Source organism: Lissotriton helveticus, chromosome 8, assembly GCF_964261635.1.
Source record: "Lissotriton helveticus chromosome 8, aLisHel1.1, whole genome shotgun sequence".
Lineage (NCBI taxonomy): Eukaryota > Metazoa > Chordata > Amphibia > Caudata > Salamandridae > Lissotriton > Lissotriton helveticus.
The window spans coordinates 1,116,627,914-1,116,700,002 of record NC_136069.1 but is presented as its reverse complement, the minus strand read 5'-3'; positions in this window follow the sequence as shown (position 1 = coordinate 1,116,700,002).

The following is a 72,089-nucleotide window of genomic DNA, read 5'->3' as shown; positions in this document are numbered from 1 at the left end:
TGTGGTTAACTTTCAAGATCCGAGGGTGGCAGGATGGATAACAAGATTGGGATGGGGCATAAACAACGGAGGAATCAACATTGTCGATCTTACCTTCTTCTACCCACGTCCTATTAGTGTCCTGACTGGTCTGCTTAACGAGCAAACTTGTCTCTCTAACCCACCATGGTCAAGGATTTACCCACCTGTTCCATCGTTACAGTGCCAAAATCATCTTACTGGCCCGAACTGTAACCTTTCGGTTGGATGGCAAGATCCAGGCTGGGGATGTTGACAAACCTTTTACCATATGGATTCAGGTGGGGGAGGAAATAGCATGAATCAACATGGGGATTCTAATGTCCCTGATCCAAACGCTGGAGCTACATTAGATGACATGAATATTGGCAATGATATCGTGAATATGGAGGAAGGATGTGGGGAAGTAAGTGTTAATGCCGGAAATGGGGAGTTACCTACACCTACCGTATATGTTGATAATGATATGGATGGAGGTAGTATGAGGAGTAGTGAGAGACTTGTCGGGATTGATGCAAGTTTAATGAATCCACAACTTTGTTTTTTAACAAATGCAGTATGTGAGGATGGGTTTAGTCCCGGGAAGTTCCTATCTTGGAATATTGCTGGGCTGTGTAGCAAGTCTGAATTACAAACCTGGGTAGATTTTATTAACGGGTTCAATGTGTGCTGCTTTCAAGAAACATGGGCCTGTGACCCTGTTTTCCTCTGTGTGTATTTAAATTTTGCCATTCCAGCTACCAGAGGGGTTAGGGGTCGGCCAATGGGAGGGCTTACAGTGTGGATAAAGCAGGATTTGGACATTTCTATTAAAGTGTTGGATTTGGGCCATAGTGACATTCAAATGTTAAGATTGTCCTCAGAAAAGTGGGATGTGATTGATCTGTATAACATCTATGCTAGAGGAACACATTCGGGGAGTTCTACTACTCTAGAGGCCTTGCTCTCCTTCTTGGAAACTAAGTCCCTAGGTAATAGAATTGTAGTAGCTGGGGACTTAAACAGGACCTTCGAACCACTTGACAGTACAAATGATCCCCTAGGCCAGGACGAGGATATGCTTTGGGGAATACCATCTTTGAGTATAGATCCTATCAAGGGGTGGACGAAGGACATATTGCTATTAAATGCCATGTGTTTGGAGCATGGGTTAAGAGCCCTAAACGGGAGGACACCAGGGGACAAAGAAGGTGCTTGTACCTTTGATAATGGCCATAGCAGGAGTAGAATAGATTATGTTATATGTAGTCTTTCACTCTGGCAGGGGGTTTTTGATATGGTCATTAAAGCTGGATTGGAAAGTGATCACAATCCCCTGTGTGTGACCCATAAATGGTGGAGTGTTGGACCTCAAAATATGCACACAAGAAACGAACAACTTCCAGTAATGGCCAACGACATGCGAAGGTTGAAATGGCCAAGTGTCTTAGCAAACGAAGAATCCATGATTACTATTAATGCTGAGGTTGATAAGGCTCTTATTTCTATGGAAGCGGCAAAACCTATAATCCCTGGTTCCAGGGAAATTACAGATATTCACAATGAAGTTTTCTGCCTCCTAAGACCACACTTTATGCAACCACAAAGTACTAAAGGCAAAAGACCTCCTAAAGCGGCCAGGTGGTTTAATCAACAGTGTAGGTCAGCTCGATTGGCACTGGGCCATGCTATCAGAGTAAGAGATAGGGCTATGATTAGTGTAGCCAGAAAATCCTACAATATATGTATCCTCCAGGCTAAGAGACAATGGGATGAAGAGCACTGGGCAGAGTTAAAGGAGGCTTCCAGTAGCAAGGATTCCAGGCTTTTTTGGAAGATTATAAAGTGGGGTAGAGGCGGTACCCCTGATAGGCCAGAAAACAATGTAGCTGAAGAAGCCTGGGTTGAGTATTTTAGACCTCAATATGCTGAAGCAAAGAAGGATGGGATAGGGGAGGTGTTATCGCCAGTTTTTTCTACTGATAACCTGTTTTCCCTTAAGGAAGTCGAATCAGCTATTTGCTCTGTTAAAGGGGGGAGGGCACCAGGGTTAGACGGAATACCGTCAGATATCTTCAAACACGACACGAAAAGGTGGGCGAGGTATGTCCTACTATTAGGTAATGCAATTGCCAAGGGTGGGGTGGTCCCTGAGCTGTGGCAAGGTGCCATTATTATACCCATCCACAAAAAAGGAGATCGATCTCTCCCAGCTAATTACAGGCCAATAAGCTTGATTGCAACCATACAAAAAGTTATGGGGAAAATGGTTGTAAATCAGCTTATGGACTGGGTGGATGACAATAACGCCCTTTCCCCCTACCAAGCAGGATTCAGGAGGGCAACCAGCACAATTGACCAAGTCTTTCGTTTTACCATTTTGCGGTGGAGGACGGTATTGCTTGGCAAAGGCTGCCTGTATGTTGCATTTGTCGACTTGCGGGCAGCCTTTGATTTGGTCCCAAGGCAAAAGTTATGGATGGTATTACATAAATTAGCCATACCAGCTGAACTCCTTACCCTTATCATGCGTTTGCATGAATGTAACTTTGCAAGGGTCCAGTGGGGTAGGAATGGCGAGGCATCCTCAGATTTCCCGGTAGAAAGGGGGGTCCGACAAGGTTGTGCAATGGCACCCCTACTATTCTCACTATTTATTAATGGGATTGTGGGGAGGATGTTAGATGTTAGTGTAGATGCACCTTCGTTAGCGAGCGTCAGGGTCTCGATCCTGATGTTCGCTGACGACACACTAATTATGTCAAAGACTCCTGCAGGTTTACAGCATGCCCTAAATATATTTGATGATTTTTGTAAAGAGCATGGCCTTGAAGTAAACGTGGGCAAGACGAAGTTAATGGTCTTTTCCCCGCGCCATAAAGTCCACCCTAGGGTATTTTTGAACAACATCAAGCTAGAGGTGGTTAGCGAATTCACATACCTAGGGGTCCAAATAACAGATGGCTTGGGCTGGTCACATCATCTGGAAAAAACGGCATTAAAACACCAGCAAATCTCGGGGGCACTGAGGGGGGAACATAGGAAATCCAAAACTAAACCCATAAAGCCTGTCCTTATAGTGTATGACGCAAAGGCTCTAGGTGCGGCCCTATATGGGGCAGAGTTGTGGGCCTGGGAAAACCTATCTACTTTACAGACATCAGAGAACAGGTTTTTTAGAGGAATCACGGGTGTACCCCAGAGCACCCCCTTAATTCCACTGCTCTCCGACCTAGGCAGACGATCAATCAGTGATAGAGCACGATTGCGCCCCATTCTCTACTGGAGACGTCTTTGGACAACTCCAGAGATTAAGCATTACGCAGATGGATTCCTGGCAATAATTAAGGAAGACAAATTTCATAAGATCAACTGGCTAAAAAATGTAAGGGCTATGTTAATTAAATTGGGCCTTTTCAATCTGTGGGCTAATCCCCAGGGAGAAGTCTTCCCAAGCAAAGAAACCCTCAAGTCTCAATATTGGGATTGGGTGGATAGTAGCCTTTTGAGGGCCACGAGATCTGATTCTATGGCTGGCCGTTTTTTGGAAGTTAAAATCTGTCCAACATTGGAAAACTATTGGTACAGTATTACTGCCCCAATGGACAGGAAGTTGTTTTTCCAATTAAGGTCTGGATCCCTCCCTTTAAAAATATTGACTGCAGGTTGGCAGAATCTGACCTCTAAGTGTTGCCCAGTGTGCAAAGCTGCTACTGAAAGTCTAGGCCATTTTTTATTTGCCTGTGATGCTTATTCGTTACCAAGGAGGGTTTGGCTAACCTCAGTTTGCAAAAATCTTGGAACACGACGTAGTGTAGTGGCTATGAGAATTCTATGTACATCCACTGACGAGCCGATTGCTCTAGGTGTGGCCAAATATTTGGGGTGGGCTTGGTCCATCAGGAGGAGGTCGATAGGTAGGGTTACTAATGTAGTTCACTAATGTAATTTTAATGTGATTTTAATGTAACCTGGTTTTTATTTGTGTACAAAATTTGTCTTACATAGTATCGTATTTGCTTGCACAACTGTTTTTAGAAATTGTATTTGTATATGTATATTGATGAATGTACTAGTTGTTTTATTTGTATTGTATTTGATTATATGTTGTGCTTTTATGAGAAGTTATCTCGAATAAAGCTTATACTACCTACCGAGATTGGGTCATTGCCTTCTGTACTTTCCAGTAAGCCATACATTTGTAGTTTTTTTTAATGTTTTGGTTTTCCAAATCTTCAATTTGCTTTTGGAGAGATAGTTCTGATTGCAAGTGTTTCACTTTAGATGTAAAATTTTGTAGAGCAGAAACAAATTGTTCATCCTCCAGCACTCTTTCCTCCATTCAAACTGTTTACCTTTGAGGCTTTGTAACTTTGCATTGCCTTCTTCCATTTAGGGACACAATGCTTTATTTCCTCTAGCATTTACTCCATGAATATAGATAGAGTTGTTTTCGCTGGTGTATGTAAATAACTCTATAGGAAACATCTTTAAATGTGGACCAAATATCTTTAAACATATATGTACAAAACCATGGATACTAATTAAATAGAAATTCATTTTTATTATTCAATTTTTTTTTCCAGAAGTATAAAACAATGAAACCATATGTATATATCTGTACATTCATTGATCAACTGATGATAACATGTATCTGAATCAGTCTCTTATTGGCATAACAATTAATTTAATCAATATACAGCCAATTTTACTATGGTATATTCGGATTCTCAAATAAACATCCTATAACAAGAGGAGAAAAAACTCATGCAGCCCGATAACATAAATATTAAATCATAAAGAAATGTCATGGCTAAATATATAATATACAATCTACGCGTGCTTGGCTGAGCCTTCCTCAGGTAGCCATGTATTTTTGCTGTCTTCCAAGAGGATATCAGCTGCTTTAGTGTTCTCACTTATTTAAATGATGAGCAGCTGAAGGACATCTTACCGGGAAAAAAAACCCTACTGTGTGTGGGAGACAACAGAGACGATAATTTGTTCCCCAGCTGGCATAGGTCTTTGCACACCAGCCGTTAACGATTGAGGTATTCCATCCTCAGTTCCGAAGTCCACTGAGGTAATGGATGACCGTCTGTGCCTTAGTTCTAAAGGGGGGGCCCTTGCCAATCCATCCAGACAGGTCCGCGTTGGCTGCATTGTAAACAGTTGCGATGGCAGAGTCCCAATTCCTGTGTCCCACCCCACAATCACACGTTGTTGCGAGGTAGCCCTACAGCAGCAGATTTTGTTTACCCTGATATAGGAAACGTTATTAGGGGTACAATTTTTGCTACAAAAAGTTGTTTATGCTGGTGACAGAGAATCGTTTTTTAGTCTTTTAGTGGTTGGTTAGTGAAGATTTGTAGAAGTTTTAACCATAAGCGAATGATAGGGAAAGAAGTTTATTAAGGTTTTGTTTATTGTCATAGGAGTAAGTCCTTCTTGTATAGACACACCTGGATCATCTATTGTGTCTGCTTGCAACAAGCCTGCTATATCTACCAGTGGAATATTTAGAAATGAAATTTAGTTGTCTTGATTTTCCCATAAATAGGCATTTATGTTCAAATTATCAACAGCCGCATCCTTTTGAAAGCCAAATAATTTTAACAACTTAAGGCTTACTGTTTAAGATAGAGGCAATTCCATATGATCAGCTAAGATAAGCAAGTCAAGCAATTAGCTAACTGAATGTTCCTAAATGTAGCAAATATTAGTTGTAAGAGAAAGAAAATATTTGAGAATAAGATAAGGCAACAAAGATATGCTATCAAGTTGAAATACAATTTCATGTAGGATTGTCAAATTAGAAAGAAAAAGAATTCCCTCAGCATTCGAGACATAGGCATCAGTGTGAGGAAAATAGTGGCCGTGCTGAGGAGGAAAGATACTATTATGGTGGAAAGGTTGAGCAATAACGGATCACGTTCATAGCTCTATAAGTGAAAGAGATAAGCAGTGCTTGATGCCGACCTGTGTCCTCAAACTTTACAATGCAAACTAGATACAGGGAGTTAGCGCGGTCATGCTTCTTCCCTGGTCTCCCGCAGAGCCTCAAGTGGGCACGCCCGTCTTTAACAGGTGTCAAGCCATGCTCTGCTGTAAAGCCAGTTTCTCAGAAGTGAAAAACTTCCACAGCTTTGGAATTAAAGACAAAGAGAGATTATCATGGATGTATTTGGGTATACTTATTGACAACATGTAAAAGAAATGATGCTAAAACAAAAACCCACAAAGAGATATTGAGAAAGGAGAGCATGAATAAAAAAGCATGAATCACTTATTTATATGGACATGATCCTTTTTTCAGTACATAATCTGTTAACATTAATATTTTAGTACATGCTTTTTAGTGGAGGTTTGTCTTGGCTACACTATTCAAATTACATTTTCCAAAGACCAACACTTTTCATAAAACTGCAAAGTGTTCATAAACCAACAAGAAGATAGGTCCTACATCCATGGGATTGTATCCAAATGTTCTGTCTTCAAGACAGTCTGTATTGTCTATAGAGCCATTCAAGACCTGGGGCAATGATTAATTTAAACAAAGTTTCAAAGATATTTACATTACAAAACTGCTTAGTCTGGACAAGCACCTAGGCATTACCTCTACAAGAAGAAGACCATTGGAAGAACCTTTTTCTTTGTGAAAGCTGCTAAATGTTAATATGCCCTCCTCACTAATATTATCAGCATCCAAGATTACCAATCAAATGATGCACAATCACACTGCTAAACAAATTTTATCACCTACAAGAAATTATAATAACACAACCCAAAAAAATACCTTTGCTTGAAGAATGAATGGAGTCACATCCCCATGCCCAGCTGTTTTCACCTCTATTTTATTTAACTCTGAGAATAAGCATAGCTGTACAATGACTGCATTATGAGAATCGAATTTCAGTACTCAAAACTCACAAGAACACAACACAACCTACATTGGACAGACTCATAACACTTACCCTTCCAATTCAACAACATGATAAAATAAATGAATATAAACCTCACACATCTCAACCTGCACTCCCCTTCACCCCACTGCCTGGTTAATCACAGCTAAAATTGTTGGGAATGGAATAAGAGAATTGCAGTTATCACTTCTGACACCAAAACCTCTGACCATACTGCAACACAACATTTGTGAAACCAAGCACTTTCTGCAGTGCAGTGTAACATCACTTGTCAAAATCATAGAAAATTAATTTGAAGTTCATTTTAACATTTTGTCAAAAATGTTATTCACTGGTGAAAGTGGGTTTATATTAGGTATAGTGGAAAAATAACTTTTACAGTGAGTTTTAAACTAGAGAAAACTGGAATTAAAACCAGTTTGGGTAGCTGCCTCAACTCCAATTACTGTAACTAGCGTCCAAGATTAAGAGCCTGATTACGAATTAAGGAGGCTTACCCCAGCCCGTTGCTGCGACGGGCCAAAAAATGCCGCTATGCCAGCGGCATCCGTCTGCCATATTATGAGTGTCCCATGGGGCTGGTGGTGTGTGGGTGGATGAGTAATGGCAGCAGCATGGTTCCGCTTTGGAATTGAGGCAGAAGCCAATGCTGGCCATACAACGGTGCCTCCAGCCAGTCAGGCACACCGTTTCCTTGTATTCTGTTGTGTAAGTGAAACCTGAAGACACTGGAAGGCAGTAAATGAGCACCAGCTACATTACACACAGGCACATTCAACCTCGAGCTGTTAATTTGGCTCATTACCTGCGTTTCTGCTGACTCTGGCATAACTGAGTCTCCAACAGCAACAGGTCAGCAGAAAAGCAGGTTCTGATTGGTCTTGCGGTGAACTGCACAGGACCTCCACCATGGGCCGCTTCTGCAGGAGCAGAAATGTCTGTGGGGGCGGCAGTCTTAAGGCAGTGCTCCCACACTCGTCCTGTTCGGATGGTTATACCACCAGGGAAGCGGGCAGGAGGACCACTGAAAACACAACGGCAGGACTCTTCCCAGCGTCATCATAATCAATCAATCAATCAATCAATCATTTCATTTGTAAAGCGCAATACTCACCCATGAGAGTCTCAAAGGCGCTGGGGTGAGGAATGCTGCTACTGCTCAAAAAGCCAGGTCTTGAGGAGTTTTCTTAAGGTCAGCAGGTCTTGGGTCTGCCGTAGGTGGATAGGGAGGGTGTTCCAGGTCTTGGCGGTGAGGTGGGAGAACGATCTGCCGCCGGAGGCCGCTCTTTGGAAGCGGGGGACTATGGCGAGGGCGAGGTTGGTGGAGCGGAGCTAGCGGGTAGGGGTGTAGAAGCTGAGTCATCTGTTGAGGTACGTTGGTCCGGTGTTGTGGAGTGCCTTGTGTGCATGGGTGAGGAGCTTGAAGGTTATCCTCTTGTTGACCGAGAGCCAGTGCAGGTCTCTCAGGTGGGGTGTGATGTGGCTGCGGCGAGGGATGTCGAGGATCAGGCGTGCAGAGGCATTCTGGATGCGTTGGAGCTGTCGCAGGAGTTTGGCCGAGGCTCCTGTGTAGTGGGTGCTTCTGTAGTCCAACCTGCTGCTGACGAGGGCCTGGGTGACCGTTCTTCTCATTTCAGTGGGGATCCACTTGTAGATTCTGTGGAGCATGCGGAGGGTGTTGAAGCAGGAGGAGGAGATGGTGTTGACTTGTTTAGTCATGGAGAGGGTGGAGTCGAGGATGACCCCGAGGTTGCGTGCATGGTCGGAGGGTGTTGGAGCGGTTCCCAGTGCAGTCGGCCACCAGGAGTCATCCCAGGTCAAAGGAGTGGGTCCGAGGATGAGGACCTCCATCTTGTCTGCGTCTCCATATTGTCCGCGTCCAGCTTCAGTTGGCTGTTCCTCATCCATCCAGTGATGGCCTTCATTCCTTCGTGAAGGTTGGTTTTGGCGGTGTGGGGGTCCTTGGTGAGGGTGAGGATCAGCTGGGTGTCATCGGCATAGGAGATGATGTGGAGGTCATGCCGGCGGGCAACATCGGCGAGCGGTGCCATGTAGATGTTAAACAGAGTTGGGCTGTGGGATGAGCCCTGGGGGTACGCCGCAGATGATCTCAGTGGCTTCGGAGTGGAAGGGGGGAGGAGGATGTTCTGTGGTCTGCTGGAGAGGAAGGAGGTGGTCCAGTCCAGGGCCTTCTCTCGGATCCCGGTGTTGTGGAGGCGTGTTCATAGTGTGTGGTGGCAGACCGTTTCGAAGGCGGCAGACAGGTCCAGGAGAATGAGGGCCGCCTTTTCTCCATTGTCCAGCAGGGACTTGATGTCATCGGTGGCGGCATTGAGGGCAGTCTCGGTGCTGTGGTTGCTGTGGAACCCGGACTGGGAAAGGTCCAGGATGTTGCTCTCCTCAAGGTAGCGGGTCAGTTGTTCGTTGACGGTCTTCTCTAAAACCTTTGCCGGGAACGGGAGCAGGGAGATGGGCCGGAAGTTCTTGAGGTCCTTGGGGTCCGCCTTGGGTTTCTTGAGTAAGGCGTTGATCTCGGCGTGCTTCCAGCTCTCCCGGAAAGTTGCTGTCTCGGAGGTGTTGATGACTTTCCGGAGATGGGGGTGCAATGGATGTGCTGGCTTTGTTGAAGATGTGGTGTGGGCATGGGTCTGACGGCATTCCGAAGTTGGTGGTGTTCATGATCTTGATGGTGTCGTCGTCGTTAATGTTGGTCCAGGAGAGCAGGTGGTTGGTGCGGATGGTGGTCGTGGGGACGGAGGTCTCAGTGGTTGTCGGGGTGGTTGTGACGTTGAAGCTGTCATGGATGTCTGCGATCTTGCGGTTGAAGAAGGTGGCCAGCGAGTCGCACAGGTCTTGAGAGGGTTTGACATTGTTGGTGTTGGAGCTGGGGTTGGAGAGTTCCTTCACGATGTTGAAGAGCTCTTTGCTGTTGTGCGCATTGTTGTCTAGGTGCTCTTTGAAGGAGGCCCTTTTGGCAGACCTGATGAGGTGATGGGTGTCTGCGGGTGGCGTTCTTGTGGGCTGTGTGGCTGTCTGATGTTCGTTCATTGAGCCAGATCTTCTCCAGCTTTCGGGCAGGTTTGCTTGGAGGCCCGGAGGTCTTCATTGAACCAGCTGGCTTTCTTGTTGATGTGACTGTTGGTGGGTTTATTGATCGGGGCGAGGGTGTTGGCGCAGTCGTTGATCCACAGTCTGAGGTTGTGGGTGGCGGTGTCGGGGTCGGTGGGGTCGGCAGGTGGGCTCTGGCCGAGGGTGGTGGTTAGCTGGTCTTCGGTGACTTTGCTCTAGCAGCGGCGAGGCATCTGTTGGGTGCAGTGGTGCGAGGTGGGTTTCTTGAAGGTGAAGTGGATGCAGCGATGGTCGGTCCAGTGGAGTTTGGTGGTGTGGTTGAAGGAGACGTGGGGGCTTGCCAAGAAGATGGGGTCAAGCGTGTGACCGGCAGAGTGGGTGGAAGTTGTGATGAGTTGTCTGAGTCTGAGGTTGGCTCGGTTGTCGATCAGGGTGGTGGAGTTGTTGTCTTTGTTGTTCTCGAGGTGGAAGTTCAGGTCCCTGAGGAGGATGTAGTCCATGGAGGCGAGGGCCTGTATACTGACAAAGTCGGCGATGGAGTCGCTGAACTGTGGTCGGGGTCCGGGGGGTCTGTAGATGAGGCTTCCTCTGAGGGTGGTGTTGGGGTCAGTTTGAATCTGGAAGTGCAGGTGTTCGGTGGTGCTGAGGGTGTCGTCGGTGTTGGTCGAGACTCATGCAGTGTTCCTGTTGATGATGGCGATTCCTCCTCCTGTTCCATTGGTGCGGTTCCTGCGGGTGATCTTGTAGCCTTCCGGTACGGCTATGGCTATGTCGGGTGCCGAGGCGGGGTTCAGCCAGGCCTCCTTCAGGAAGGCGACGTCTGGGGAGGTTGGGTCCAGTAGGTCCCAGAGTTCAACGGCATGTTTGCGGACGGAGCGGGTGTTGAGAAGGATGCATCTGAGGTGGTTGTGTTCTTTCCTGGTCGGCAGCATGAAGGGGCGGATGCTTAAGAAGCTGCAGTTCTGGCAGGTGAAAGCTCCGTGGGTGCGCTTCGGGTGGCCAGGAAGCAGATGTTTGATCGGCCGGTGTTGAGTGCGTGGAGGGTTCTGGCATCGTAGCGGTGTCGGGCATCATGGCATTCTCGGGGTCCAGGGGTCCTGCCGCTGGGCGCCGTCCAGGTGCAGAGGGGCGCAGACAGACTTGCCTTAGGCACGCCTTCGGCGCGACAGCGGCGCGCCCGCTGCGCACGGCCTCCATATGAGCGGATGTGGGAGGTGGGAGTGGGACAACGAATGGGATTGCAGGGGGGAGGGGCCGCAGGGACGCAGCGGCAGGAAAAACAGGGGGTGGCCATGGGAGATTTGGGCACAGGAAGGAAAAACAAGTTTAGGCAAGAAAACAAGTACAGGCACAGAGGAATAAAAACAAGTTTAGGCAAGAAAGCAAGTACAGGCACAGGAATAAAAACAAGTTTGGGCAAGAAAGCAAGTTAGGCACAGGGGAATAAAAACAAGTCTGGCAAGAAAGCAAGTACAGGCACAGGGGAATAAAAACAAGTTTGGGCAAGAAAGCAAGTACAGGCACAGGGGAATAAAAACAAGTCTGAGCAAGAAAGCAAGTACAGGCACGGAAATAAAAACAAGACTGGGTAAGAAAGCAAGTTCAGGGATGGGAATAAAAACAAGTCTGGGCAGGAAAGCAAGTTAGGCACAGGGGAATAAAAACAAGCCCGGGCAAGAAAGAAAGTACAGGCACAAGGGAATAAAAACAAGTCTGGGTAAGAAAGCAAGAACAGGCACAGGGGAATAAAACCAAGTCTGGGCAAGAAAGCAAGTTAGGCACAGGGGAAAAAGACAAGATTAGGCAAAAACAATGCAGGCAGAGCCGTGCAGCAGCATGGGGAGCAACCTGCCTGCGAGCAGGATCAGAGGTCAAGTCCTAAGTATAACTAGCTGGCCTCATTGAGAAAAGTCAATGTCTTCTAGCTTACCTCCTGTTCACTGCTACATAGACAGAAAGGAAAGAAGAGCTCCATCCTGTAAAGAGGATTTAACTAGTAGTTGTAAATGAACTATTGAGAGTCCTGACTCCAGAGATATTTAGGTTAAGAAACCTTCGTTGACCTGGGGACTGTAGGAGAAATCTGAATTGACTTTCTCAGCATCAAAACATTGTGGTTCTTGGATGTAGCAGAATGCTTGGGCAACAAGGCATATCCTACCCTTTAACCTGACACTGGAGGCTCTTACGGAATCTGCCCTACCATCAAGTCTTTGTGAAACAGGACAGCTTCTGATGCAAGAATAACGTTTGATGCATGTTTGTGGGAACTGCACCACGTTTCTGATTACGAGTGTTCCAGTAAATTGTCACTCCTCCAAGAACATCTATTTATACAAAGATCACAATTACAACTGGTGTTATGTTTATCATACCAGGTAATTAAACATTGTAATAAAGTCCCACCACCATGTTAAATATCAACAGGTATAGCCTGACATAATTTAACATGAGAGAAATGCCAGGAAAATACAGGGACGCGCTTATTTTGATGCGGTAAGCACAACACTTGGAATAAGTGATATTCAATGCACCTGATATATTCCATATCATATTCATAATCAGGCAGGTAGATGGACAATTACTTTTACACCTCCATTGTTGGCTTTGCACTTTTTTTAACCATTTTGTCTAAAAAATGAAACCAGATCATGTGTTTTAAACCCTATTTATGTCTTTTCGCTTATCATATTTTTCTTAATGTTTCTAAATTAGTTAAGGAATATTGTTTTGCTGTGTCCAGTCTTCAATGTTGTTTGGTACTGTTTGAAAACACATATTCCCCTGGGGCATAGCCAGGCTTTTGTGCTATAGCTACCCAGGGTTATCTAGAGGTTCATGTTCAACTGTGTCATGAGTGACTTTACCAGATTGTACTTAAGAAGTTGATGAGGATGCTCACAAACAAATTCCCAAACCACTATCTAACATGCAGGATGATGAAAAGATAATTGGGAACAGAACTACAAGAAATCCCATTAGCAATATTTGCCCTTCATATTAACCAGCTTCATCATGCACTCAATAAGCACAGTGCACATAATTATTAAACGATGACTGTGTGCTGATGTGAGAAGCTGACACACGTAAAGTGCTGAATATAACTGTGGTAAACTTATCTTTTCTTATTGGAAGAATAATCTTTACTCTAGCTCTTTGTGTGATGTTTATAACCATACACATGTGATATACCACATGTACTTATTATCTTATTGTCCAGCTTATTATGATATTGCTGATCACGTTAATGAACATTGTCTTGATACACAAAACAGAGGGAAGCTGTGAATTTACAAAACTGGTAAATGAAATAAAAAAAATTAAAAAGAAAAAAGAAATGCAACATAACGATTCAAAGTTCTAATGCATATCAAAATAGCCTGCATAAAAAGAATGATTCTGTAGGCAGTGCTCAATTTGTAATGGGGTCCGAGGTTTTGCTCCTAAACCCATAGATGACACTAAAGAATGTCAGGTTTACCAAATTCCAAAGATGTCTATTCTTAAATGCACCTCATGCTTCTTTCCTTTACAACCAGAATCTTCCTGCTCTGTACCTTTGTCACTATTTTTCTTATTTCTCTTCCTCCTTACCACCCCCTTTTGTGTTTTTCTCTTGCTCTGGGTCAAACTTTGATGAAGAAACTAGCTAAAGGTCACCAAAAGGGAGTGGCTACAGGCCTCACCTGCAACTACCAGGTCAAAATAAGCAAGGCGTGAAGGAAAGGGTATGACGCCTTATATGATAAATAAATCAATCTGACTTATTGATTATTCAATTCTAATATGTATTAGGAAGTTTGTTTGATGACTTTGAACCTACCAAAATTGAAGAAATCATTCCCATCCTGAGATACCAGCTAACACTACATGTCAGAATAATCTGGAAAAAAAATTATGCATCATGTACAAAACAGTAGTAACCAAGAAATGATCTCAAGCGAAAAAAATCTCAGGAGGCCAACCAAAGACATGAAGTCATGAGATTGTCAGACTGGAACTCAAGGTTGGAATTATAGACAATGCCAGAAATAATTCTCACCAAGTTCTCAATCAAGGGCATGGAACAGCACTTTGCATGCTGCTAGAGATCTGGTTCTCTTCTTCTCCCGTCCTCTTCAGAAATGGATCAAAACTTAGGGGGTGATTGCGAGTCTGGCTGTCTTTTGACTGTCAGACGCACGGTGGCGCAGCAGTGGCAGTCCACTGTTTTTCTGATCACAATGTTAACCGTCACATCTGCAGTGGACCACCGGCTATGCCAGGGAACAGTTGTTCCCTGGCATGTGCCGCATCTTCGCCACAGCGCAATATGCTGAGTGGGGACTGGTGCAGTCCTGCTCAGCATATTACTAGTTCCTGCACCGCTAGCCATTTCATGGCGGAGTCCCGCCATGAAAAGGACAGTGGTGCAGTAACAAACGGGGCTCTGTCCACCTTGCCATAGGGATACATTAGGTGGGCACAACAAGTGCCCCCCCTGGTTATATTACAACAAAGGTCCAGCACATCATGGACGTCCATGTCGTGCTGGAACTTTTTTTCGTTCCTATTGCGGTGCCTGTTTTTCAGGCACCACCATGGGAAGGGAAAAGGACCTACCGCTGTATTATGAGTTGAAATTGTTGTAATGTATTACTTGTTTAATGCATCCTCCTTATTGATGTCCTCTGTCTTGCTGCTCAGCCAATGTGATGTCATCTGAATGTATGGAGTGTTTGAGTTGGAGAGAGTGTCATTTAGAATGGATGGGCTGAGCAGCAAGGAGGCTGATCCTGGTGGGGCCCAATATGGATCTAACTTGTTTCCTGTAACCAACCAACAAGGAAGTAAAATTTATGAATAAATCTATCATCTTGTTCTACATCACTCGGCCTACGTATTACTCTTCTTTGTAACACTGGCGACGATCTGGAAGAACCTACGCATGGACTAAGGTGGAGACTTTAAATACTCTAAGGTAGAAATTATTTCTTTAATGAGTGAAGCAAACTAGCACCACCCAAGCCCCACCAGTGACCCTGTCATCGGTTGCCCACAACTCAAGGTGCCAGTTCATTGCATTGTCCCTGTATTGGCCTGCTGTAACTTGCTAAAACCTGCATTGGGAGAGCATCATCTGTGACCTGGATATCAATTTCCTACAACTTATTGATGGTGTTCCTCATCACCTGTGAACAGTCAGTCCTAACTTGAACCTGCCAGTTCCTGTTGGACTTTCCCTCTTTCTGTCTTCTGTTGCTACAGTCATGGGGCAGGCTGTTATTTTGGTTTAGCAGCAGTGGCTGCTGCTTGGGAATTGGCTGCAGCAATGTGTATTTGGAGAACCAGCACCCCTGTGAGGCTTTACATGTGAAAAAGTGGGCAGAGTCTGGTAGGAGTTTGACTGGTAGCTTGTCCAAGAATACAAGTGGAAGCTATATGTTAACTTGCCTGTTGCCCGTGGGGAACCAGAAGTGTCAGTGTGTCCTGACACGCTTGGGAAGTGTGTTGTTTCTTCCCTTCCCCTTCGTGGGTCTCTGCTCAAGAAGGTACTTTGATCAAAGCGTGTGACAAGTCATGTATTTCAAAATACAGGGGCCAAGATGTTCTGGTGACACTCCTGGGAACCGTTACACTGATTATAAGAGGCTGAAAGTGTCTCAAAATTCAGGTGTTGGGTGACTTTGAGTGGATTTCGTGCGCCACCATTGGGCAGGTACTGTATGTTAAATTTTGTCTTTTGGCGTACTCTACATTTTTTTCGGGCCGCGCTACAGTGACATTTCAACTGTCATGTTGTTGTTTTTTTAAGCAGTGCGCGAGCCGAATAATGCGCTTAATGTGTACCTGCTTGCTTCGATGGTCGCGAGGAGCAGCTCGTGACCATTCTGACGTCTTTGGGAGCTTAGCTGCTTCTACGGCAATCACAGCACTAACGTGCCAAGCAGCCTACACTGCATGCCACCATTTTAGGATTGGCGGAACATCGTGTATTCCTCTGATGTTGCCAACCACGTTTTTCATCTGCAAGTTGCCTGTCAGCACATCGTTTGCCAACCTCAACTGGGAACTAAACGTTTGTGGCAAAGTTGGCATCGGATGGAAAACACTGCATTGTACATTGAAGAACTTTAATGATGAGGTGGATTTTTATGAAAAAGTAAGGAACGTGTCATAAGCAGTTGCACCGGTAATGTGTGGTCTTCATGGGTATAAGCACCGTTTCAACTAACCTGTAGTCCCTGTTCCAGCCGTCCAAGGCAAGGTCGTCTCGAGTGAGTTCTCACTCACTGGTGATAATAAGAGACATGATGGTTGTTCATGGTGGCACGTTCTCAATATTTTGAGTGTTCTGATGGTTGTCTCGGATATTTGCCTTGCTCTATTTTCATACGTAGTTTTTTTTCTTCTCCTTTTGTCAAGTGGGTTTAGGGAGTAGGATGTGAGAGTGTGTGGGGACACTTATGCCATGTTGTATATGGTTGTGTAGTATATCTGGTCCTGCAATTGCATGGAATGAGGAGGGAGTGTGTGTAATGTCCCTGCTCTTGTTAGTGTATGTGAGTGTAATGTCCTTGCTCTTGTTAGTGTACGCAGTAAGGAGTTGGTTTCCTCTAAGGGTTGTGATGATACCCTCTGAATGGTTGTTGCCTTGTGTGAGGTGCATGGACTGTGCGTTGTGGGTGCACACGTGAGAAGATTCCTCCTTATGGACCTTCTCTTACTTATCCATTTTGGTGATACCATATGAATGGTTGTTGCCTTGTGTGAGGTGCTTGGATTGTACTTTGTGGGTGCTCATGTGAGAAGACACCTCCTTGTGGAGATTTTCTGACTTATCGGTTTTGGTGATACCCTCTGAATGGTTGTGGCCTCGTCTGAGGTGTTTGGACTGTGCGTTGTGGGTCCGCATGTGAGAAGACTCCTTTTTACTAAGCTTCTTTGGTTTACCACTATTTTGTAGTTGTTTATTACCCTTGAGTGCCTTAACGTGGGTGTGTACTCACTGATTTATAAAATGTTATGCTTTTCTTGTCCTTTTCCTATCTTTTCTAAGTTGGGTTGGGCAGGTGATTTTTATGAAATTGTTGGACATCTTGTTGTGCATATTTCATCTTGCATACAAAATTGTATAATCATTATAAGGGGGTAGATGTGTTGTAATGTATTACTTGTTTAATGCATCCTCCTTATTGATGTCCTCTGCCTTGCTGCTCAGCACAAGCGCCCCCTCTGTCTATATTCCAACAAAGGTCCAGCACGGACGTCCATGCTGTGCTGGAACTTTTTTCCGTTCCCATTGCGGTGCCTGTTTTTCAGGCACCGCCATGGGAAGGGCAAAGGACCTCCTGCCGTATTATGTGTTGAACTTGGAATGTATTACTTGTTTATTGCATCCTCCTTATTGATGTCCTCTGCCTTGCTGCTCAGCCAATGTGATGTCATCAGAATGTTTGGAGTGTTTGAGCTGGAAAGAGTGTCAGTTAGAATGAATGGGCTGAGCAGCAAAGAGGCTGCTCCTGGTGGGGCCTAATATGGATCTAACTTGTTTCCTGTAACCAACCAACAAGGAAGTAATTTTATCAATAAATCTATTATCCTGTTCTACATCACTCGGCCTACGTATTACTCTTCTTTGTAACAGAACTCATTCAACTCGTAATACGGCAGGTGGTCCTTGCGATGGTTTGGCTCAGCTGTGCCAGTGGCGAGCCAGTGCAACTGCATCAAACTCATAATCGGCACCGGAATTTCTTCAAAAAACATCTTGTATGTCATCATTAATGTTCAACAGATCATTTTGTGAAGGGAATCTCCACTCAAGTTGTACATGAGCATAAAACTCCCCAAAAATCTTTTTTATACTACGCTCCGTAGATTCCAGGCTTGGTTTGTGCATTATATTTCAGTATGCACATGCATACATAAATTACCAACTTTAGATAAGATTTTGTTCTTGTTCACATAAATAAAGCTTAAATGTAGAGTTGTTATTATTTAACTTATAATTAATTGATGAGATTAGACAAAAACATATGTACAATACTTCAAACAAAAATCAGCATGTTTCTTCTGTTCAAAACAACATGTTTGGATTCATGTAAAATAAGCACTGGTAAAGCCAATAATTCGATTGTTGGCTGCCAAATTTTTGGTTTGGTCAGTACTAGCTTTGTTTTCTCGTGAAATGTGCACAACCTTATTGTTTGCGGAGCTACTAGGCCCTAATCAGTAAAAAAAATCATTAGTTAAAAGTAAAGCTATGTTTTGGTCTCACAAAGTACACTATGCCATTGTAGTCTCTGACACTGAAGAGAATTTGTGTGTGTGTGCATGTGTATTCATTTAAACAACGAAATTTAGTTACTCACAGTGAAGTTAGCCAATGGCTGCAGTGGGCTGACCCATTGCCACAAGCTGTATGCTGACGTGGGTGGAAGAAAATTTGAATTACACAATAATAGAGCAATGGAAGAAGAGACCTGGCTGGATTAAATTTGCAAATCCATAGATAATTTTGGCAAAATCAAAATGTCTTGGCTAACGCCAGACCTAAAAATTCAAGCCAGATATTCACCAATGAGTTTTTAAACTGTAGACCACATAATAATAGTGAGGGTTGGAGTGGAGCACTTTTGAGCACGAATTTTAACCAACACGAAATGTACAACAAATGTAATTTTTCTTTTTTGTGATTCGACCTCTAGTTTGGGTTTATCAGGTTGATATTGTAGTGGGCTTAATACAACTTACGCTGAAAACCTTCACTCAATAAGGGAGAAATAGTGCTCTTAGAACGAACAAGTAAAACGCTTTAAAAATAAAATCAGGGCAGCTGAAAGTTACATTGAAGGTCTCACTGAAGCAAATCTATTTGATTGAGCCAGAAAGGTTTTTTCGATATACTTGATGCAAGCAGAAGGGAAGAGAGAGAAACAGTCTAATAAAGATTGCTCATCTGAGACCAAGGACAGGGGTTAGGAAATCACTATTTGTTAAATGGTTTGGGTTTCCACGGCTTTTACAGCAAAGTAGAAAGATTGCAAGTTTTCTAAAACAGATTTGCTTGGAATGGTTGAGTGGAGATAATAGGAGAATCCCAGCGAGAATAGCATGGCGGAGATTAAATAGAACACTTTCAGGAGGCAATGTACCTCTGGAAGCCCCAGCACAGCTCAGCATATCTGCAGCAGGGAGTACATTTTAGATGAGACTTTTATATTTGGATTAAATCTACGACAGAATACCTGTACAAGAAAAGAGTATTACTCCACGTGTAGAGCTGCGCCCACAATATACGATATCTATTGATCACATTACGTACTAATATCTACAGCCCTCCAACTACCTCGCATCCAGGCTTAGAATGACGCATTTACAAACAAAATCTGCATCACCATAAGGACTGATATATTTCACAGAAATCAGCACATCTCATTTAACAGTGTTTTTTTTCATGAGACAACTTTATTAACATTTTAAGATGTATAACAAATGTCGTAAATAAATAGTTGGCAATATTCCTAATAGCACATGTCCCTCCCTTCATATAAACCTTTATAATCATCACAGGGCCGTCATATTACCCACCTGCCCAGACGACTCAACCAGTGCGCGTTTTAATCAACCCAGTGGTATCAATGAGACCAGTTACAGATCTCTTCGCCCCGTTGAGAACATAGGGGCATCGTCACAAGAAAATGTCGCTGAGCGGAGCAGCACCAAATTTGGCAGCGCCACGCTCTGACATTTTCGAAATGCAGGGATGCGCCGTATACACAAGAATACGGCGCACCCCTCTGTTTCCCCTACCTCAAAAAAAGCTGCCTATCTCCAGTGAAGGCACACTGCTGTCATGTTGCAAGGGTGCCTGCACTGCAGGGATGATTGTTTATGTGCAGGAAGGGACACCTTCCTGCACATAAATTATCAATAATAGAGATTTGCACTTTCTATGAGTGCTGCATAATGCAGCACACATGGAAAGGGGAAACATCCTTTACGATGCAACTTTTACCACGCAGTGCCTTTACAACGCAGGTTTTTCAACACAAGTCTGTTATATTGTACGTGGTTCTGGGTTTCTCCTGGAATTAAAGTTAAACCAAGATAAGCTTTGATTCTGTGTGCTATATTACAACAAAGTCATTACAACGAATTGCGCTGTGGGGCGCTCTAGGATAGGTAATAGTTTAAACTACTACCCAACACCTTCCCTACCATCCACGGGGACTGGAGTTGGAATAGTAAATTAAACTATTCACCATCCAGCACCCCCAACGCAAGTCGTTGTAACGACTTGCGTTGAAAAACCTGCGTTGTAAAAGCATGCGTGGTAAAAGCATGCGTTGTAACAACGTACATCCCATGGAAAGAGCAATAAAGGAGGGGAAATAAATAATTTTGCCTCAGTGCACCATTCTAGCACCTGGTATTCCATGACGTTAGTTTTTTGGTGCTGGCTCAACCTTGAACATCTGGGGCTGCATCAAAAAGCAACAGGTGTTGCGGTGGAACTCCCACAGCAACACCAGTTGCATGCTCTTTTGCCACAGAGGACTGCGGCGGAAATGGGAATATTTACAAGGTGGTATTAAGCCAAGCAAAGTGGCTTAACGCCACCTTGTAAATATGGAAAACGGCACTGTGCCACCAGAGCGTTAACAAAGTGACACAATGGTGGTGCTAAGGGCTTGCAAATATGCCCCATAGTTGTTCACCTATAAGCCTGCCAGTCGCCCAGATTTGGGCATGTTTCTGAGGTCAGCCACGGAGTTCATTCACTGGCAATTAAAGGTACATGCAGTGGTCTAAACCCCTCACCCAAGTGTTCATTGACAGGGAGTTGCGCCCTTCCAGTCCCTTGACATCTTGCCTTTACCAATCAATAGGCCCATGTTCAAAAAAGCACTATTGTACTAACTGGAGTCCATCTCCACCATAATATGCAGAAGGGTGAGTCAGAGAGTGGGGACCAACCCTATATCCCTCCCAGGGTGGACAATACCCTCCTCCAGAAATGCTGGATTATTGGGCAGGCAGTGTGGAAAAAATCTCCAATAGCCTCCCCATCTCTGAGACAGAGGTCCCTCCAAAACGCCAGAGCTAAATGTGAGTAATATAGATCCTCAATATGAGCTTTCATTGTATCCGTCTGTATTGTGTACCTACTGCAGTGAGCCTTCGGGCCATCCTAACCTCAGTCCAAGCCTCATCCTTTCAGTCACCTTCATGTTTTCCCAAAGCCAACTAGAGTGAATGGAACACATCAAGGGAATTTTTGACTAAGGGGCCATAAAGCTTTGAAAACTGAATGCTGCTCACGTCACCTGCCAACAGCCGAGCCTGGAGTGGGTGAAAGTCAGGAAGGTCTTCCTGATCTTTAATATCATTTTAAAGCGTATGGTGCAGTTGGAGGCAGCGAAATAACTTATTTTTTTGCCTTGAATATGATGCATGGATGTCAAGGAGGGAGACCACGTAGGGCCCAGTCATGACGTCTCCCAAAAGGTAGCTCCCATTTCTACACTAGTCTCCAGGCGGCCACCTTCCTGAGTATAGTACATCTCCACAAGTGTTTGTGATTCATTTATTATGGCCTTCCAAACTTTTAAGTGTCTCATGTCAGATTTCCAAAACCGGTTTTGTCACGGGAGAGGGATTCCCCCATATGTGTCGTCAAAAAAATGAACCGTTCCAAGTGCCCATCTTTCAGTACTGAAGGCGGGGTCCATCTGCAGGAAGTGGAACCAGGAACTTACTACCAACAGGTGTGCTGCTTTGTAGTATGAGTGCACGTCAGCTGCCCCAATACTGCCATCAAATAGCAATTTGTAGCATTTGAGCATTACTATTTATGGTGTGCATCCACTCCACTGGAAGCCCTTGTGCATTCATGTGAGGCATCAGAAGTAACCATTAGGAATTTGGTGTGGGTAATCTGGGCAGTGGCACCATCTTAAAGATGGCCGATTTGCCCAGTAGTGAATGAGATAGCGGGTACAAGTAAGACAGCTCCCTTTGCAATTGGGAAAGTAGGGGCAGGATAATATTGTATCATGCCCTCTTCTCTCGGGTCATGTACATCCTCAAGCATTTAAAGCACCCTGTTTAAAACAATCTGTAGGGCAGATGCTGAATTGCAAATCCTCTGGTGCAGCCTGATGGGGTAAAGCATCGATTTGGGGGTGTTAATCTGCAAACCAGTACATTTGCCAAACATTCATAGTATCTGGAGTGCTCTGTCTCCATTCTCCTGTAGATGTTGAAGGAATATCAGCAGGTCATCTGCCTTCAGTGACACTCTATCAGTCGTCTCATGAGCCAAGTCAAAGCCGTGCACCAGGGCATCTATGCAAAGCCATTAAGCCAGTGGCTCAAGGCAAGCACAGATATTAAGGGTGATAGACAGCAGCGCTGTTGTGTGCCCCTCTCAATGAATGGATCAGATCAAGCAAGCTTTATTCAACGATTGTCATAAAAGCATATTCCATATATAAAATACATGCATAGAATAAATAAAACTAAGTTAAAATTCCAGATCATCAAATTAATAAAATACATAAAATACAATCAATTCATTACCAGTACAGGTGTGGGTGATACTATTGCACAATGGTTTACCACAGATACTTGGCCTACATAATTTTGATTATTCTTTCAACAATCGGCCTCTAATTGACCATGCCCAGCCTAGAAATTTCACCACTGCTATATACACAGTCATGTTTGGGCAAGTACGAATAATCCTAATTGCAACTAGTCCGCTACTAGTACCCAGTAGCCTACACATCGGGCGAAGCCACTTCCGGCGGGGCGCCACATACACTGGGCACTCAAACAGGAGGTGGCCAATGGTTTCAGGAATATCCAGACAAGCTGGACAGGTAACCTTACCCCCACTAGACCATGTATTAGAAAACGCCCTTACTGGTAAGCTTCCTACTCTTAATTGGAAGTAAAGCTTACGGTCCAGGGGCTTCGTGATGGTATCCCAAAATTCCTCAAGTTTGGGCCACTCTTTAATTTCCAAGAACAAACCAGTAAGAGAGTGGGAGGGAGTGCTACTAAAGGCTTTTAAGGCCACAAGGTTCCAATATAAGTTCTTAAGTACCTTCCTAGGTGGGAACCTAGCTTTTGATGGGTCTTCCCACAGTTCCCCTAGGCCTAAATCAGAAAGAACACTCCGAATATGTCCTAGCCACTTGATTTTCCGGGAACCATCACTTTTAATTACGTCCATCAACCCCCTGGTGTATGTGTCCAGTTCGGGCGTAGTCCAAATCCGCCTCCAGTATAAAATTGGGCGCAAGGATACAAATAGAGCTATTGGCGATAGGCCCAAATCATAAAATAGGGGACTCAGTGGGGTGCTCTGGGGTAGCTTTATTAATTTCCTAAGGAATGAATTTTATAAACCGATAGCACTGGAGTTATCGGCTTAGTCAAGGACCTGGAGTGTTCTAGGCTCAAAGCTCCGGAGAGCTGGCGATGCTTCAAGGTGGCCAACTCAATCTGCTGCCTCCAGGATAAATCCTGTTGGATGCAGACACCCAGGTCATTAAATGCCTGTACCTTCTCCAGAGGACCTTTGCTCATTCGTACAGTACCCTTATATGTATTAGGTGCATTAAAAGACATGTACTTTGATTTAAGAACATTAACCTCCAAACCACGGGCAACGCAGAAATCTTCAAAAATTAGCAGAGCCTTCTGCAACCCGCTCGGGGTTTTTGATACTATAAGACAATCGTCTGCAAACATTAAAATAGGGATTTTGGCTCCTGCGAGGATAGGTGCATAAACATTAGAACCAATTAGGATTTTGGCAACATCGTTTATATACAGAGAAAATAGTGTTGGCGCCAGGACACAACCTTGGTGAACACCAGTTTCTACTGGGAACTGGGGTGTAACATTGCCAGGACTACCCCACCTGATCTGTGCAAAATTCTCCTGGTGGAGTTTTTTGATTAGCGACAAGATGTCCCCTGGCATACCCATGTCATTAAGCACTTTCCACAGAGTTGAGCGCGGGACCAGATCAAATGTTGCTTTTAAGTCTATGAATGCAGCATATAGGCTGCCACGTCCGATTATCACAGTCTTCCAGTACAACATTGCAAAATGCAAAACCTGGTCGACCGTGCTAATGGAAGTTCTAAAACCAGCCTGCAAGTGGGACAAAATGTTGTGGTCCCGTTCCCAAGCCTGAACCTTATTTAATATCAGCCTACCAATGATTTTCTGGGTGGTAACGATCAGGCTGAAAGGACGATAGTTTCCAGGCTGGGATTTATCCCCTTTCTTATAAACTGGGATGATTTTAGCCCCATTCCATGAATGAGGAATGGGCGCTCCGCTAGCAAACGCATTCGCCAAGACTAGTATATAGGGGCCCCAGGAATCTTTATCTTGTAAGAATAGATCAGCTGGGATCCCGTAAATTCCTGGCACTCTACCAGGAACAACGACATCTAAGGCCAGCTGGACATCCCTCAGGGTGAAGGGGTCTTCCAAAAAGGGAATAGAGGGCGCCTCCATGGATGAGTCTTGATCATCACCCAACGCAAACTGTGGTTTGAAGTGGGATACCAATTTATCCTGCGGGACCCAGTTCTGTGGCTTGTCAGAGCTTCCATCCACACCCCATTTGTAGACATTCCAGAACTTTCTCGGGTCTTTGTGGCGTCCTGCTTCTTTCAGGTCCAGCCACCTCTGTTCGTCCCATAAACGCTTGGATTTAAAGACGGCGGATTTATACGCCGCCCTTGCAATGCGCGTGTTCACACTTGAGCCGCTTTTAATGGCTCTGCCCAGTTCCAAGCGAGCCTGCCTACATTCCCCTGAATACCAGCGTGGCGGGTGGGGCGTACAGGTGCCACTTTGCTTACAAGGCTTAACAAATAAAGTTCTCAGATCCTTAAAAAATGCCTCATGAATCCTGGTTCCACTTTCTATGCTGACAATCGAACAATCCTCGCTCAATAAACCCTTCAAATCATTTGTAGCTTGGGCAAGCTTGCTAACTATAAAATCAATATTCCCTTGAATGGCTGAGACTTTAGACCAACGAACGTGTCGCATGTCATTAGAAATGGCAATGTCCACTGGGGAATTGGTATCCACCTCCCTCCCCAGGGGGTCTGGTGAATTCCAGTATGTAATTTTTGCCGATAGGGGATTATGATCACTCTCTACTCTGTCAACAATTTGCATGTCCTGTAGGTGTCTCCACAGGCCCAAGCTAACTAGGATGTAGTCTATTCTGCTCTGCCGGGGACCGTTCTTAAAGGTATTAGCCCCAAACTTGTCCCCCACTGTTCTACCATGGGCAGATCTAACACCTTTATTTAGACAGAGTGAGTTAAGCTGTAATGCTATTTGCGTCCACCTTGTGATGGGGACAAGGTCCAATTTGGGAACCCCCCATTCCCTGTCTTCCTCATCTGTTAGGTTATAATTGTCACTCAAGAGAGGTTCGAAAGTTACATCGAAATCTCCACCTATAATTATGTTAGAGTGGAGAAGATTACTTTCTAGCTGGTCTTCCAAAAGTGTTAACATTTCCGAGTTCTTCCCCCCGGTGCTTCTGGCATATACATTATATATATAAATAGGCTCTCGATTTACAAACTCTAGCCTAAGGGCCTGGAGATCCCTGTGATTAGTGGATATAGATTTAACCGTTACAGCAAGATCCTGCTTGATCCAGATTGTCAGGCCACCTGATGGTCGACCTTTCCCTGACTTTTCGGCTGAAATACTATAATTTAAATACCCCGGGAAATACAACTGTTCTAAGGACCAGGTTTCCTGGAATAGGCATATTTCAGGCTGCCTGATGAAAGAAGCCCATTCCGGGGAATCCATTTTGGATCTCAGGCCAGCAATATTCCATGAGAGAACTGATCCAATTTTGCTAGTGAGTGAAATACATTCTACAGCTCGTAGTTCCCCCTGGGTACTGTCTGGTACACTATTCTGTGAGGGTAATAGCCCTGGGATAGGTGGAATTACAATAGTGGTGGGGTCAGTGGGGCTAGTTGTTCCTTGATCAGGGACCTCTTCACTACACACTTCCCTGGGTATTGCTTGTGCGATCTGAAATTGCAGTCAGTCGTTATTATCCAATCCAGAATACGCCATACCTAAGCTCTTCACAGGGTTTTCTCTATTTAACAATATTTTCTGATAGGGTGTTGATCTTATTTGGATCCTAGAATTATCCGGAGAACAGGTTCTAAATTCCAAGGCCAGCAGATCTTCTGCTATCCTTGGGTTTTTTAGCACCAGCTCAATACAATCGCATGGGTCACCTGGTGTTGTAATCCTTGCGGCTTTAAGAATATCCTACCTGATGACAGACCTGCACCCCCTAACATACCGAATCCAATGGATTGCTTTGTTTGTTAGGGAGTCAGGTGACTCATAACCTTGACCTATGGGTACTTTGGGAATATTCACCATATACACTACCTGCGGTTTACTTTGATGACTATTTCGGTGAGGAACATATGTGTTAGAGGGGACAGATCTAATATCTCGCCGGCTACTTGCAATTATCATCTCATCCGATCTAGCTCTAGCTACAGGCATACCTACTTGCTTCAAAGGTGCTCTTTTAGATGTAATTACAGGAGTTATCTCCTTTGCTTCATCATTGACTCTGGCTTGGGGTACCCCCCTTTCTTTCCTCACCATCTGGCTAAGTGTCATTCGAGTGGTTGGGGGAAAAGTCACTGGGGCGGGTGGCACAAGTACTTTCCCTTTGCTTCCTACCGCACTTATAATCGTTGGGCCTAGCAAATTTGATTTTACAGAATTTGATATACAATGCCCTGGGTTCCTCCTCATGTTATTAATTGTGGTAATCAAGAGATCGATTTTAACTTGTAGTGACTCAACCAACCCACACAATTGCTTTATGGTTTCCCACGGAGAATGATCTCTTATTTCTGGAGACCTGATGGCGTCCAGGGCTCCAGACACAGAGAAAGGTCTTTCAGCAGGGGGTGGAGTTAGCATGATACCTTCAAGCCTCGATTCTTGCTGACAGTTCTCTATTTGGGCCAGGACAGAGAACCTATTATTACTAAGTAGGGGTGCTAGGTCATCAGGATTTAGATTAAATGCTAGGGGAGGATCAGTCTGATTTATACTTAATTCTCTCCCTTTGGGTGACACAGGGTTTGGTCCTACCCCCGCAACTGATTTGCTTAAAAACATATCTGAAATGACCACTACCCCCTTCTTCTGCCTTTTGCCCACGCTATTACCCATATTTACAATACCCTCCTGGGCTTGCTCAGCAGGTTTGAAAGCCTCAGTCAGTATGTCCCCACAGTCTTGCACCAGTTCATCTATTCGGTCCATAACACAGTTTACTCCTGCATGCGGCAAACGCTTGCTAGATAACTTTGCTTTGGATTTTCTAGCCTTTTTCCCAACCTTAGGCACCACCCCTATAGTTTCGCTAGAATCCTCTGTAGATTTACGTTTCCCCATACTTTCGAGTGAATAATCCAGGCAGATAACTATTGATAATCACACAATGTACCTTGGTAACGAATGGAAGGGGGGTGGCCCAGCCCTGCCTCCTCCTGTCCTGGACTGTCACAGACTGTCCCGCCATTTTCCCGGGCTTCTCCCGGGGTGCTCCCGCGCGCTCCCGCGCCGCGGGGATGGTGGGCGGGTTAAATAGCGCTTGAAGCTGGGGGCGTGCCGATGGTCCCGGCCAGGTGTGGAACAACAGAGGGAGCCTTGGGACTTGCAGTCTCCCGTTGGCTACAATGAAGCTCCAGGTAGCGCCGCTTTCACTCAGGGCGCCGGTAAAACAGAGGTCTTCTCCCTGTCGGTCGTCCGGACACTGCGAGCTTAACCAGGGAGGAATGGGACTCACCGCAAGACAGCGCCACAGCCAGCCACAGCGGCTCCCGGATGCAGAACTTGCTGACAAATCCAATTGGTTTTGCCTCGCTGCAGACTCTAACCAACTTTAGTAAATGAAGCTAAGAGGATATAATCGGAAAGCTAGTTTTATTATGATTGACAGGAGATTGGAAAGTAAAAGGAAAGTCTTAGTGTCCATGTATACTACGATTGGTTAGAAAACTACCCGCCCCTAGAAAAGACGGCCCCCGTGAAGTCATCCACGCTTCTGGTAAGGGACAGTGAGCTCCTTTCATCCCACTTTTTAAAATAATTTAGTCAGTCGCTTGTTGAAGTTTTTTGGGCAACGTTAGTCAATGAATGAATAACTATATTGTTCAGCTAATTAAAACTTTTACAATTAAAAAGCAGATACAAATCTATCACTTCGTTATTTAAAACCGCTGTAAAATGTGTCTTTGCATTTTTTTTTAACTCCTCAATCCCAGTATCCCAGTATCCCAATGTCAATCAGATGCAGTTGATATAAGCTGTATCTCTTTTATTACATCAAGTTGTAGACCTGAAAAGAGTGCTTAGTGCTTTAGCCAATGCATGGGATGGAACTGATGTGGCAGTGGTCATAAGGGATCCCAATTTAAAGTGCTTAGTGCATTAGGAAGCACGATAAATGTTACGCTAGGTGCTAGGTGGTCAGTAGGTTATTAAAAGAAAGATCGATAACAGATCATAGCCACGATCTTTGAAACTCACTAAGTTGAGATGCCTGATACATTTAACAGTATACAGTTCGAGTTTTAAGTAGACAAGTGCACTCAAAGGGAATAAACAATCACAGTTGCATCCATGAACTTAGAGGCTTGCTGAATGAAAGTGCTAGGTATGTCTTAAGGGAGCTACAGTACCAAGACAAAGTGGGAAGAGTGCATACATGAGGCAGAGAAATGTGTACCTATGATTTTAGAGACACGCTCAATAAAGTGCTTAGGGCCATATGCATCAACACATTTCCCCATAGATACAGAATGGGCAAATACCTTTGATGCATCTGACCCTTTAGTGCATTAACAGATTGCATGGGCGAAATAGACAAAGTGCAATCAGTAAATTAACGTTCCCATTACCATGTTCCCATCTACAGCAGCTTTTTCATACGTCAAGATGTAAACAAGAGTTCGATGGTGAGACTGATGTGACTGTGGTTTTAGGTGGTCACATTTTAAAGTGCTTGGTGAATTAGCAAGTATGTTAAATGTTAAGCTTAATGGTCAGTAAACTCACTAAGTAAATGGCTTACTGTATAGATATGTTGGAAAATATCGAAGGTGCAATCAGTATATTAGCTGTAAAAAGTGTGACCTACCACTACAGATCTTCTATAGCCAGTTTTCTTTCTGCCAGTGTCAGAAATTTCAAGAATTTCCGACAGAGCACTAAGTCCTCTCTTTATAAACAATCTATTATGGCATGTTGGCATGTGATGGAGGACTCCATTACATACAAAGTGATATTCCTTCACTGGAAGGCATGTGCAGAAGATGTGGCAAATTTCTTCCTTTGCATATTGACACAGTCGGCACGCCATCACCGTGTATTTTCACAGCCAAGCAGGAGAGTTGCATAAGGTGTTAAAGCTGCCTAGCCGGTAGCTTAGCAACTTGAGCGTTGCCCTTAGCCCAAACAGTTCTACTACGTATTGTTGTGGCTTCAGGAGACCCTATGAGCCTATTGTCATCCATGCATGGGAACTTTTTGGATGCAAGGTTTATCAGTAAGGGAAGACAGCGTCTTGGCTGCTGAATTAATGGCTCTGTTGAAAGCAGCCTGAGTGAGAGCTAGGACCCAAAGTGACTGAGCCTGCAATGTTGTTAAAGCCTAGTTTGTGTACTCATATGCCTGGAAGTTTTCTGGATTAGAAATGGCATTCCACATTACGTTGCTTAATGTGCCTCCCAATTCATGTCGCGGGAGACTGAACACCCACCGATAAGTACCAACAGTTGCATTTTCAATTACTTTGTCCGCTCTCCCCCTCATAGCTTCTGCACCATAGGCTATTGAAGGAACTAGTTTTGTTGCCATAATTTGTATTAGGGGTTAGAGAGCCAAGCTCTTTAAGGTATTCCTTAAGGTGTAAAATGGAAAACAACATTTACAAAGCGGATTTTACACCGGGTGCAAACACAACACGGTCGTTGTAACGCAGTGCCATTACTATGCAAGTAGTTACAACGACTTGTGCAAGAGGGCGCTCTAGGATAAGGAATAGTATGATTTACTATTCCAACACTTTCCCTAGTGTTGCACACACTGGAGTTGAAATAGTAAAACATACTATTCCTAAGTCCAGCGAGCCATCTGTTGTAACGACTTGCGTGGTAATGGCAGTGCGTTGTGACAACACTGTCGTTGTAAGGACCGCATTGTGAATGCATCGCGGAGTAAAATCCGCGAAGTAAAGAGTCATATTCTGTCTAAATCAGACATTATGGTATTACTTTTTCTTTGAATCTAGCGACAGTACTTAGTGAATGACCCTCTTGAATCAAAGATGATCCCCAGGTACTTGACACTGTTTCCAAGGGTGAGTCTTCCAGATGGAGCATTGTTGATGGACTTCTTCTTGTACTAACTAACTTTGCTTTTGCTTTGTTGAGGTTGACTTGAAGCCCATGCTTTGTATGTACGTTGCTGCCACATTTATTGGCCTTTGCGGACAAACTGCCGTGTAGCTGCTTGGTACTATGTTGCCGGTATGCAGCATGTGAGAGGCATTAAAAGCAGGCAGTGTTGTAACATGCAAAATTACTTTGTTAAGAGTTGTTGTCAGCCATGCTAAGTACAAGTTGAACATGAACGTGGAAAGGAAAGGAAACAACTTTGTTTCAAGCCATTGTTCATGTATATTTTTCTTGAAACTGTTGTCCCAGTGCTCAGCCTTACCCATCTCCATGTGTTGGTTTATGGTAGTTGGATGGCTCTTAGAGAGATTCCCCAGATCAGGGGTTGCCCCAAAGAATGTTGTGCTGGACTGGGTAAACATCACTTACAACGAAACTTTTACAACGCACTACCATTACAACGCGGTCATTACAACGCAAACTATTACAACGCATTGCGCTGGGGGGCGCTCTAGAATAGGGAATACGTTTAATTTACTATCCAACACCTTCCCTAGTGTCCACGGGGACTGGAGTTGGAATAGTAAATGAAACTATTCACTATCCAGCACCCAAAAGCGCTATGCGTTGTAATGGTATGCGATGTAAAAACCACATTGTAAAGGCAGGCATTGTAATAGCCTGCGTTGTAATGTCATACATTCGCTGGACTGCATCAAAGGTGGAGTGAAAATCAACACAACAGAGGAGTTAATTTGGAGAGAGAAATCTAGCTTTGTCAACTAGTAAGGTGAGCATTTAGATGTTTGTGATTATGCCTGTATTTTTAATGACCGTGTTTGGCTCACTGGGACAGTGAGTCTTCTCCTGCCCGTTCATAATGGCCAAGAAGATTTTGGCAAAATACTTTACCTGTCCTTCTAACAGAGAAATTAGCTGGTAGTTTGATGGTAAATACTTCTTTCCAGCTTTATAGATTGGGGCAATGATTGACACCCGCCAGCTTTCAGGGATGGCCTGGTGGAGAAGGATATGGTTGTAAACGTGGCATAGGTGTTCAGCCCAATATTGAGGATTTTCTTTGAAAATTGCAAGCGGTAGGCCATTGGGGCCAGGGGCTCTATAGCGTCACTCCTCAGAAATTACTTTAATTACGTCATCCAATAGGCTGGCTCCATGTGACTTTTAACCACCAAGTGTGTCGACTTTCTTTCGGGTTTCACCAATGCAGACACGTTGCCAATGAACATTTTCTGGAGATAAGCAATCCATGTTTCTTCCGAGATGTTAGAGGATGCGGGGGAGGACTAGCTCCTGTAATGTGGTTCACTAGTCTCCAAATATTTCTGGCATCTTTGCTTCTAGTAGATAGGCAAAGCTTGTGCCAGTATTGGTCTGTCTCCGACTTAGCAGATTCCCATGTTGCTTTTTTGTATAGGGGTCTCAACATAGATAAATCCGACCTCCATGTTGTAGATCAGTATTGATCAGCAATATGGGATGATAAGAATTATAGCAGCCTGGGGGGACACCATGCTTAGAGATCATAGAAATTGGCACTTCAGGGGTCATTCCAGCCCCAAAAGCCTCATCCAGCATCACCATAATTGCTGGAGTAGCATGTTTGGCGAATTCAGCCAGCAGGCAATTGGCTAAAAAGCGTGTTTTTTTAATCAATTAATTTACAGTTTCTTTGTGCCTACCCAATAAGAAGGCATTGAGGATTTTCCAGCCAGATCTTGCCGTCTAGCGAGAGAATGACGTGTAGGGTAAAGTTCCGCCTGATGGCTTAGTTTTGGATTGGTTGGTCGGTGTCTCATATGTGTGTGTGGTATGAGGGTTAGCATTATGATTACGCCTGTATTAGAATGTGGACTATGTCATGTGCATGCCGTCTATGGAATGATAACTGTGTCAGAGAACATGTAATTAGAATGTTAATCAGAAGTGTTTGAGCGGGGGGACAGCTGGACATGATTCTCTGCTCCTCACCAGTGGGCCTTGATTTTGGCACATAAATACATGCTGTTGATTTAACCAGCTCGCCTCCATCTCTTCTTTAAAATGGCGACAAGTTGGTGGTGCCGGCCTACTGTGTGGGAGTGCCTGCTGATTCATTTGGGACCCGTGGTGCATGTTTAATGGACGGTGAACATCTAGTGGTGCTGGGGAAATTTTATTATTCATTTTGGCATCGTCAGCGGCCTTTGCTGGTTTTGTGTTCGCATGCAGAGAGCTGTTTAAGATACTCTGTATTTGCATTGGTGTTCGCTATGCATTTACCATTTTGACAGGTGAGAGCAGTACGTACCCCTCGGTTTGATTGGTCTCTCTTGCGAGATCCTGGTTCAGTGATGCAGAATGTCACCATGTAGCTGTGGATCGTACAAGCCCCGCTGCCTTTGGGTAAACACGTACACCACGTACTCTGGTAGCCATCTTGGAAATGGAATCCCTTTGTTTTCCTGCAGCATACCGTTTCAGCATTGTGCTGTAATTATCAACGTGTGTCAGTGACAAACACACTAATGACTTGTGCACTGCGTAAGCAACATCGCTAAGGAACATTTGCGTATCAGTAATATGCACACTTTTCTGGAAGCCTTTTTTTTCAGTTTCATTACAGTGCTTGGTGATCAGTGATGTGCACACTGTTTCTGTAACAACCAAGAAGAGTCCCTCTGCGCTAAATGGACTATCTTTCCACTATTCTTAGCAGTTAGAAAACCAAAAGTTTTCTTAAAATAACCTTCAACCACCAAGATTTCCCATGGTGGCATGCTTCATCAGGGGTTCTTCCCACCCCGCTGCAGGATAGGGCATGCTGTGACTGATGGAGACGGTTGAGCACTTTTTGTCAAATACTATAAGGAAATGGGATCTATAACAGTAGGAGGGTCTGATCTAGGGTTAAAAAATACCTGGCTAAGTAAGAACAAATACCTTATTCAATCCTCTTGCTGGTATCATTAAAGACAGGGAAATGAGAGGAACACAATTGATGTGTGTGTACCTCAAGGTCAACATGTTTCAAGCCATTACATAAAGGTTTTTCATCAGGACCAAAAGAATAACCCCTAGTACCACTCCTGGTAGTGACACCAAATAGGTCTCCTTAATAAATATTTAGTTAAAATATAGATACAGTACAATACCCAATTGGTAGATGTTCTTTAGATATGGAAAGCTAGGACAGAAAAAAATGAATATTTCTGATTCAATACATCACCATATGTGGAAACATATGATATATTTTTCTTTTGCTATTGTGCTAGATGATTTTAGCTTTGTCAGAGACTGTGTCTGTGCTACCCATAATAAGATCCGAGATGACAGAAAAGACAGTACAGAACATACAGGTTTGTTCTATGGTAGAAAATAGCATTTTCTTGTCTGTGGTAACAACACACCTGAGGAGTAATTTCATAACATTGGTCACAGACCTGTATTTGAAAGGCGGCATGGCATTGGTGTCTGCGTGCTAGAAAAGACTTGGGCGCTCCCCTTTAGAAAATGGCCTTTTACTCGGGCTCTCAGGGGTACGAGAATAAGTAACCTGTTGGCTCCCCAGCTGATGGAACTATAAAAGAGAGTTTCGAGAAGACTAGAAATTACATTATTGATACTAAATGTGAACAAATTCTAGGTACTCTTCATTTTATTTTTTTATTGATATCAGACAATTTTTGCTGACAATTGAAAATTGAATATCGAAAAAATGGATTTTGAAAATACTTAAAATCTGCATATTGGTCAAAAAAGCAAAGTCCTTCCCTCATACTTCAGGAATAAACATTAGGCATATTGGCTCAGTTCAGAATGAAATGGGAAAACATCCCGAGATAAGTGGGACGGCCTTCAAGGGACTACAATAGCGTGGTGTCAAATAATCCACTAAACCCAGATTGTAGTGTGGGGTAGTGCAATAGAAAGGTGGGAGATGTACATGCTCATGCTAGGTGCTGAGGAAAAACTTTCTGATGGTTTCTGACTGAAACCCAGGGATAATATTCTAATAAAACCAGGGATAGTATTCCATTGAGCCTCTCATGGGCATCCCCTAAAGTCTTTTTAAATACAAGTTCTCGAGGTGTCACTTAACCCACAAAAAACGGATTGTAGTGTCTGGTATTGAGATGGAAAAGATCCAGCGGTTCACCAACAACAGATACTCCACTACCACATACTCACCTGGGCCCATAAACTCACAAGTGGTGAAAGCCGCTGGTCGGTTAAGTTTGTAATTTTCCACAGTGCTCAAGATTAGTTATTTAATACTCCTAACTAACCTTTCACTGATAAAGAAGTTCTTTTCTCTGGTCAATGGACCATTAGTTGAACTAGTTGATGGTGAAATATTAACACAAAGCTGTGTTCTTTTATACAATCTAAATAACCATAGACTCAGGAAAGTTTTAAATCTTTATCTAAATTAATGTATGTGAAACCATTCCAAAATACAGTGACGCCACCTTCACTCATAGGAGAGAAAATTCAATTGATAAAACACCAAGCATAAACCTCGGACTCATACAATAATCAATGCTCAGAAAGGGAGAGGACAGAGAGAAAAGTACATCAACAAATAACAATAAAAATGTAGTTACCAAGGATGGTGTGAAAGACCAACCTTGTGGCCAAAGGGCTGGGGAGGGTCCCCCAGGATAGGGCAGAAGACAAAGACTACAAGACAGGATTCAGGACAGGATAGATGACCTCTCTAGAATTCCGATGCATCGCACCCCTCTCTGACACTCTCTTCCTCCTCAAGATTCTTCAGCGATCTTCTGATCTAACCCAATTAAATTAGGATAGAAGGTTCTGCTTCAGGTTCTGCATTCGATTTAGCATCTCACAGCATCCCTCCCAGCATTTGGCAAAGCTCCATCATCATCATCTCTTCTTCATCTAACTAACTAACTAAAGCTATCTTAATTATACCTTTCGTTCTGCATGTTCCATCCATTAATGTTTCAATATCGTAAAAATTACAAAATCCGATTGGTCCGGAAAGGGAGGAAGCTCCATCACACCATGCTTACATGTCATTAACTCCTTGACCGTGGTGCGAATTCCACCCCGGTGCGGTAGTTGTAATAAGTGGGCGAGGCTGCATCACCCAACGGACGTGCGCAGCACCAGCGAGGTAGTGCTTGCAACGGGCGTTGGCCAACGCAAGCATGGAGCGGGTTAAAATCAGTTCAACTATTGTTCACAAACCCATCCCCTTCATTTTTATTCATAAATGCAGTTCTCATACGTCTTTTAGTTCATTTTAATAACATTCTGAATACGAGTCTTCATCGTTGAACTCTTCACCATCCGTTCTCATGGTGTAACACTCGTTTCCTTGGCTCCCTTTCAACTGCTCAGTCATGACCTTGCTTCACTCAGTGTGCATGCGCGATGTTCGCGTCACTCAGGTTAATCCAGTTATATGAGAAAGGCCCAAATAGGCACTAGTGATAAAGTCAGAAAGACAAATATTAATTCCACAAATAAAGTGGTCGCACTGTATACCACCCATCTCTACTCTATTCCTCTTTACTTATTAATACTTTTCCCGCATTAGCATTAGTAAAATAGCTTGTTTTCGTTTCAAGTAAGCAGATGCCATGCACGCGAGTCTTCAAGACTCCATTTTAGTGTCTTCTGCTCATGCGACCGCATTTCCCTCCAAGACTTTAAAACATCATATTACATAGATGTAGTTGATGAATGCGCAAACAGTTCCCCGTTTAAAGCGGTATTGGTCCATCCACATTGTTATCTGCTTTAGCACACACATATGCAAGCTTCACTAATTAGTTATTGACAACACTTTGTTAATGACTTTGTTAGTAGGTTAAATGAGTGGATCGCATCCGAGCAAGTTTCTTTTCCACAAAACCTTGCTACATTAATCTTCTCTCTGCTGGCATTTTCGAGCCATCACAAAATTACCCATCCTTTCCCAGATGCAAACTTTAGCATATCTCAGCTTCTTTTCCTTCACTTTGATCTTTGTCAGTTTGTCCTTCTTCTTTCTAATCTTTCATTCTTTATTATAGCTTTCCTTTCATTTCCTCCAGCTAAATCTCTTCATATTCCCTCTTTTATTTCCTTCCTTTCCCTTCTTTTTCTAAATGTATTCTTCTTTTTCCCTTGCTTCTAAAATTGTAAATTGTATAGCGCACTACTCACCCGCAAGGGTCTCAAGGCGCTTGTACGAATACCGCTGTGGAACCCCTCCTGGCTTTTCCTGTGAGGTGTCCACTCCTGGGCACCCCCAAGGTGGAGGCCAGGCATCCTTAGCGTTGTGGGGGCCGTTGTGGAGATTAAGCAAGCTATTACCCAGAGTTGCAGAGTGGGACTCCATGTTTGGAATAGGCACCGAGGCGAGAATTATCAGGTCCGTGGAATTATGAGCCCAAGACCCGCCGAGGCGGGGAATTGAACCCTGGTCCCGGGCTAGACCTCTGCATCAGGGTCTGCCGCTCTAACCATTGAGCCACACTTCTACAACACTTGCATGCAATTATCATTATCAATACTATTGACATTATCACAACTACTGGTAATATTATGTGCGCTAAGAAACTCTTACCAAAATCAGTAAACAATTTCCCTATCAATGTTATACTCTTTGTTAGTTTTCCCCATACACCGTCACCCTCCAGTTGGGTCAAATCTTTATGACTTCTTGTAATATTTTCGATATACCCTTTAATTTCCTAACTTTTATCAGGAATGCAAGTGCAGCAATGTTGGACTACGAACATACCACAGACTCCACCCTCTTTTGCCAATAAGATATCAAGAGCAAGATGATTTTGTAAAACCATAGACCTTATTGCAACCAGTTCTGTATTAATCATTAAGAAACCTCCTGCTGTGTCTGTAGAAAGACGATTGACTATTGTTGACAATTTGCAAATTTTACGTGAATTTAGAATGACTCCAACTGAGTGTATCAATGCACTAAAGATATCACCTACAATTTCAGAAAAACTAGCTCTTCTTATTCGTGCTAGTCCATTAGATATTTCATTGATTCCATTGATTCTGTCCACATGGTAGATCTTTGAAAAAACGATTCTAAAATAATAACTACCACACCATATTGCAGGTAACCTATAATAGGCATTATTTCCACACACATAAGAAACTCCTGGAAATACAGGATCAGTTCCCCCTTTTAGTCCCCATCCCCCTATGATTAGGAAGTTGTGTTCACATTCACTGGAGCCAATGAAAATGTTATTATAATCTGTATTTAACCTATGAAGGCAGAATTTTTCCCTTTTCACAAAGTCTAGGGACTTTGCAGCATTAGCCTCGCCCATTGCATACATTCCCTTTTTCTCAGCCCATGAAGGTACATGATATTTTTGTTCAGCAGCGTTCTTTGTTGAATCCTGTCTTCTTCTACTAAATTCAAAAACTCTTTTTCTTCTTCACGTAATATACATGTTAGGTTATCCTTCTGTGCCTGTGCTATATCTATTGAACTCATTGTTAAGAAAAATTCACCCATAAACTGTGCATCTTTACTAGTAAGTACTGGATTTATATTATTTCTAATAGTTAATTCATAAAATACTACATCTAAGTTTGAATAGATATACTGAAGTTTCCCGGTTACATAAAATAAACGTGATAAAACAATACATGTAGCACCATATGCTAAAGGTATATGGTGATAGGTCACCCCTTCTGACACAGATGAGGGTAACTTCATACAGACATAACAATCACTAATCTCCATTGAATTAACGTACTGAAATAACAACTTCATAAACAAATCTAAAGACAAATTCTTTGTCTGATTCATTATGATGATAGTTTATCTCATCTTCTACCCCTATTTTAGTTCCCTTTATTCTATCCACTTTCTCATTAGTAGTTGTATTATTTTTGTTACTTGTTTTCATTAATAAAGATACTCCCACTGTTAAAAATAACCACGCTAATATTACTAATAAAATACTACACTAATGAAACCTAAGACATTTTTGTTTAATACTTCATTTTGGTTGTGCAGTAACTTCAATTTCTGCCATTTTAATCTGAGAAAATGTATTTTCCCTTTTCATTCACAATTCACTCTCTTTCATTCCTAAGGTGGTCTTATTCTGTTGTCATCAATCTGTGCTACATGAACTTCCTCTGATTCCTCAAGTAGATCTAAATTTTCAAATTCTTCAAATATTACATAGTTCCACTCAGGCGCCCTGTATTTTCTGTTCAGACTTCTCAATCTTGGACTTCTTCTTTAGTGTGAGTTTTACTGCTGGCTGTTTGGACCTAGTTTGACTTGAAACTTCATTAACTTGCTCTGGTTGCTCCCCTGATTTTCTAAGGTAGTATCTTAATCTTTTAACTCCACCTAGCCAATGACCTCCTTTTCTAACTCTTTTGACCTGAACTGCACTTTCACCTTCTTTGTCGTTTTCGAAAGTTCTTTTATTTTCAATAGTCCAGGCACAATCTGTTCTTGTTCTTCTTCCCTATCTAATTGTCTCTGCTCTGTATTTTCTGTATTTTGTTCTTCTTCCACTTGTTCTTGTACTTGTTCCTCTACATCTAACTGGTCCCGTTCAGGTATTTCTATAGTTTGTTTTTTTCTTTCTGAACCTGTTCTTCTACCCCTAACTGATCCTGTTCAGGTCTTATTTCAATTTGCTCTTCTTCAGCCTGTACATGTTCTTCTTCTCCTTTCTGTCCCTGTTCAGGATTCTCAATAGCTTTGCTTATTTCTTCCTGAGTATGTTCTTCTTTCCCTGTATTTTCCTTTCTACTTTCCCCTCTAATTTATTTCTTCTTTGGTAACAACTGCAGGTATTTCAATCACTGGTATCCAGTCTTCTTGACTTGTACTTGGCTGTTCATCATCTTTTTGTCTTTCAGAATCAGTCAACTTAGATTATTCGACTTCACAACCTTCAGCTTCTTGAGTCTCAGCTGATTCGGTCAGTTGCTGCTCTTGTTCTTCAGATGGGCTCGGAATTCTTCTGGTATGACTAGCATGAATCCAGTTGGGCAAACCTGCACATATCACTGCTGTGGTTGTGACAAGTATGACTTGACGTGGTTTATCCCACTTGAGTGCTAGACACAGTTTTCTTGCGTGTTGCATCACTAACACCCAATCTCCAGGATTCAAATCATGTGCCTGGACTGGCTGCCTTGCAACTGCGTCTACTCCAACCTGATGACAGATAGAATGCAACATTTCAGCCAATCCTTTGCATTAGTCCAATACCAGATCATCAGGTATATTCATCAATTTATTTCCAGGAATAAATGCTGGTCTCATTGCCCTTCCCATGAGCACTTCATGAGGGCTCAAGACTGTTTTCCTGTCAGGAATGCTTATGAGACCCATCAATACAAGAGGAAATGCATCTGGTCATTTTAGCATTGTGGATGTACACACCTTCCCTAACCTTGACTTGATTGTGCCATTAAGCTGTTCAACTATTCTAGAAGTCTCTGGACGATAAACACAGTGCAGTTTTTGTTCAATGTTAAATGTAGCACAGATTAATCAAACTATTTCATTATTAAAATAAGCTCCTCTATCTGATTCCAAAGTAACTAGAAAACCGAAACGAGGTATCAACTCCCTCAACAATATTTTGGCAACCGACTGTCATTTCTTCTTGTGGGGTATGCCTCTACCCATCTCGAGAACAGGCACACTATGACAAGTACATACTTCAATCCATTGCACGGAGGCAACTCAATGAAGTCTGATTGCAGCCTGGTGAATGGTCCTTCTGCCTTTCCAATTTTTCTCCAGCTAACTACTGTCTTTCTACCTGGGTTTTGTTGATGACAGATCTTTGGCGAAGGCTCTCTGCAACTACCCTAAACTTCGTATTGTACCAACTCTGTCTGAATAGAAGCAATTTGGCATGACTGGTCTGCCATCTAAGTACAACCATATTTCATTTTCTGTCCCTTTTTTGTACAACCTCACTTTATCCAGTTTTCCTTTTCCTTTTCCTCAAGTTCTTACTGCAACTGTCTGACCTCATCCCATGTTTCTAGAACTGAGAAAAACATAAGTTGGCAGCTGATTTCACCCGTTTCCACTTTTTTGTTATTGCCATTGTATTTTTCACACAGTATTGAGCAATTTGGTCGGCATATCTATTGCCCGCTGTCACATAGTAATTTCCTGATTGGTGTGCAGCACATTTTACCACTGCTATTTCTCTTGGAAATTGTAATGCTTTCAACAAATCTTTTACATTTTTACTATTTCTGATAGGAGATCCTGAAGAAGTCAGAAATCCCCTCTGCATCTAGAGCTTGACAAAGTCGTGCACTACCCCAAAACCATGTTGACTATCCGTAAATATGGTTATCCTCCAATTTTTGCCAATTTTGCATGCCTTTGTTAAGGTCACCAATTCTGCTACTTGTGCAGACTTGACTCCAGGTAAACAGAATGACTCATGACATTTTGCATACAGCATAAGCAGCACTTAGCCCTCCAGCTTCCTTTCTCAGACAAAACCCATCCTCCAACATTTCATGATCAGGTTCCTTCAAGGGACTTTCTTTTATATCTGGGCGGGGCTTAGTACATAATTCATTCACATCCAAACAATCATGATCAATCTCGTCTTTCACTTCCTCACCACATGGATCTGGCAATAATGTGGCAGAATTCAATATTGTACATCTTATCACTGACACATTCTCAGCTCCCAAAATCTCTCTTTCATACTTTGTTTTCTGACTAGGAGTGAGGTGCTGTGTTCGCGTTCTTGTCAAAATAATCTCAACTGAATGTGGAACATATACCTTTACGGGATGTCTCATCACAATTGACTCACTTTGCTCCAGACTCATACAAGTAGCAGCTACTGCTTTTAAGCAGCCAGGTAAGGCTGAAGCCACTGGATTTAAGGTGGCAGAAAAATACACCACTGGACCTTGACTCAATCCATGTCTCTGTGTTAAAACTGAAAGCGCACACTTTTCTCTTTCGCAATAAAACAGTGCAAATTCTTTTGCTCTTTTCCGAGTCAATAGTATCAATGGTTTCGCTAGCAGGGAGAAGCTATTTATCCACTGCCTACAATACCCAACCACTCCCAAAATCATTCTCATCTCCTTGGGTCTGTTTAATTATTCTTATTCTTTCTGGTGTCACTTTTCTAACTCCTCTTTCTATTTTATGCCCTAAATGTCTAACTTCTTGTTGACAAAACTGCAATTTCTCTGGAGACACCTTGTGTCCTCCTTCGGCCAAATAGTTCAGTAATGCAATTCTGTCAGTGACATAATCTTCTTGTGTCTTTGATGATACAAATAGGTCATCAATGTACTGAACCAGAACTGATTTCCCGGGCATTACAAATGACTCTGGACACTTTTTCAGGATTTGATTGAATTTTGAGGGACTCTCTGTGTACCCTTGAGGAACTCTGCACCTTGCCAGCACATGATCTTTAAACCGGAAGGCAAAAAGATACTGACTTTCTGGGTGTAAATGAATGGAAAAGAATGCCTAACACAAATCAATGAATGTAAACCAACCTGCATTCCAGGGTATTTGATAAAGAATCACTGCTGGGTTTGGCACCACTGGACCACAAGGCACTACAATCTTATGAATTTTTCGTAAATCTTGTGCTATTCTGCACTTGCCACTAGGCTTTTTAAGTCACACGATTGGCGAATTACAAGGACTGCTCATTGTTTCTTTCAAAGTTCCTTGTTTAATCAGTTGTTCAATTACTAGAGCAACTACTGCTTTCACTCATTTTGAATCTGAGGATTTAAATTTTTTTGTGGAATTTTAGTTCGTGTACTAAACATTATCTACGCCATCTTGCAGACTCACGTATGAGTATACACGACAGCCATTTTAGGTACCATGGTCTCACTGTTCACGATCGCCCGTCAGCACACTTCCCTGAACCTTGCAAGCCTTCCCCGCGCACCCTGGCTGCCCCCGCACTCACACGCGCAAGTCATGAACCCTCCCCTCCCATGACTCTGTCTCAGGGAATCACACCCCGCGCCTGACCAACACCTCCTTTCCGTCCATGAATACCCCTCCTTTGATGACCCCTTCCTCTGAGCCCGACTGCCCGTACGAACCGCTGGTCATCCTTTAGCCCGAGGATACAGTTTATTGCCCATTACTGTATTCACTCGCCTTTCCTGAAAGGAGCCACTATTGATCACGACCTCCCCATCCCCTGAGATTCGATCAGGCGCACACATTCCAAAGGAATCGGCAGAACACTCAGCTGCGTGATAGCCCCTTCCAATCATATGAGGGGAAAGGGCCTCTACTGTTGTCATGTGTTGGAATGGGCCGGAACTGGGGGGGTGCCGGTGATGTCGTTCTCATACTTCACAATGTCCCTGTTGTAATAAAGGACGTTCACATGTCTTAAACCAGTGTATAAAAGACCAGGTCTCAGAGAGGTTGGGAGAGCACCTCGAGACGATACCTTGTTGTCTGATCTGATGTGTTCCACTCCGACGGAATAAACTTGTTTCCTGTCTTCCTGGCTCCAGCGCCTGCCTCTTTATTGAATAACTTCGTATGGTATTAGAGGCGTTTTACGCCGGGCAAATTTAGCTTAGGAAACATCTACTGAAATCGCCTGACCATTTGAATTGATCTTTATCAATTGGCGTCCCAAACGCGGGGCCCATCAGCGACACGTGGATCCAGTGGGAGAGGTCCCGACGACAGAGTGAACAACTGCAACGATCGGAAGAGCTCCTGTCCGATAGACCCTTGTCTGACAGCCGATCATCTGAACTTCACTGATTCCGAGCAGACCTCTCCCGAGTGATCTACGGTCCTGGCTGGGAACCACCAGGAGTGCCGCGATAGCAACAAGAGAATAGAGGACAATCGGGCGCTGGAAGCGGAAGACGAGAAAGTGTCCATGCGGTCCGGGTAAGGTCAAATTGCGAAATTGATTGATTGATTGTTTGAAAATACTAGTATTACTTATTGACTGTTTCTGAGAAATTCTCTATTTGCAAACAAGCACAGAATCGCCATACTCTGTTTAATCTTTGCAGATAGTGAAGGGTAGGCAACGCAAGCCTTTAACACGTCGTGCCTACTTTTCTCCTCATTGATTGATTGATTGAATCGAGCATTGAATTGTTCGAAGTTGGTTCTCTTAAGGATCTTCTCTGTCTGCAAACGGGGAAGAATAGGAATATTCTCTCTCCCTTTGCCGATAGTGAAGGGTAGGTAACGCAAACCTTTAACACGTCATACCTATGTCGTTCCTCATTAATTGATTGTTTGCCCGAACATTGACTGTTTTGGGAATTGGTTCTTTTCGGAGGTATTCTCTATTTGCAAATAGCGTAGAATAGAATATTCTGTCCAGTCTTTGCAAGTAGTGAAAAGATAGGTAGTGCAGGCTTTTGCCCCCATTTGTAATCCGTCATGCCTATCTTCTCCCCATTGGTTCATAGTTGGGTCAACCCGGACCGCTTATTAGAGATGAACCATCCAGCTCCACTGGAAGGCACCCCTAATAAGGACATGTTTACTAAGCAAGGACTAGTCGCTATAGCTTATAGTAAGTTATGGCATAAATATACAAAAAAGGATCCTAAAAATCAATGGCCACTGATAGGTTCATTTGATAAAAATAAAATAAAAACACTAGAAGCAGCTGTAAAAATAAACAAGGCAACGCCCACTATGCTTGATAGTATTGGCATGTGGCGCAAAGAAGCAGAACATCGCAGGAAAAGAGAGGAAGCGAAAATAGTGAAAGAGTTACGAAAAACGCCCATCTGGCCGCAAAAGAACTAGATGAAGAAATAAGAAGAAGAGAGGAAGTTAGACAAACGCAAGAATCAGGACTGGCAGGCCAATGCCCTGTCAGGACCACCTCTGAGCTCTACCCGGAGATACCCTCCAAACAGCGGGCAAATGACGAGTTACTGCTCGGACCTCCAATTATCTACATGCCTCCTCCTTATGCTCCCAGCCAGCCTCTAGCACAACACTCACCAGCTCAAAGTGCAGGTATGGGTGACCCTAGCGCTAGTGCCCCGGCTCTTACGGCCTTCGCATCAGCCACATTGGTAACAACAGCAGATGAACATGAGACTAGCAGGCACCTAACAGCCAGACCAAATAGGTTGAGCAAAGATGAGCGGGATGGAATCGACAAGATAGCAAAAACATTGGTAGAACGGAAGGAGAGCGAAGAATATACGATGAATATGCACAATTCACATGCCGGTAGTCATAGACGGCATTTCATTTTACGGTTCAGCTACCACACCCTGAACGCATATGAGGATAGGTACCAGAATAAGGGTCCAACAAAATTGACGGCTCTATAAAGAAGGGTCGATGATGGAGATGGAACTGAGAGCGATGTGATGGACCTCTTCATGAAAACGCTTGAGGTCTTCCGCCACCTCGCGGAACAGAAACCAGAGGTCAAGATCACAGTCCCTGAGACGATTGAGCCCTCATTAGAAGCAGCCAACACGATGATGCCTATCAGAGAAGCCGCCCCCTATTGGGTTCCCCCAAGAGGTCAGGGAACAAACGATGATATCAACCACGCAGATGCAAAAGGGAGGGTTGTGTACAACTGGGTTTACCAACCATGGGATCGGCAAGATATTTTAACTTTTAGGCAAACCCTGCCCGATGTACGAAAAAACCCTACAGCATTTTATACAGAACTAGGCACAGCCTTGGGCTCAACCATAATGACTCTAGCGGACATTGATTTGTTTTTCGGGTTGTGTCTGCCGGCTGATGTGTGGAAGCAAATCCGGAAAGCCGACCACACGGACCTGTTCGGACACACCTGGAAACAACTCGATGACCTAGATAGGCAGCGAGAGCCCGGAAAGAAACCTGTAAAAGACATACTGGAACTCCCCGACAAAATAGTGCAGAAGCTAAAGACGTTGATCCCAGAAAAGAAGGTAGACTGGTCGATAGTCACGGCTTGTCGCCAGAAACCTCAGGAAGATGTATCAGAATACTTCTCACGATTCGAAACAGTGTTCTCCGACTACAGTGGCCAAGATATGACCACCGCAACCGGACAACACCTATTCGTGCAAAACTATGTAAAGGGGCTAACGCAAGAGGTCTCCCAAAAGTTACAGACTAGCGAGAGTAGTTGGGGAGCCTCTAAACCTGCAGCTATCCTTCAGATGGCTCAGTATTACGAACACCAAAAGAACGAGAACGAAAGGGCAACTGAAAAAAAGAAAAAGGACTTAAAAGAACGAGTAATGATTGCTCAATTGCAGGGAGTGACTACAGGAAGGGAACGGTATAGGGGGAACTACCAGTCGAATGCCCGCAACCCCACACCTGGCGCTCCACGAACCGACCTCGATGAGAACCAGTGTGCATTTTGCAAAGAATTTGGGCATTGGAAGTCTCAATGCCTGGCCCTTCGGGAAATGATTAAAAATAAAGAAACAAGGGACATGACAAATGGCTCCAAAACTGGAGGGCAGGGACGAGGGCAGACCCGCGACACCACCAATGACCGATCTGACAGACCAAACACATTTGACCGCTCCCGACAGAATCAGTGCCAACAGTCCGACGGCAACAATGCTCACGACTCTGCATAGGACTGCCAGGGGCAAGGGAGGGATCCAGTCGAGCTCTGTGTTGACCAGCAAGGTCCTTACGTCACTGCTAAGGTCCTGGGTACAAAGTCTCCATTTTTGGTAGACACTGGAGCGACACATAGTGTATTATCAAAGCGACTGATTCCAAGGGCACCCTTGTCTGGCTCACACATTACCTCGATAGGTTTCGATGGAACGCCCTCCACTATTCCCCTGTCTGTACCTATCTCCTTTGACCTAGGAAACAATCCCACTGACACAACATTTCTGCTCTCCTCCAACTCCCCTGACGCCATTATGGGTATTGATTTACTGAAACATTTCCAAGCCACTATTAGGTGTTCCCCGGATGGAGTCCGAGTCATCCTGTACGACAACCCGAGCATGTCCAGACCCTACCCCGCACGACATATGTACGCCATAACAGATGCTGACCTATCCTTGCTCGATACCCTACCCCTGTACCTATGGGCCAGAAACGACTCGGATGTAAGACGAATGATGATCGATCCTGTACACATAACTGTTCGACCAGACGCAATACTCCCGAAACTCCCACAGTACCGATATCGCCCGAAGGCGAGAAAGCATTGGTAGCGATTATTCAGTCCTTGGTGGACGCAGGAGTGGTAGAGGAAGTGGTTAGTAATGTCTGCAATAGCCCTATCCTACCCATTGTCAAGAAACAAGGTGAGGGAGATGAGAAAGCATACCGCTTCATCATCGACCTGCGAGAAATCAACAAAGTGGTGGTGCCACAGTACCCCGTAGTCTCAGAAATCGCCACCATCCTGACTCTCATCCCGTCCACTGCCACCACCTTCACCGTTATTGATCTTAAAAATGCATTTTTCTCTATCCCCATCCATCCAGACAGCCGTTATCTCTTCGGCTTCACTTTATAAAACCGTTCGTACCGATTTTGTAGAGCTCCCCAGGGCTACACTGAAAGTCCCAGCATTTACAGCCAGGCCCTCAAAAGACAGCTGGACGCTGTCCAGCTACCAGATGGAGTGGTGTTAATCCAATATGTTGACGATATCCTTTTGGCGGCCGACACCACTCCACTTGCAATCACAGCCACTATCCAACTCTTGCACTTTCTTGCGGAGAATGGCCACAAAGTCTCCAAAAAGAAACTGCAGTTCTGTCAGCCCCAAGTAACATACCTAGGCCACCTCCTGTCCAAAGAAGGGAGGAAACTTACGCCCGACCGAATCCAAACCATCCTAGACACCCCCATTCCAAAAACGCAGAAGCAAGTCCGTTCATTAGTGGGCCTTACTTCTTTCTGCCGACAATGGTTACCAAATTTCAGTCTCATTATAAAAAACCCCTACTTTCCCTGTTGGCCAAAGATGTTCCGTTCCCACTCCCGTGGACTCCCGAATGCCAAGCATCCTTTAAGGAGTTGCGGGATGCCCTTTGCTCGGCACCCGTTCTAGGAACACCAGATTACTCCAAGCCCTTCTCCCTCTTCACTCACGAAAGGGAGGGATGCGCATTGTCTGTTCTAACTCAGCCCATCGGCGCCAAACAACGCTCTTGTGCCTACTTCTCTGCCACTCTTGATCCAGAGCTCTACCTGCATGCCTTCGAGCAGTAGCCGCTGCTGCTGTCTCTATCCGCCAGAGTGAGGGAATTGTGCTTTCAAACTCCCTCACGGTATTAGTGCCCCATGCAGTTGACACCCTTTTGAACCAGACTAAGACTCAACATCTGACTAGCGCACGACTAACAGGGTACGAATTGACTCTACTTGCACCCCACATCACCCTGAAGAGATGCACGACATTGAACCCTGCTACACTGTTACCCTTGCCCAAAAATGACCCCGATGTGCCCCCTATACATGACTGTGTGACCCTCACGGACGAACAGACCAGGAGTAGAGTTGACCTCCGAGACATTGCTTTTACAGATCCTGATGGAGAACTATGGGTAGATGGCTCTTGTATCAAACTCCCAGACGGCACCACTTCTGCTGCCTATGCGGTGACGACAGCTCGAACAGTAGTTGAAACCGCTCGCATCACACAACGATCCGCACAGGCAGCAGAACTAATTGCCCTCACACGAGCATGTATCATAGCAGCAGGAACCACGGCAAACATTTACACGGACAGCCAGTACGCCTTCGGGGTGGTTCATCATTTTGGGCTCCTGTGGAGGGAAAGGGGATTCCTGACGTCCCACGGTACGCCCATCCTCCACGGAGATTTAGTCTCCGCCCTGATTGAAGCAGTTCTTCTCCCCAAACGATTAGCAGTAATCAAATGCCAGGCACACAAGAAGGTAACAGATTTAGTTGGACAGGGAAACGCACTAGCCGACATCACTGCTCGAACCACAGCTGAGAATAGGACAACGACACGCATGTATGTGACCAGGTCACAAGCAGAAAAATGGACTGACGCTAGGGAAACGATCAGGGACATCCAATCGGCCAGCACACCACACGAATTGACTGAGTGGGCACGGGTGGGTCTAAGGGACGATGAAGGCTGCTGGCGGACAAAAGACACGAACAAATGGTTGCTGCCTGATGCATATTTGATCCCCATACTGACAATGGCACATTCCCCTGCACACATAGGCTCTGCCCCCATGATTGAACTCATTTCCAAAGTTTGGCACAACAACAAGATCCCCGACTCGGCCAAACGCCTAGTCCAGCAGTGCCTTATCTGCTTACAACACAACCCCGGGAAAGGAACTGTGGTACCCCGGGGAGGGTTTGGGATCCCCGACCACCCCTTTGAGGTCCTCCAGATGGATTACATCCAATTAGAGAGGTGCCAGGGCTTGAAGTACGTATTAGTCATTGTATGTGCCTTCAGCAAATGGGTGGAAGCCTATCCGACCCGTGATAACACTGCCATGACTACTGCCAAAGTATTGCTGAAAGAGTTTTTCCCTCGCTACGGCCTTTGTCGAATTTTATGGAGCGACAATGGCCCCCACTTCATAGCTGAAGTTATGCAACTAATCCTGAAGGGGTTGGGGGTAAAACAAAGATTCCACGCAGTCTTCCACCCCCAATCTGCTGGCCTGGTCGAACGACACAACGCTACACTGAAACTGAAACTGTCGAAAATAGTGGCCACCACAGGACTTAAGTGGCCAGATGCCCTTCCACTGGCATTACTATCAATGCGCTCCACTCCCACTAAGCACCACTTGACCCCCTACGAAGTTGTGTTTGGCCGGCCTATGAACCTCTGGACTGCCCCCAAACCGACCTCCATTCACGACGTCCCCGACGTCCTGCTGTCAGATTATTTATGCAAATTAACTAAAACATTGTCTGTCATTCATCAACAGGTGCAGCAGGCCATCCCCGATGCTTCCAGGGGTCCCGGTCACGATATCCAACCGGGGGACTACATCCTAATCCGGAACTTTCAACGAGCGAAGAGTCTGGAACCCCGGTGGACGGGCCCCTGGCAAGTGCTGATCACCACTCGGACAGCTCTTCGAGTGGAGGGGAAGAAGAACTGGCTGCATGCACACCACTGCAAGAAGATTTCCTCCACCCTGGCCACGACAGACAACGTCAGCACCCAAGAAGAGCTCCTGAACAAAGACCGACCATCACTGAACTGCTATCCTGATACTGAGGCACTTGAACTTGCAAAACACTCTGATCCCACTGTGCCATCTCGAGAAGGGTATTTCCTGCGTCGAAAGGAGGGAGCTTCGGCTAAGTAGGCCACTGACTAAGTTAAAAATCTCAGAAAGGTGACCCAAAGCAACCAAGGGTTACCCGGAGAGAAGCTAAACAAAGTCTGTGGTTCTGCCCACTACCGAGCACCTTGAAGATGAAGATGATGGAAGCGCCAGATAAGAAGATGATGGAAGCGCCAGATAAGAAGACGTCGGAAGCAACAGGAAATACCCACTACAGGAACCCAAAGACTGACAATTTGCACAAATCAAAGACAATCGCTTTCTTCATTGTCTTCCTCTTTTGCCTCCTCCTCATGACTTCCTTCTGGATCTTGGAGGAAAGCACACCCGCTCACCAGATGTTGCCAACCACTGTCCAGCCAACCACGAAAGAAAACCACCTGATCACCCTTTCACCTCAGCTCCGAGAAAGGCGTAGGGAGTTCTGGAACAATTCCTTCGTACAACTGTTGCACCAGCACAACCTTGCTGCAAATGCCACGAACTGCTGGATCTGTGGGTTGCTCCCACATGCTACCGGACACTCCATCCCCTTCATCCCTTCTCCTTTCTCAGTTCACGGCTCCTGCCTCGCCTGGTTGATCCTCATGCAAGAAAGCCACAAGGACAACGCCACTTCTGGTCAAACGGTGTCTCACTTCTACTATGGGTTCTGGCTGAACAAGACAGGAAAGCCCTTTTGTCCTGCAATTTCGGGTTCAACCTTCCTTACGAACATCCCTGCCAAAGAAAGGGTCGAAATGCAAGTGCTCCACAATCCAGCCAGACCCACCTTCTCCCACCTGCGGAAACAAACGGCTGCCACCCTGACCGTGGCCCTGTCTGTCATCAATGTCACAGGACTCGTATGCCTTGAAGGACAAGGAACGCAGCTGGTGGGTCACAGTTCTTGTCGCATCACCAAAACATTGGTCTCAGCTGACCCCCCCTCCTTTGTTGCTTCCCCGAATTTGTACTTTGTTTGTGGCACCAAAGCTTACACTTGGCTCCCAAGAGGCTGGAGGGGTACGTGCTACATCGCCTTCATTCTTCCTCCCACGTATGTGGCTCCAGCCAACCACCACCGGCAAAAGCGCGCCGGAGATGTTGAACAAGCCGACTCCACCGGAGCACAGTTCCTGGATGCAGCAAAGGGACTTGTTCCTCTGTGGGGACCAATGGCAAATAGCCGCGCTATCCGACACCTGACTCAGGCATTAGAAACAACCATTAACATCACCGCTGGCATCCTCGCCAACAACACGGCTGAGCTTCAGGCCGTCCGCCTGGTGGCTCTTCAAAACCGTCTTGTTCTAGATGTGGTTCTGGCCGACCGCGGAGGTGCATGCCGCATCATTGGCTCCAGCTGTTGCACCTACGTGCCAGATAACTCACCTTCAGTCTACAAAGCAATCGAACACCTCCACAGACTGTCCTCGGAGGTTCACCAGGAGCAGGAAGGATGGTCGCTGGGAGGCTGGTTCTGGGACACTTTGAAGAGCTGGGGATGGAGATTGTTCACGTTTTTATTGATACCAATCATGACACTGTGTGGGTGTTGCTTAGGTATTCAATGTTTACCATCTTTATGTGCACTCATTTCCAACTGTATGTGCCCAAAGACTTTGAACTTTAAAACTGAGCACATGAGTCCCCTATACGAAATAGAGGTGCGTGGTCTCATGGGGATCGATCCGAACTGACAAGCTGGCGAGACATGTTAAAGGGAGGACTGTGGAATTTTAGTTCGTGTACTAAACATTATCTACGCCATCTTGCAGACTCACGTATGAGTATACACGACAGCCATTTTAGGTACCATGGTCTCCCTGTTCACGATCGCCCGTCAGCACACTTCCCTGAACCTTGCAAGCCTTCCCCGCGCACCCTGGCTGCCCCCGCACTCACACGCGCAAGTCATGAACCCTCCCCTCCCATGACTCTGTCTCAGGGAATCACACCCCGCGCCTGACCAACACCTCCTTTCCGTCCATGAATACCCCTCCTTTGATGACCCCTTCCTCTGAGCCCGACTGCCCGTACGAACCGCTGGTCATCCTTTAGCCCGAGGATACAGTTTATTGCCCATTACTGTATTCACTCGCCTTTCTTGAAAGGAGCCACTATTGATCACGACCTCCCCATCCCCTGAGATTCGATCAGGCGCACACATTCCAAAGGAATCGGCAGAACACTCAGCTGCGTGATAGCCCCTTCCAATCATATGAGGGGAAAGGGCCTCTACTGTTGTCATGTGTTGGAATGGGCCGGAACTGGGGGGGTGCCGGTGATGTCGTTCTCATACTTCACAATGTCCCTGTTGTAATAAAGGACGTTCACATGTCTTAAACCAGTGTATAAAAGACCAGGTCTCAGAGAGGTTGGGAGAGCACCTCGAGACGATACCTTGTTGTCTGATCTGATGTGTTCCACTCCGACGGAATAAACTTGTTTCCTGTCTTCCTGTCTCCAGCGCCTGCCTCTTTATTGAATAACTTCGTATGGTATTAGAGGCGTTTTACGCCGGGCAAATTTAACTTAGGAAACATCTACTGAAATCGCCTGACCATTTGAATTGATCTTTATCATTTTGATTTGGCCCATTATTATTCTAGACATTTTTACACTTGTTCTTCCAATGTCCAAGCTTTCCACATGCATGACAAGGAAATGTCTTCCTTGCTTGCTGTTCTGCTAATTTCACCTGTGCACACATCATTTTCTCTTTTAACTTTCTATGTTTTGCATCAATGTCATCATCACAATATTTTGCATATTTCAATATTTCATCTATGGTTTTACTTTGCAAGCACAACATGTGCTGTTGGAACATTTGATTAATCTCCGGTTTCAAACCATACACAAACCAATATACAAAATTTCCCATATCCTTATCACCAATGTTCTTAAATCCACTATACTGCTTGAAGACGTGAAATACCGATCATAGAATGCATGTATGGATTCCTTTTGCTCCTGAGTTGTTTTAACTATCTTAACCAAATCAGTCTCTTTTGGAGGGATTTTCCCTTTCGAGGAAGTAATTATATGGTGATACTTTTCTATCACTTCTTCTGACGGGGCTCCGGTTTTGGAATCTCTTGCATACTCCTCATTTGGCCGATCAACTGTAATCTTACATTCGGTCCATAAATCAGCTGGTACCACAATATCGAATAAACCATCTAAATCCTTCAACAAAACTTTTGAAACTTGCACAAACATTTCCACCTGTTTGTACCATTCAACTGTTTTTTCTCTCAAAATAGGAAATGCATTTGTAAATGACAAAATATCCTGTCTACTCCAAGGACCATGAACATATCCACCACCAGGCACTTCCCTCATTGGACATACCGTTTCAACCTTTTCTGACTCCCTTAATGAAAATACAGACGATCCTTCTTTAGCTTGTGCCTCCTCTTTCTTCTTTGTCCATCTAGTTCTCCATTTATCAATGTCTCCCAGTTTTCTCAAAATATTCATAAATTCTTTTATTTGCAGTCTCTTCCCAGAAGTATTTATACTTTCTAAATCCTTTTCAGTAAACTCCACTCGATATGATTTCTGCAGCAACTTCATCTCTCTATATCTATTCCAACCTCTGAAGCAACCTCTGTTTACTTCTCATGAAAAATCTTTGCTCTTCTTGTTATGCTTTTGCACAAAAACAACAATTCTTCTTCACTATCAATGTTCAATCTTTCTGTGCTTACATTACCAGCTATCATTTCTTCCAAATCAACTTTCAATCTGGCAATATCTAACACCTTTGGTTGTGAATTTCGTTATTCTATACCCTGTGTCAATCTCTCTAAATCCTCTGGCGTAACCATTGTTAAACCCCCCCGTTCCACTGGGGCTTGTAGTCACCTATTCCTTCGCCTTTTCAAGGTGTAACTCTCTTTGGAGTCTCAGTTAGGGGTTCCATAATTGGAAGATCCATTAATGAAATAACTGATTCGCTCTCACTGACCTGATCACCAGACATCACTAGTTCTTTTCTACAATTACTTAAGGGTACTGTTACAGTTTGTGGTTTCGGACTATTCTTTTTAACCTCCATACAATGGGATCACAAGACCAATTGTCACTGGTACTGTCAACGCTTCAGTATTTAAATTCAACGGACTTATTTTCTGTACTAACTCTTCTCTAGTTTTATTCAAAGCTTCTCTCTCGCTATCTTGTGATACTCTAGCACTTGATGTATCATGAAGAATCTGTAGAACCAATGGTGTTCCCAACACTGGAGCACTCAGGATAACTCTACTAGGTACCTCTTGATATGGTAGAGGGTTTTTAATTAAAATATTCTCCAACAATTCATCATTCGATTCTCCATACCCTGACATATTCATGTGTTTTGTCTTCTCTTTACACTTGCTTCCGGACTGCTCTTCAGTCTTAATACTGGATATAAACCTTCTGATACCATAGCTTTTCTCCATTGCTTCATCTGATTCTCTTGTGACTCATATGGAGAGCTAGGTAAAAATCCTCTAAATCTCTTTCCACTTCTGAATTTCTCTGGTTCAAATGCCTCAGTTTCCCATTTTTCCAAAGTTTCATACTGAGTCAACCTAGGTCTTGGCTCTAGATCATTCATTCTCATTCTCAAATTCTGAAGAATTCTCCCATTAAACATACCATGTTCGGGGAAAGCTAGAACAACATCATCTTTCGTATACTGTATCCAATTCTACAACCATACACAAGTATGATATCCTCATTCCATCATCATAAATGAAGCAGTCGTCTTTGGTGGCGGAATAGGAATTCCCTCTCCAGCCAACACAGGCTTATCTTTCTTAAAGAAATTCTTAATTTTCTTCATTAATGATATCTTTCTTTTTTCTCCATACATTCTTGATGAACGATATATGAATGCGTCTTCCACAAATCCTCGAGTTCTATTACTTATGTCTCATACTATCTCAGCACGACTCACACCGAATATCAAATCAGAATCCGTCATACAATTTTCCTTTAACCAATCCTAACAAAGCTTCTATCTAGCAACCAATCAAAGCTCAGGCTTGTGCTGCTCGTTTAACCAATACTAACACAGCCTTTTTGTGACATTAGTATTGCTCCTCACTATTGACCCTCCCCTTTACAATGTGCTCCCGCCTCACGCCCGCTGTTCCAACCAATCCCAGCGCGGCTATTTGTGACGTCAGTTCAATTCCTGCGACTGACCCTCCCTTCACAAGGTAATACGAAAACGTATTTCTTTAACTTTTCCTAATAAAAATGTGTTAGTAACAGCATAAAAACATTCGCTACTCTGTCTGTTGCACTAAATCAGGATAGATTATAACTTATTCCAGAATTCCTTTCACTTCGAGTAAAACCCATGTTTACCCTTCATTCAAGCTCAGAAGAACCTGCTACTTCTCCAGTGTCACCCGTATTGGGAAATTAGACCAGATTTTCACCAGCAAACCCCTTTTGCTATCATTCGCACTTTTCTTTTACACAATATAATCACTACTACAACACTGCCAACCCTCCATAGCTTCTCAGTGTTATGACAACAGACGAGTAACCGCGTATAGCTTCTATCACCACCCGCTATTCCATTCCCGGGATGCCCAGGCAACCTCTCAACCTGTGCTTCTAGATAACATAAAACAAAACACTAACTCTTCAGTTAAACATAAATCGATTATTAATAATCACTACTTATTACCAAACTAGTCAATAATAACTATAGCTCTGCTCCCACAAAACTGATCCAGCGGTTCACCAACAACAGGTACTCCACTACTGTATACTCATCTTAGCCCATAAACTCACAAGTGGGAAAAGCCGCTGGTTGGTTAAGTTTGTAATTTTCCACAGTGCTCAAGATTAGTTATTTAATACTCCTAATTAACCTGTCACTGATCAAGAAGTTCTTTCCTCTGGTCAATGAACCATTAGTTGAACTAGTTGATGGTGAAAATTAACATAAAACGAACTGTTCTTTTATTCGATGTAAATAACCACAGACTCAGGAAAGTTTTAAATCTTTATCTAAATTAATGTATTTGAAACCATTCCAAAATATAGAGCAGTCACTGTCACTCATAGGAGAGAAAATTCAATTAATAAAACACCAAGCATATACTTCGGACTCATACAATATTCAATGCTTCGAAAGGGAGAGGACAGAGAGAAGACATCAACAGAGAGAAGGCATCAACAAATAACAAGAAAAATTTAGTTACCAAGGATGGTGTAAAAGACAAACCCCCTGGCAAAAGGGCTGGTGAGGGTCCCCCGGGATAGGGCAGGAGATAAAGACTCCAAGACAGGATTCAGGACAGGATAGATGACCTCTCTACAATACTGACGATTGTGTCGAACCCCTGTCTCACACTCTCTTCCTCCTCGAGATTTTTCTGCGATCTTCTGAAATTAGGATAGAAAGTTCTGCTTCAGGTTCTGTATTCAATTCTTTATCACTAAGACGGGGGGAGAGAGAGATATACTAAAATGATTTCGTTCTCCCTGGTCAAATGTACATAAACAAAAAGAATCCACTCCTTGAGTGTAGAGCGTATCCTCCAAGTGTGGGGAACACCCTTGTTGTTTTTGGTCCCCTCACACACCAACAGGCCCCTTGGTGTCATGCTTCATCATTGGGGTCATCGTACCTCCTCTCTGTGTGCGTACACAGACGTAATGCACATTATTTGTGTTATCAACCTCCCACACTCTATTTTAATAGCACCAGCCTGGGGGCCCATTAAAAGTTTTTTGTTACCCACGGGCCAGGTCCTTTTTAAACTTCACTTACTTAGATCTAAACCCCACTATATACTCACATTTAAATACCCCATCCACACCACCCATAGTCATCTTAAGTGCTCCCGCGTATCCGTAGGTCGCAGCACGCGTACCCCGTAGAGGGGTACGATGACCCCGATGATGAAGCATGACACCAAGGGGGCTGTTGGTGTGTGAGGGGACCAAAAACAACAAGGGTGTTCCCCACACTTGGAAGATACGTCTGCATTCAATTCAGCATCTCAGAGCATCTTTCCCAGCATTCGGCAAGGCTCCATCATCATCAAATCTTCTTCATCTAACTAACTAACTAAAGCTATCTTAATTATACCTTTCGTTCTGCATGTTCCACCCACTAATGTTTCAATATCGTAAAAATACGAAATCTGATTGGGTAGGCAAGGGAGGAAGCTCCATCACACCATGCTTACATGTCATTAATATCAGTTCAACTATTGTTCGCAAACCCATCCCCTCATTTTTATTAATACATTTAGTTCTCAAACGTCTTTAAGGTCATTTTGCATCATTTTAATAACATTCTGAATACGAGTCTTCGTCGTTGAACTATTCACCATCCGTTCTCATAGTGTAACACTTGTTTCCTTAGCTCCCTTTCAACTGCTCAGTCATGACCATCATGGCTTTCAGTGTGCATGTGCGAAGTTCGTGTCACTCAGCTTAATCCAATTATACTAGAGAGGCCCAAATAAGCACTAGTGATAAATTCAGAAAGACAAATATTAATTTCACAAATAAAGTGGTTTCACTGTATACCACCCACCTCTCCTCTATTCCCCTTTACTTATTAATACTTTTCGCGCATTAGCATTAGTAAAAAAGCTTGTTTTCATTTCAAGTAAGCAGATACCATGCACGTGAGTCTTCAAGACTCCATGTTAGTGTCTTCTGCTCATGCACCAGAATTTCCATCCAAGCATTAATTCGTTATGCTAAGTAGATGTAGTTGACGCATACGCAAACACTTCCCCGTTTAAAGCGGTATTGGTCCGTCTTCATTGTTATCCACATTAGTACACACATATGTAAGCTTCACTACCCCGTGTGTTCAATGTGGTGCATATTAGTTCTTTACAACACTTTGTTAATGACTTCGTTAGTAAGTTAAACTAGTGGATCACATCCTAACATGTTTTTTTCCACGAAACCTTGCTCCATCAGAAAGGTAACAGCTACATTTTTTCTCGCTGGGTATTAATAAAATCTTTAAGTAAAATTATGCTGGTTTCTGACTGGAACACAGGGGTAGTATTATACCGGGCTCACATTGTTTCTACACAATGTGTGGAAAAGGCTCTTTACAGTAATGTGCAAACTGTAATCGTGCACTTTTCATTAATTCATTTCTACAGTGATATGCACACTGGGAGTGTGCATATTTGAAGTGTGCATTTTGGCATATTCTAGCATATGTTAAGAACTTTTGTGTGTTTTTCAATTCATATTGGATTTTATATTATCTCTTTTCATTACAAAGTGCAATGGCAAGCTCACAGTTATAAAATCAACCTGCCATATTTTTACAAATTCCAGGTAAACAAGTGCTTATTTAGAAAAAGTGGTTTAAATCATTTGAGAACTATTTACTTGCAATTGATGGTAATGCTTTTCTGCGGACAGGAAAACAGCTATTTCATTTCGTCTTTGGGCACTGCAGCTATTGACATTTTTGAAAAATTACCTTCAGTGACTGCACCTAGAGGTCAAGGTTGAGGTTACGTAGTTTTCGGCCCCGCTTCGCTACAGCCGCCATTTAGTGTTTAGCCGCCATTTTATGTTGCCTCACTCAGGCAGCACGGCTAACGCGGTAAAATGGTCTTTCTGCCTTTTCAGCTGCTCCATGTCTTTTCTGTCAAAGAACAACCTTTGTCCTTGTGTGCGATACTGATGTCAGGGTCTGGCTGAGTTCGCAAAGCCATGTCTAGACTGATTAATCCATGTCTTACTCCACTGTTTGGGTCCCACCATTCTTCTCTAACTTATCTTGTTTAACTGGCCTTCACTATTCTCTTTGTGTGTTCTCTTGTTACATAGCCCTTCTTTTGAAGCATTCTACACATGTTTTGCCACCTGCAAATTGAATTACGGGCACTAGTGTTGATTAACCTGAGGGGAGCGGTACAAAAAGGGGTGGTGATGGACGGAGGATCTGAACCAATCAAACACTCACACCCAGTCAAAAGATCTGGGTTTAATCCATCACCGTTCTTTAGCCCACTCTGCCACCCCAGTTCAGACATGGCTATATGCAAATCAGTCTGACCCTGTGCCTTATGGGAACAGTCCAGCCCGAACTGCCAAGCCATGCCTTCCCTGGACCGGAAACAAGCTTCCGAGGACCGGTTTCTGGCATTACAGCCTTCTTCAGCCCGGCTTGCTTGAATCCAGTGGCAAAGTGAGCAAGGGACTCACGTCTGAGCATACCCTGCCACACTTATGGCGGCCAAAAGTGGTACAAAAGGGGGTGGTGATGGGCGGAGGATCTGAACCAATGAAACACTCACACCCAGTCAAAAGATCTGGGTTTAATCCATCACCGTTCTTTAGCCCACTCTGCAACCCCAGTTATGACATGGCTATATACAAATCAGTCTGACCCTGTGCCTTATGGGAACAGTCCAGCCCGAACTGCCAAGCCATGCCTTCCCTGGACCGGAAACAAGCTTCCGAGGACCGGTTTCTGGCATTACAGCCTTCTTCAGCCCGGCTTGCTTGAATCCAGTGGCAAAGTGAGCAAGGGACTCACGTCTGAGCATACCCTGCCACACTTATGGCGACCCAAAGCGGTACAAAAGGGGGTGGTGATGGACGGAAGATCTGAACCAATCGATCACTCACACCCAGTCAAAAGATCTGGGTTTAATCCATCACCGTTCTTTAGCCCACTCTGCCCTCCCAGTTCAGACATGGCTATATGCAAATCAGTCTGACCATGTGCCTTATGGGAACAGTCCAGCCCGAACTGCCAAGCCATGCCTTCCCTGGACCGAAAACAAGCTTCCGAGGACCGGTTTCTGGCATTACAGCCTTCTTCAGCCCGGCTTGCTTGAATCCAGTGGCAAAGTGAGCAAGGGACTCACGTCTGAGCATACCCTGCCACACTTATGGCGGCCAAAAGCGGTACAAAATGGGGTGGTGATGGACGGAGGATCTGAACCAATCAAACACTCACACCCAGTCAAAAGATCTGGGTTTAATCCATCACCGTTCCCACTGAGGGGAGGAGAGCACACGGGGTCTGAAAGGAGGGTGTGTTTTAAACATCCGATAGCTTGTTTTCGAACTATTCATATTTGTCAGTTTTGTGTATATTGGGAGTTGTCATTGTAAACTTGCGCTGTATAATAGACTGTGCGCCACGGATTGAAGTGGCAGTCTCTTGAGAACCTACCTGTGGGGTACTTCTTAGATAACTGTACTTAGCTGCAGCTAATAAAACTACTTTTCTACGCCTAACAGAGTGTCTTGTGTCTCTGTCGGTCGAGGCAGGTGAACTCGGAGATCTTAGGCGTGCCCTGCGCCGCCTGGCCCATAAGTTCAGGTTCTCCAATTGGCGCCCAATGTAGGGCGACTTCAGTGGTAGTAGTTTTTGCCCGAGAGTCGTGAGGAGCTTCGCAAAAAAATTCCGGAGGATTTCGCGAACCACGTGAGCGACCCCTGTATGTCGAAGTGGACCGAAGGTCTTTTGAAGCGTGGCTACTCCTTCCCGACGGCTGCTGACGACTGCTGCCCTGACTGTCGCCCTGCCTTGGCCCTTTGGTGATGATTGGTATCGCGAGACGTTAGACGGACATCTGTTGGCGTGAGAAAAGCATATAGTTAAGTATTTGTGGGTAGCGCCCACTCTCTTTGTTTTTGTATTTGTTATTCGATTACCGCGCTAACCGAAGCCAAGGGGTAAGTACGCTTGTGCTGTGACTCTATTGTCTGAAAATCCCTTGACGTTTGTAAGGAAGTCCAGTTCGTTACGAAATGCCTGGATTTAGTAAGTTTAAGAAATTGTGCTGTTTTTGTTGTTCTAGGGATTCCCGGCTAGAGGATTCTTGTCCGATTCCTCCAGTTGGAACTCCTACTTACTAGCAGTACTCGAAACATGGTCTGGGTCCTATTGTTTTTAATGAAACATGGATCCCATATACTAAAAAGGATGGTGTTTTACAGTGGCCACAAAATGGTTCTTTTGAGCCCGATATATTAGATAATTTGGAAACAATTCTATTCAAGAGAAAAGCCCGGCCGGCAATGTTTGACTCCTTTCGCCTATGGCGTAAGGAAGCCAAACAGAAAGAAATTAAGCAAATTAAGAAAGATAAGAAAGAGCAGAGTATGTCGATTCTACAGGCTGCCCAACAATTTAAAAATGACGAAGCTGATCAGGTGATTGAGGTATCGGAAAGACAACATCGTATGGCAATAGATAGATGCTATCCTGTGTTACCTACTGTATCGAAGAGTAAAACCCCTGATGACGATTCTTTTATGTCCCATTTGTTGACATTACCTCTGATCCAGCGCTCTCACCAAAATATTGCACAAATGACACTATCTACTACCACCAAACTTACAATACAACACTAGGCCCATATCAACAATAGAGCGACTGAATCATGAGGCGATAAGATCTAAATATAGTTGTTTAAACTATCTACAATAATCAAGACCAGCTTGTCATTTTAGAAAGTTTATTTAAACACATCTAGGAAAACTTAGGTTTTGGTATTTTATTAAACAAGCATTAGAAAATGTCATAAAGAAAGATTTATTCAGTATTAATAAAAAGAGCATAAATCAAGAATTATTATTCATTAGCAGGAATAAGTAAAATTAAGCATTTTCCAAAATCCTAACTATATCTCTGTCTCTACCCTCATCACCTAGTAATAAAGTAATTAATAAAAACTCCTGTCCTCACGTGTGAAGTCCATCAGCATAACATCGTCCTCCAGATTTCTCGAGCGTAAGCCAACTATGTGTTCTCTGAACCTATTCTTATACCCTAAATTAAGCTGAGCTAACTATTTTTCACATTCCAGCAGACGAATTCTAGTTTCCATTGGCTGAGCCACCTCGTACCACAGTAAACTGTGACACCTCCTTCTTACATGCCCGGGCAAATTCACTTGTTCATTGTTCATTTAGAAGTCTTGGCAGTTCTTCCTTAGGCTGCTACATTTTGTAGCTAAAGCTTCCTTTTAACCTTGAGCCTGTCAGCTCTGAACTCCCGTGGCACGTTAGCAAACGTTAGCAAATTTCTCCAAAGAGTCATCTTTTTAGCAGTTCATTCCAAAACCTTTCAAAATAAAAGCTCAGAGGCCTTTTCCATCCTTCTCAGAATTATTTTCACTTGAGCCATTTTCATCATTAGGCCTCTTTTCAAAGAGCGTCAATTTTCTGCGCCACCTCTCCTGCGCCACTTTTAAAAGTGTACTATTTTCCTGCAGCCATCTCTAAGCTTCATTTGTAAAACTATTATATAAACAAACAAAAAGAATAATTAATGAAAGAAATACAGTTTGTTCTGTTGCCTCCCATCATTGCTAATAATTAACCCATTAGTCTAAATTACCTAGCAGTAAAGCACAAATAAAGCAGCATTTTATATCTACCAGTCTTCATGAATCCATAAAACCTTATGTGCACCTAGAATAGTAGAAATGACATCACATAGACAAGGGAAGCAAAATAAGCACATGCCATTATATAAAAACAGCTGCTATTAGTTATGACATGACAATAGACAAGATTAATTTATTATTTTCTACATATATGAGAATGCAACATAATGCACATTTATGAGCACACATGTTAGTTTCCCGCTTGTTCTGTGAAAATGCAACTTTAAACTAGATTGAATTAGCATACACATAGCACAAATTGTTAGCATTATTAATTTATTTATGGAAGTGTGACTTCACGGGTTTAAACAGATTTCTGTTTTCTATCCCGCTCCATCAACTCCCTCATCTGGTGATTAACAAATCACCACACCACCACCCAAAATTTAGCAAAAATTTTATCAAAGATGAACATGATTCAATTTCACCTGTGTTAGTATTTCTAAAGACTTATCTCATCAGTTTATCTACAATTCTCATATTGAGTTTTAAGAAACCCCTCTAGTTCTATTTCTTTCTCTTGTGTATCATACAACTGAGCTTCAATAAATGTGTTGCAAAAACTATAACTAATAAAATGTCAGTACTATACTATGTTTGTCTTGACTAGCTGAAACTTTGCTTGTCCTATTGACCTTAAACTTCTCTTTGTTAATTTCTAAAGGAAAAGTAACCACCTAAATCAACCAAAGCTGAATTATTAGGAGCATATATATCAGAGACATCTTACAACATTTTTAAAATTAAGCATCTTGAGCTTGTTGAATGTATTTTCATTAAGCTTGCAAAGAAAAATAAAACAAAAATTTTAAAAATTTTACCTAAATTTTCTAAAAATTTCTAACACCCCCCTTTTTCAATTTTTTTTTTTTTTTTTATATACTCTTTAAACCTTCTAACAGTTTTTCTTCGACCTAATGTCACAAATTAATTTTTCAGCTGACAGAATTTCTTCGACCTTGTGTCATCTAACAAGATTTCTTCAGCCTTATGCCAAAAACAGAAACCCTAAAATTTAACAGGTATGTACTTCAATCATTGTCACTATTCTTTTCAATCACTTTTTGACTGTGACTATTTACCTCCATTACAGGTATCAGTTCTATTTTCTTTCCTGCCTCACTTTTCTTTACAGAATCTTTTTGACTTGATTTTTCATCAATCTGTTTCTTTGATCTGTATCTCAATTTGAATTTTAGGCCTTCATTTTCTTCTGGCCAGTTATCACTTTTTCTTAGTAATTTCTTCTTTTGCTTGGTCACTTTACATTCTGTTCTCCAAGCTCCTTTTCTGAATTTTCTTATCTGAGAATCTTCATCATTCTCATCAGTTTCAGTGTCAGAAATTTTCATTCTGGACTCAGGTACTTCTTTACTCAGCAGCTTCACTCCGTTAGGAACGTCATCTTTGTAGCTGGTACTTGCCAATTCATTTTCTTCTTCAATTACCTTCAACTTCCCAGTTTCAGAATTCTTGTTCCTGCTTTCAGAGCTACTTTTCTGCTTTTCAATACTCTCCTGGTCTTGAATCACAATCTGATCACATTCTTCTTCTGCTTCTTTTTCTGGCAGATTTCCATCATTTTCTGTGTCTTCAGTCACAACGTTCAAGTCTTCTTCAATCAAGGCTTGTTTTCTATTCATGTTCTCCAGATGTCGACCAACTTGTCGATCTTCAAGATCTGGATTCTCTTCAGGCTCTTCTTCAGAATCTGAATTATCAATTGTGACACTATCCTCATCAGGATTTTCAGGTGTAGTTACACGAAAAGTATGGCCAGTGTCAATCCACCTCTTCAGTCTTTTGCACTTCTCTGCATTTGTCGTGACAAGACTGACTGACCTCCTTTTCTGCCACCTTGGCACTAGAGAATTTCTTTTTAGACGAACCTTTTTCCTGATTCTTTTTCCTGGTAACAATTCAAGTGCTTGCTCTTTTTCTCTTGTTTGCACTTCAGTTTCATCTTCATCAAACACAGAGATCATTTCATCTGATAAATTCCTGCAGTTCTCCAAATTGATGCTATCATTGATAGTCATCATTCTTTTCTCTGGTATAAATGTCTGTCTCATGACCTTGTCCATCATAATCTCACGTGGACTTAAATCTGTCTTTTTATCAGTAGTGTTTCTCAGAAACATCAAAACAAGTGGAAGGATATCTGTCCACTTTGTACCTGCAGCTAGGCACATTTTTGCATCTCTGTCTTTTATAGTAACATTCTCATGCTCCTCAACATCTGAAATTTCTATTCTATCTGTATAATGGAACAGTCTGTTTTCAATATGTTTTCTGTTATCTGATAACTTTTCAGCAGTAATTTCATCATTATGTTGCATCTGAAATGTTTCAACCCATTTTGTAATCAAACAGATAATCACAAAAATGTAGCACAGTTTGTAATGCAGTGACATCTCACAGAAATCCATTTGTAATCTGGTCAATGAATCACTCTCCTGTAATTCTGTTCCCAATCTCACAACTGTTCTCTTAATTTTGTTCACTTGCTGGCAAGTTAGACACCTCTGGTAAAGAAATTCTACAAATCTATGGTACATACTGTCCATGTTAGTAATCATGCTATTTAGCAAAACTACTCTGTCATCTTTGTGTATCCAAATCTCATTCTCATCTTGCTGTTTATAATCTGCTCTTAACCATGTGTTTCTCAACCATGTGTTTCTCTCCTCATGAGTTGCTTCATCTTGTAAGCCTTTGACTACCTGCCATGTTTCAACTACAAATGTTAGTATTAGTGAATTCAAAGCATGTTCATCATTCATTTTGTATGCTGCACATATCACGACAGCAAACTTTTTTGCCAATTGAATATCATCAATCAACCTTTTAATCAAATTTGCATTTCTGTTAAGTGAACCTGCAGAAGTCAATGTTTCAATCTGTTTATCAATTGTGTCCTTTACTTTGATGTCTTCACTTAAAAGACCATCATTTTCATTCCAATATTCTGGAAGTGCATTTAATCCTTTTGGACTGTTTTCCTGTTCTTTATTTAATCCTGTATCTGTTTTCTCTGTCTGTTCATTAACAAAATTTTGCAATGGCAATGAAGCCATGTCATTCTGCTGAACCATTACCTGTCGCTGTATTTGTAGCTGTTCATTCAACTCATTTATCTCAATCTCCTTTTTCTTTGACCATAATTTTGACTCATCAGACTGTGTTAATTCAATTAGGTCAATGTCAGACTTCTCACTTACCAGAACTGAAGTCATCTCTGTTTCTTGCTGAGTTGCAATCCCTACTAGTTCAATCTCAAGTACAATATAATAAACCTTTTCAGTTAATGGGACCTTTAAAATTGCGGAATTAATTTCATCTTTTCCCAGCACAGGGACTGTCACTGTTTCCATAATTTTCATGGATTCCTTTAAATCATTTGATGAATTTACATGATCAGAAATATTAATTCCAGATGTACCGATCATTTCATCATGTTTTTCAATTGCATTAATTTTTGAAGAAGTCTGAGTTGGGACTCTATCAATTTGATCTGACACTTTTGGCGTTACATTAATCTGCTCTGGGGGTCTTCTTGAATTTCTGTTCTGATCCATATTTACAACATCAATTGTACACTGATCAACATTTTCTACTCTGACACCTTTATTATTTATTTTCGCTAATTTGGGAATCTTTAATTTACTCTCGCATTTGGCTACAACCTTTTTCATTTTCTTGTATAAGGAAGACATTTTATTTCTCTTTATATAATTCGGTAAATTTACTCTTTAAATTTGCCTTGCAGTGCTTATTGATCAATTAATTAATTAATTTAACACTATCAGGTGTAGAAAACCTTATAATTTGTTCAATCTAATATTTCTACTAATTTGCCTGTATCACTAATTATAATTAACCTGTAAAGAAAATTATCAATTTGCAAAAACAGTAGCGACGCAAAATATTTGTTTATAACAATAAATACCAACGTATAATCACATGTGTTTTAAATGTACTTATTTTTTTCACTTACACACCTTCTGCAACATATACCTGTAAAAAGGAAAACCTACTCTGATTGCCTTTAATTTAAATATAATTTCTTGCTGCCACTTTGAACACAGTACAACTTTCCTAATTACACCAGTAATTACAGTAACTAGCAAAATACTTAGAAATAATTATTTATTTAATTATGATGCACAATCTTTTTTTTAATTAATTTGTCAATCAACTTCTTAATTTTTGAGCTAATTCTGCTATTGCTCTATTTGCTATGCTCTGGTGACAGTTATTAATGTTGCACTACTACTTAATATTGTATTAATTAATAATTAATTTCCTTACTTTAATCATATTTGATGCAATTATCCTAATATATCTGTTATATTTATTCACTAATTAATAGCAAAATGTTGTTGTAAATATCCAAAACAATTAATAAAATGAAGCTTAAAATGAAGCTTTGGGCATTTATAATGTGGAAAATCTAAATCTTCAGTAAAAAGTAAACAATATGCATCATCACGAGTGTTTTGACTAATCAGCATGTGGCTGCACAGCGCTCAGCCAACCAGAATGCCCACCCAGTCTTGACCAATCCGGTCGCGGCCTCTCTATGACACTGCAGTGTCCCTTTCAAGGCAGTCCCCCTAATCGGAAATTTTAACTTTATTAGCGCGATTTCACTATGCGCACCAACACTCTCTTGAAAATAAAAATAAAATCTAATCATTTAATTACACACGAAGGTCTGACCAATCAGGTCAGCCTTATGTGTTAGGTGCTAATGCACCGCCATTGCAACCTGCTGTTAATCCAGCTGTTTTGGTTCCTGCACAGTTGCCTATTCCTGTGATTCCAGTTCCGCCCCCTTTGCCAGCGACATCTGTACCCCAATCTCCTGTGCCTCAGCCTCCTCCATCTGTCGTTTCCTTTGCTACAGATTCTTCTTCTGTTTTACAGAATACGTTGTCTCCTGTTTTGGTGTCAGATTCCCCTACAGCTCGACAACGTTTAGTCGATACTGTTTCAGGTCTTTTGTCGCCTTTTCTTGGGCCTCTTTACTTTTCTCCTGCGTCGTCTAGGAGACAATCCCGTAGTCAGTTTCCAGATTTGGAAGAACGGACTAAATTAGATTCTCTTGCTCGGAATTGGATTATGAGTAGTGTACAATACAGTGTACGTGATATTTTAGATACTTTTCTGCAATGGAACGCGCCCACACAGAGATACGTATTTACTGTTATGTGCAATACTCTGATTAAAGAATGGGGAGATGTGGATCTGGATCCACCTCCTCAGGATTTATTCGAAATACAGGATCAATTTGATAAGGGACTTATTGTGGGTCCTGCTGTAGAGCGTGCTGTTCAGAAGCTTGTTACTTTTTGATCCGCCTTTTTCTCTCAAAATTCTCTTGAGCCTGATACCGCGGTTCGTCGTAAGATGGCACAATATCCTATGCGAGAAGTTCCTCCAATATGGAGAGATGAGGTTCCACAAGCAGGTAATGTTCCTGGTGTTCCTGCTCATTTTCAGCGTATATGGGTACATGACCCTTGGAAAAGGTCAGAAGTATTGGCACTTAAACAGTCTTTACCGGACCCTCGTAAGAATCCTGCTGGGTATTATAAAGAGCTGTCCCAGACTGTTGACGCTTGTATTATGAATTTGGCAGATATTGACTTACTTATGGGAAATGTAGTCCCACAAGCAATATGGACCAAGATTCGTAGGCAGGATCATGCTGCAGCTTTAGGGGGTGATTGGGCTGGCATTACAGCTGCGGATGCAGGACAAGTAGGTGGTGCCAACCCGGATGACTTGATTATGGAATTACCTGGAAGAATAATAGATTTGATGAAAACTATGATGCCTGCGGTGTGCGTTAACTGGGATAAGTTAGCAGCGTGTAAGCAAAAGACGGATGAAAGTGTCTCCGACTTCTTTACTCGTTTCGAGGAGACTTTCATCGACCATAGTGGTCAAGACATGAGTACTGAAGGGGGACAGCGATTATTCGTAGACAAATTTGTTTTTAATTTACTTCCAGAATTATCGCATAAATTAAAACAATCGGAGAGTTTGTGGGCTGTTTCTTCCACTGCTCAGATATTGGCTACTGCTCAATATTATGAGAATAGGGATAAGGAAGATAAGGAGAAAGCGGAGAAAAAGACTAAAGACTCAAAAACGAAGGTTCTTCTGCAACAGGCTTATCCCCCTCGTTCTGCTCAGCCCCAATTTCCACAGCCCCCACAGTTTCAGAGGTTGTTGCAGAAGCCGGTACCCTCAGTTCCACGAGTTCCATTGGGCCCTAATCAGTGTGCCTACTGTAAGGAAGATGGTCATTTTAAGAATCCTTGTCCGATTTTATTGCAGCGGTAGGGTGGACCATTAGCACCACGGGGTCGTGGTGATTCTCGGTCCATATCCAGAGGTAGGGGTCGTGGTGCGTCGACTCAGGAACGACGTCCCTCTCCCCCTCAGGATTCTACAAATTACTTTGATCAGCAGACTTCTCAATCTGCACAATATTACAATGATGACTATTGTCTCTATAATGAGGACATTTAATTTTCATACTAGCTAGGACAGCCATAGGCAAAGTAAGGGAGTCGTATCAGTTCCAGTCAGGAAGGACCTTATGTTAATGTTATGGCATTAGGTGTTACAGAACCATTTCTCTTGGATACTGGTGCTATGAGAAGTTCCATAATGCATTCTAAACTCCCTGGGGCACCTTTGTCTGGCTTAACAAATGTTTCTGTGGGATTCTCTGGCGCCCCAGTTTCAAATCCGGTTTCTTGTCCTTTGCCCATTTCCATTGGTCCATACGATTTGGAAGCTCCACTCCTTTTAACAAGAGGTTGTGGAGAGAATTTATTGGGTTTGGACTTATTGAAACGTTTACATGCTACGCTGTATTGTTCACCCTCTGGTGTGCACCTCATTTTGGGTGATAAATTGACTTCTCCGATGTATGTATCTAAAGAACAGCTACCACCTGAATTGCGTTCACTTCCTGCTACACTTTGGGCTACGGGGCCGAATGATGTTGGCTTATTGCAAATTCCACCATATGTGATTACTGTTAAAAACAATGTTAAGATGCCACGTGTTCCTCAATATAAAATATCTAGTGATAATGAGAGAGCTTTGATGGCCATTGTTCATGATCTGGTTCAGAAAGGGGTGGTTGAAGAGACTAGAGGGAATGTTTGCAATAGCCCTGTTTTGCCTATTCTTAAACGTACTGATCCCTCTCAGCCACCTGTGTACCGCTTTGTAATTGATCTTCGAGAGGTCAACAAAATTGTTGTCCCTCACTTTCCTGTTGTGCCAGATATAACAGCCTTGCTTACTATGATTCCTGCTTCAGCGGTTTGGTTTTCGGTTATTGATCTTAAGAATGCTTTCTTTAGCATTCCTATTGCTGAAGAAAGTAGGGATCTCTTTGGCTTCTCTCTCGGAGGCCGAAGCTTCCGGTTTAAGCGTGCACCTCAGGGCTATTGTGAAAGTCCTTCCATATATAGCCAAGCTTTGAAGTCTCAGCTTGACACCTTTTCTTTACCCTCAGGTGCTACTCTTATCCAATATGTGGATGATTTGTTGATCGCTGCTGATTCGGAAAATGTCTGTAAAACTGCAACTGTGTCGCTCTTACGACATTTGTCTGATTTACATCATAAAGTATCATCTTCTAAGTTGCAATATTGCCGACAAGAAGTCACCTATTTAGGTCATCTCTTGTCGAAGGAGGGAAGGCGATTGACCCCAGAACGTATTCATGCAATTGCACGGATGCCTGTACCGTCCACACAAAGAGAAGTGCGTGCTTTCTTAGGCATTACCTCTTACTGTAGACAGTGGATTCCAAATGTTTCCCTACTTGCTAAACCTCTGTTGGTACTTACACTTAAAGATACGCCCCAGCCTCTGCCTTGGACTGATGAATGTCAAAAGAGTTTTTCAGATTTACGTACTGCCATGTGTTCTGCGCCTGTGTTGGGTACTCCAAATTACAGTAAACCTTTCACGCTCTATGTCCATGAAAGGGAAGGTTGTGCATTATCAGTACTGACGCAACAATTCGGCGACAAACAAAGGCCGTGTGCCTATTTTTCTGCAACATTAGATCCAGTAGCTAAGGCATTACCTAGTTGCCTCAGAGAAACAGCAGCAGCGGCAATTTCTATTCGTCAATCTGCTGGACTAGTGCTAGATCATACTCTTAATGTTACGGTGCCACATGCAGTAGATACTCTTCTTAATAGGCCGAAAACTCAGCACTTAACGAGTGCCCGTTTGTCTGGATATGAGTTGACACTTCTAGCTAGCCATATACACATAAAAAGATGTAATGTTCTGAATCCAGCTACATTGTTGCCTATTTTGGATGCGAACCATGTACAAGATCACCATGTTTGTTTTCTTCGCACTGAAGAAGAAACGAAGGGTCAAATAGATCTGAAGGATACACCACTTGTGGATCCGGATGGGATCCTATGGGTAGATGGGTCTTGTTTCAAACTTCCTAATGGCGAAATAACAGCTGCTTATGCAGTAACGACTTTGTACACAGTGGTAGAAACTGCACACAATTCGCACAATTCAGCGCAAGCTGCAGAATTGATTGCGTTGACAAGAGCATGTGTGTTGGCGAAAGGGAAAAGAGTGACTGTCTATACTGACAGTCAGTATGCATTTGGCGTTGCCCATAGTTTTGGTCGTTTGTGGAGGGAAAGAGGATTCTTTACCTCCCACGGCACCAAGATACAGCATGGTCAGTTGCTAACTGACCTTCTTGAATCACTTGCTTTGCCTACTCAAATAGCGATTGTGAAGTGTAGTGCACATAAAAAGATTACTGATGACGTGGGTCAAGGAAATGCATTTGCAGATGAGATAGCGAGGGAGACAGCGAGGAATGTTGAAAGTCGCATGTATGTTGCGGGCCCTGCAAGATGGGTCGCAGAAGGTGGTATGTGTGAAGATACAGTGGAAAGTGTGAAAGCGATTCAGAAGGAGGCCACCGAGAAAGAATTCAGTACGTGGAGAGAGAGTACGGGAATGTTGGATAGTATGGGATGTTGGACGGAATTGTCAGAGCATCAACGATGGTTGTTACCAGATGCGTATGTACTGCCTGTAGTTACTATGGCCCATGGACCAGCCCATATTAATGCAAGGGGTATATGCAAGCTTTTAGCTCCAGTATGGCAGAATGAAGGTATTCCTAAATGTGCAGAAAATGTGGTGAAACATTGCATTGTTTGTTTGATGCACAATCCAGGAAAGGGAACCCCAACTCCAGCAGGTCACTTTGCGCCCCCTACGTACCCATTCAAGATACTGCAAATATACTATATCCATATGGAACGCTTTAACAATCTCAAGTATGTCCTGGTGGTGGTTTGTGCCTTTTCCAGATGGATAGAGGCCTACCCCCTAAAGGACAACACTGCCTTGTCCACTGCAAAAATACTTTTGAAAGAATTCTTCCCGAGATTTGGTTTGCCGCGCATTGTCTGGAGTGACAATGGAAGTGAATTTGTAGGTCAAATTATGCAAAAGGTGTGTGTAGGTCTAGACATTAGGCAGAAATTCCATGCGGCAAACCATCCTCAGTCAGCGGGTCTGGTAGAGTGCTATAATGGCACTCTCAAACTTAAGTTAGCAAATATTCAGGCCAGCACAGGCCTTTCTTGGCCTGATGCCTTGCCTTTGGCACTCCTTTCAACTAGAACGACTGTTCATTCACGTTTGGGGCTTAGCCCATACGAGATTGTGTTCGGACGCCCAGCTAATGTTTGGGGAGTCCCCAGACCCAAAAACTACTCAGATATTCCGTACCCGTTGTTGGTTGACTATTTGCATGATCTCACCACTAAATTGCATGTTATTCATCAACAGGTCCAAAACGCTTTACCGGAGGCCTCCTCAGATCC